This window comes from Urocampus carinirostris, chromosome 9 (genome assembly GCF_059441175.1).
Source record: "Urocampus carinirostris isolate Australia breed hairy pipefish chromosome 9, RoL_Ucar_1.0, whole genome shotgun sequence".
NCBI classification, from domain to species: Eukaryota; Metazoa; Chordata; class Actinopteri; order Syngnathiformes; family Syngnathidae; genus Urocampus; species Urocampus carinirostris.
Window position 1 is genome coordinate 29738421 of NC_142357.1, and position 71905 is coordinate 29810325.

At 39.5% G+C, this 71905-nt stretch overlaps 4 protein-coding genes and 1 long non-coding RNA gene across 8 annotated transcripts in view; 2 read left to right on the top strand and 3 right to left on the bottom strand.

Annotated features, from left to right (window-relative positions):
* Positions 1–5912, bottom strand: part of LOC148360010 (uncharacterized) — a 7668-nt gene extending 1756 nt beyond the window's left edge. The window contains exons 1-2 of one of the 2 annotated variants that reach the window (XM_088344115.1): positions 5459–5912; positions 1–5404 (exon numbers count right to left, since the gene is read on the bottom strand). The exon at positions 1–5404 is cut by the window's left edge and continues 1756 nt beyond it. In XM_088344115.1, the coding sequence (XP_088200241.1) occupies positions 1–5404; positions 5459–5912 (5858 nt within the window). The other variant, XM_088344114.1, reaches the window with a different exon arrangement.
* A 5176-nt stretch (positions 5913–11088) lies between these two features.
* Positions 11089–18747, top strand: rmnd5b (required for meiotic nuclear division 5 homolog B). The gene is made up of 9 exons (XM_088343463.1): positions 11089–11281; positions 11346–11488; positions 11556–11693; positions 11782–11882; positions 12284–12450; positions 14051–14216; positions 14301–14403; positions 14484–14638; positions 16618–18747. The coding sequence occupies exons 1-9, from the start codon at positions 11143–11145 to the stop codon at positions 16679–16681; spliced, it is 1176 nt and encodes a 391-aa protein (XP_088199589.1). The 5' UTR covers positions 11089–11142; the 3' UTR covers positions 16682–18747.
* Positions 18748–19243: 496 nt separating this feature from the next.
* Positions 19244–44413, top strand: LOC148360012 (uncharacterized). The gene is made up of 3 exons (XR_015851272.1): positions 19244–19592; positions 21261–21415; positions 44290–44413. It is a non-coding gene; the product is annotated as an uncharacterized LOC148360012 (long non-coding RNA).
* n4bp3 (NEDD4 binding protein 3) lies at positions 23427–60661 on the bottom strand. 2 transcript variants are annotated; one of them, XM_088343471.1, is made up of 10 exons: positions 60497–60661; positions 33914–34185; positions 33665–33827; positions 32118–32327; positions 30744–30865; positions 30476–30671; positions 28336–28428; positions 28024–28266; positions 27713–27956; positions 23427–24689 (listed from the first exon to the last, which is right to left on the bottom strand). In XM_088343471.1, exons 2-10 carry the CDS (start codon positions 34150–34152, stop codon positions 24334–24336), a joined length of 1866 nt encoding a protein of 621 aa, XP_088199597.1. In that variant the 5' UTR covers positions 34153–34185; positions 60497–60661; the 3' UTR covers positions 23427–24333. The 2 variants fall into 2 exon arrangements, with proteins under 2 accessions (XP_088199597.1, XP_088199598.1); XM_088343472.1 differs by lacking the exon at positions 60497–60661 and adding an exon at positions 46300–46646.
* A 1988-nt stretch (positions 60662–62649) lies between these two features.
* LOC148360014 (platelet-derived growth factor receptor-like protein) overlaps positions 62650–71905 on the bottom strand; it is a 14374-nt gene continuing 5118 nt past the window's right edge. For both annotated transcript variants that reach the window (XM_088343475.1, XM_088343474.1), the window contains exons 4-7: positions 69930–70081; positions 68738–69031; positions 64463–64602; positions 62650–62913 (exon numbers count right to left, since the gene is read on the bottom strand). In XM_088343475.1, the coding sequence (XP_088199601.1) occupies positions 62707–62913; positions 64463–64602; positions 68738–69031; positions 69930–70081 (793 nt within the window). In that variant the 3' untranslated portion in view covers positions 62650–62706. The remainder of the gene's footprint in view (positions 62914–64462; positions 64603–68737; positions 69032–69929; positions 70082–71905) is intronic.

The window sequence follows — 71905 nt, forward strand, 5'->3', positions numbered from 1 at the left end:
GTTTCATTCGTATTTACTCCTAAATCCGCAGGTCTGAATTTGTAAGTTGGTTTTGGAGGTACAACAGGCTTTTCTAAAGTTTTAGCAATTGATTTGACCTCAATGCTTTGCTGCCTTTTTGTAGGGCTATTTGGGGTCATCTCTTGTTTTGGTGTCTCTTTAGAATGGGACTTAACCTCAATTGGTTGAGTTCTGAACCGCCTTATTGCTGGTGGCCTTAAAGGGAGTGTTGGTTCCTGCCTTTTCACGCAATCAAAATCTTGGTTTTCATTGTTACGGTTCAGAGCTGATAATTGATCAGTTTGGTTTTCTTGAGGAACGGTTGCTCTTTGTTTGATTTGATCAACCTTTACTTCTCTATTCCTTGAGGGTTCATCAACATTGTCAAACAGCATTGAAGGGCTTGGAACACTGGATGAAGCGGAGAACATTCCTTGACGTGGCTCAGCTCCTCCATCTGATGGGGTCTGCAAAGGGATCTCTAAGCAGTTTACATGTTTACGTGGAACTCCATTCCCTCCAGTTGTGTTTTGGCCACCACCCACCACTGCTCCAATGTCAGCCTGGTAGCCTTTCTCCTTTAGTAACATGGAAATAGAGTGACTACTACTGCTTGGAGTGGTGCCAGTGGTTGTGATCTCAGGTGAAGATGAGGCCTGAAGAACTGATGAGGTCTCTTCCTGAGCATGTTCTGCACATGCCGTTGACTGGCTGGATCCATCTCTTATCAAGACAACAGCAGTGGACACCTCTCTTTCCTTGCTAGGCACTTTGGGGAGACTTCCCATCATGGGAGGCTTTCTGTCACTCCATACAATAACAGGCGTGTCCTTGTTGTCTTCCTTCAGGAATTCTGTATCCATGTTTGAATTTTGCTTCCACAATTTGGTAAATGTGCCATCAGTGGGTGTTTCAGAGTTGTCATTGTATTGATATCTGTTTCCAGAGCCAAATGTTTTGTCAATGTGGTTTTCTGAGTCTTTACAGATTTGTATTTCGTTTTTATCTTCTTTCCAGCAAACTGCCTTGCATTGTATTTGCATTGGCTGTACTTGAGGAAGAGGCTTCCATTTTCTCTGTACAGGTGAGGATAATGAAGATACATTTTGATTAGTCCTTTTTTCCTCTACGCTCTCCACTTTACACTTTTCCTTAATTAACACTGGCAACATGGGTTTTTCTATATTTTCTTTTAAATCCTCTTTACCTCCATCCATGTTACTCTCATTCAAACATTCTATCTTTTCTTCACTGATATTTGATGTACAGGGTGCTTTAAAAGAAAGACTATATGTATTTTTTACAAGTCTACGAACATCTCTAACTTTGTGGAGAGGGCTCTTGACTCTGTTATCCTTCTGCTTATCATATTCCTCTGTCTCAAGATCTACGACGGTATCTTGGACTTTTTCCCCCTGCTGTCTCAAATTAATATCCGGTGAAGAAATGTCTTGACGGTCTTCTGCCTCTGGTGTAAGGCAGACATTGAGAGATGCCTTCTTTTTCTGGCCACCCTGAAAAACAGTCTCCTGTTTTTTCCGTGTCATGTGAAAACTCTTGTCACCCTTTTTCAATTGTCTATGAACCTCTATTTTGTCACATTCCTGATCTTGTCTTGCCATTACGGCCTGTGTGCTCAAGTCTCCAGTAGCAGAATGAGATTCCATATTGCTAGCATTTATTGAGTCGCGTCTGTCATTCTCCTGCCATGTTTTACTTTTATCTACATGTTGTATTCCACCTGATTGTGCATCGTTCAGTGATTTGGATCCTATATTAGATGCTGGTGCAATTGTACTGCCCTCTTGGAAACCCCGCTGTTGTTTGTCAGGATGTGAAAGGGTAGAAATTCTTTTGCTGCTATTTGTGCTTAATATATTGTTAGATTTAACGGCAATTGTCTTCTCTGGTCTAATGTTTTTTCTCCGTTCTTCTTTGATAGCAAAAGCATCACAAGTATCATCGTAGTTAGAGGATATATAAGAATGTAAGTTATCAAATTCTTGTAGCTCTTCATCAGAGTAATTTTCCCCAGAAGTAGCATTTGCTTCATCGTCATCTGGATCAGATTGCTTTTCAACACTTTGCATCCTCTTGGACAAAACACTCTTGATAAGGCAAGTGGCCATCTTCGTCTTTGAGCATGTTTCATCCAGAGAAATTGATTTTTGAAGTTTTGAATTTCTTTCATCCTGTTCAGGCTCGGGGAAATGATCAGGAACATAACCTACTTTGCCTTCTGCTGGTGTACTGTACTGTCTCAATAATGCATCTCTAGAATGTCTTTCAAGCAAGCTGCTCTCTATTACAGGGGGTCCTGGGCTGTTATTTTCACTACTGTCATCCACACTCTCCTTTCTCTTCAACTGAATCTGTCTCTTTGGCACTCCTCTTCTTACTTCCTTTGTACCTTCTCTTTCCATAGCCATGTCTATGCACTCAAAGCTTCCCATCTCTGAAGAGCGGGATGGATAATTTCCATCTGAATTGTATTGGTACTGCTGTTGTGATGAATGATCATCACTGTCCAGCTTTGAAGCAGAACCCCTGAAATCAGCATAGGTTGCCCAGGCACCACTGATCCCTGCTGGGCTCTCCTGTGTAGAAGGCTGGGAAATGTTGGTAGAAGATCGGTGGCTGGAGTTGTACATATCAAGGTAGTCAACTTCAGGGCTGGACAGGCTACGAAAAGCCACATCTGTTAGCCACTTCACCTCATTGTCTGCCTCATCCAACTCACTTCCCATGCTTGAACTTGAACTCCGGTCAGGCCTGTTTGTGAACGATCGAGGACTGAACCTGTTCTGTGATGGACGATTCTGAAGCCGCCCGGTCATAAAACCACTCTTGTCTCGCTGAGTAGCAAGTTTCAGCCGACTTTGCTCTTCCTGTGGCTGTTTGGTGGCAAGAAAAGGCTTTGAGTAGGAATGCGATGATAGCAATCCTTGGCAGCTCTCTATGCTTGTGGGGACTCTACTGCAACTTACAGTCCCTTTTCTATTCTTGGCATTGAATGACAGCTCAACCTGTTCCCCTCTGTAACTGGCATCCATTTGCCACTCCTCCCCCTTTTCAATCTCCCACCCTTCTTTGTGTTTCTCTCTTTCCACCACTCTTTCCATTTGCCTGTTGCTCTTCTCCAACGCAATTTTCTTCTCCATTTGTAATTGCTTCCCAGGTTGGATACTGTGGAGATGTCTATTACTATCATCAGTAGGGACAAAATCGTGACTTTCCCCAATTGGGACAATCTTCTTTAAAAAGCCGTTCTCCGAAGATTTTGTAAAGTCCGGGGGTCCTCTGTTTTGCCAGTTTCGCCGTGGTTTCTCAGGTTCAATAATGTGCACAGGGGTAAATCTGGTTATGGGGGGAGAGGGTGTTTTCCTCCTATTTGTATAGTTCCCCATGCTCGGTGCAGACCTTGCTCCTTCTCCGAGTTTTTGTCTCGAATGACCAGATGTAAAATTTGACTTTAATGAATTTTGTGTGTATTGATTCAGTCGTTTTTCTTCTCTCTGTAGAGATTTAGCCTTGTCCGAATTATGGTGAACACTTCCCTTATTGGTAAACACAACACTGGAAGGAAATTGTTGTTTTTTAATAGGTTTACTAAAAGCATTAATAATTTTATTTCCCTTATTTTTCTCAGCAAAGGACACCACATCAACAACAGTTGGTTCTTTTGGTGTGAACCTGTTTTTTGGGTGGTGTTGAATCAATTCTGTATCAGACTTTTCCTTGGGTATTAAAGATGAGTTAGATACTAGTGACTTAATTGGACCAATTGGGTAACTTCTTTTGGTTTCAGATGCTTTGTCCAATTCCAGTTCAGGAATCACTTTCTGTGTTTCCAACCCTACTTGTTTGGGAAACGAGAGGGCAACCCGTTGCGGTGTTTCCAATGGATGAGTAGGCTGTAAATAGTGGGTGTTATACTCAGAAGAGAGAAATGAATTTGAAAATGGATTTATTCTGTTTACTGGAGAGGGTGTCATCGGTGATAGGTCTCTACTTCTGGGTTCAGGTGAAGAAGTTAAGCTCTGAAATCTCAATTCTGGTGAGGGAGTGCAACACATTGACTGAGGAGAAGAAGTTCGCAACTTGGACTGAGATATTTCAGCCTGTAGCTCAGAGCTTGATCCCAGAGATGAGCACCTTGGTGTACTGGATCTACTAAGGGAAGGACTCTTTCTTGCAGGTGAAACCCGCGTGACAATAGACTCAGGAATGGGTAGAGGGCAGAGCTCAATAGAAGATACATTGTCTCTCTCCTTAGGTATAAGAACAGAATGAGAAATCCCAGTAATGTGTGAAGAGGAAGTGGGACTCCTTGACTGGGAACACTCTAAATGAGGAGACTCTGATTCTGTTTGCTCTTCAGAAATGTAGTCGTTCATTTCGACCTCAGGAGATGAAGCTGTGACCCTAATCTCAGGTGAAGAAGCAATATGTGCACTCTCAATGGAAGAGCAGGTGCTTCTGATGCCAGGTGATGGAGATAGACTATGACTCAATACAGGTGAATGAGCTTTGGTGAGTATTTCAGAAGGAGAACTCAGTCTTGAGTGCCTAGGGGAGGACGACGTTGAACCACATTTTTGTTTTACTAATCGGGCACTCAGTAAATCAGGTGTTGCAGAAGAGTCTTTTAATTCAGGCACAACACCATTATCCACGGTATATGGGCTTATTGACACAACAGGGGAACAGGGAGTGTAACTTGAGGAAGCTGTTGAGATTATAAGGCTGAACTCAGTACTGTCAAAGTCTGTTTCTATTGTAGTGAGATTTTCAATAAATTCAGAGCTAGGAGATGGGTTTTCTATTTCTAGAGCTGGGGTGGAGCCTCTACTCGTTAAATCAGGCAGAGAAATCCTTCCGCTCAGCTTGTTTAAAGGAAATGACGAGTGAGAGTCAGGTAAATGGGACCTACTATTGAGCTCAGGGGATAGTAGTGAGTCTTCAGGCTGGGATTCTGTATATCCAGGTGAAGGAAAATGAGATGAAATGTTAGCTCTGGGATCCATGTCTGAAGATTGAGAAGAGCAATAAATGGGTGTGGAGACAGGCGATGACCTATTCTCCTCAGGTTCTCTTTCTCTAGGCTGAGCAAGAGCAGTTAATGAGGATGAGATGGAGCAGTCCATGAGCTCATAGGATGGACTTGGACCTGGAGAAAGATTTGACTGGCTGCACATACTACAGTTATCTGTGCTGTTTACAGGACTGAGTTTCACTTTTTCACTTCCTGGATGATGCAATGAAAATGAACATCTAGTCCCAGTAGACGAATGGCATACAACCGAGACTGTTTCCTGTAAACATAGGCTAGAGGAGCTGTTTTGTGCAGGAGAAAGGTTCTTCTCCGGAAAGTCAGTGTTGTCAAATTCAGATAAAAAGCTTGCTGAGTTTCGCTTTGGCACTAGGGATTTTCTTTCCGACTCAAAATTTGAGCAACTAACTTTAGACAGCTCTGAGCCTACTAAGATTTGCTCAGGCTGCTCACCCTCAGTGGACTCATCCAGCAATGGAGGGCTGGTAATCAATTCTCTTGTGTCATTAGATCCTTCTTCTCCTTCAATCGAGCCTGGTGCTGTGTGGTAGGAGCCAGAAGAGTCATTCAAATCATCCACCGTTGGTGATGTGACTGTCGTCCTCTCCAACTCGGTCTGGGAATTGACAAAACCTACGTCTGGATTGCTGGGGACTGAGGGGGACTCACAGTCATCTCCAAATATGTCACACAAGCTAGTGGTCTCAGAGATAGCACCGCGGTGATGACTCGGGGAAGTTATGATGTCAAATATTTGGACGTGGTTAGAAGTACCGTCACAATTGTGCTCAGAAAAAGGTGTACGGGGTGCAATCTGCAACAATGTGTAGCTGTCCTCTTGAAGAGTCCAGCTGTCCATCACTAGTCCACAAGCACTGAAGTATCAACGTGGCGGTCCAGTCTGCCAGTTAGTTTACTCTTGGCTCTCTTCTGGACTGAAAATGAAAAAGGGGTCACATGCGGCATGTTAGCTCAGTCATTTTATTATTATAGTAAAAACAATACATTAATTCTATAATCATAGGGCACTAATAACCAACCACCATTCAACTCTGAAACTGTATTAAAATAACTTTACAGTAGATTGCAAATTTACTGTATTGTTTTACAGTAAAACTTAGAGTAAGTCAAAATCAACTGTTTAAAGTCCACGCAGGTCCATTACATTCATATTTTATTAAGTTTTTTTTTTTAATATAACACATAAGTTTAGGTTCAAAGTAGCCAAAAATTAATGATATTAATAAACAGAATACTTATTACTGTACCTTGGTAAAGAAAGATAGGTCTTGTCAAAATGGCATCAAATTCCTCAGTAAAGTGATGTGTGCCAATGATCCAGGAAAGTAAATCCACAGCACTCTTCGAAACTCAGAGCTCAACGATTGAGGGGGATCCACTTTTTAGAACCCAAAGTGTGACTGAACCCCACAACGACAGATCACTCGGGCTTCAGTATGAAAAAAAGCAATGTCGACATCTCTTGCCGGCACGTTGCATCCTCCAGTGCTCCCGTCTTCATTTCCGCCCCTCCCTATTTGAGTGGGGCATGGTCAAAGCGACTTGTGAGTCTGCCCTGGCTCCTCATTTTTCTTCTCTGAGCTGAGTTGTGAGAGCGGGCATTGGCTCTCTTGTGAACGATGGGCAGGGTAGGTTTATAGTTAGCAGCAGGTGCTGATGAAGCCAGGACGGATGAGTGAGACTGGAATCCGACACTTAGGGCCAGCTCAGTCACAGGGCCGGTCTATATTTAGAACCGTACTATCGCAGACTGATAGCAATTGCTTACTACTGTACTTTCTCAGGCAAAATGGTAAAGGAAATATTACAATATACCGACCAAATAATTTATTACAGCATTTTGAGCTTCCCTTTCCTTAAATGCAGCTTTAACATGAAAATATGAGTATTTATTCAAAGTGTAGTTGTGGGGATCACAGGTCAAATTTGGCTGCAGACCATCCCACTATACTAGGTCTGGCTTCTTGTGCTCGCTACCTTTGCGCAACATGAGAATGGAATGCAAATGCTTGTCATTTACTGCCTGCATCTTTAACAACAGTACCGTATATTCTCAATAAATAATGCAACTATTGCTGTATGACAGCACTTTATTTACATTGGCAGAATAACCATGAGGGGCCACATGAGGTTGCCTGGATAGGTGTGTCCCTTTTAGTTGCACCAAATCGTTCTTTAAAAATACCTAATACCGCAAGAGATTACCTTTAAATCTCAGTCAGTTGGTTATTCACCACCTGCTATAGGAAAATATTTGACTGTGGCCACAGCCAAAACCGCTCGGTCAGTAAATATGAATTCCTTTTCTCAGTGATCTCTCAGCGGTAGGATGTGCATTCGTAAGATATTTAGTTAACCCTGACCCCATCAAGTCAAGAGGTTGCAGCAGGCACACACACGACATTTATAGTGTGCCGATGGATGTCATTAAGACATCAGCTTTACATCAGTTTCTTCTGTCAGGTCTCCGTGTATCATTATGAACTAGAATTTAAGACATAAGCTCTCTTTAAAAAGATCTCTGGATGGAATTTACTTTATAGAATAGTGTTACATGAAACTCAAGCGCTAAAGGGAAATTATTCATTTAATTTAGCCCCTCTCTAAAGGAGAAAAGTAATGAAATCTCAAGTGTAAAAGGTCTGTCTGAAACTAGTTTCTAGCACCACCAGGGCTAACTATGATGGAAGTTCTCCTTCTCCTTCATGTGTTTTTTTTCCTGATAATTTCAAATTGTGTACGCCGTATAAGAATTTTTGTATAGGAATTTGTTTGGAACTCCTTTTTTTGTTAAACTGATCTGTTTTGCCCATTTCAGCTCCAATCTAGATTATCTCAGTCACTGGTAGCGGGTGACCACATCATTGTAGAAAACGTAATATATCGTGGTACCCAAGCGAATCTTATCCTCAATCAAGCATTTATTTGTTATATAAATAAAATTGATACACAAATTATCTTTGTTTTTATTTTACAAAGTGTGTCTAGCTGTGAATACATAGGTAATGTGTTGTGTTTGTAAAGATTATCATTGCCTAATAATCCAGCACTCCAGAGTTAACATGTACTGTACATCCATCCATCCATTCAAACTCTCACCAGTGCAACTCCTGCTGTTTCAAGTCAACAATGCGCACGCATCCTGTGGTGATCCGGTGATGACGTAGGCTAAAAAAGGTCAATACCTGTACTGTATATTCAGCACGAATAATTGTCAAAGAAAACGACGTTAAATGAAAAAAAAAACACCTTTGATTTCAGGGTGGGCAAAATGTTGTCTGTTAAATTAAAACAATATTAATATCCGAATACGATCGTAGAGTAATGTACAGTACTTTACAGACGCAACTACTAGACTTTTACTTTGAAGGGATCGCTTCGAGTCATGATGCGGCACAGGAACATCCGCATTCGAACTGCTAACAACCGCAGACAAGTGGCTAAGGCTAATGTTTGCTAACTAACAGAGATTGGTGAGTGAGTTTCGTTTCAAACGCTTCTTGGCGAAATGACACGGTTGGTTAAAGGTTACGAGGTGGTTACATAACTTACAAAATCGCTGACTGCGGTGTAAGTCCCCTGTGAGACAATTTAGGCCTTGTCAAGTCGCTTAGCACTTGGCTAACACACTAGCAGCTAGCGGTGACTAGCTATATGCGGCTTGTTTACTGTTAGCCTATTTTCCCTTTTTAAAGACGCCCCCCAAGTCTGCCTTTAACACTAAATTATTCCTATAACTCGTTCCTGTCATACTCTTTGAATAAAAATATCAAATATAGATAAAATAATCGTTGGCTAGCATGTTCTTTAAATGAATTTAGCCTACGCGGAAGAAGTTGCAGAATAACTCGTGTCCTAAAATAGCCCAAGCTGCAAAAATATAATTATAAATTAAAGACTCATCGAGTGATGCAATTTCAATTATTTTAATAGCACCGAAATGTTGTTTGCCACTGTTTCATCGTTGGTAAACACAAGGCCTCCAGACACACCACACTCAAGGCTGACCGTGAAGTACAGCAATAAAGAGTGTCCTTTTCTCCTTTGCTGTATTGAAATCTCAAGTTATATTCGCATAAAAAACGCATCAGTTTTGGGGACAAGAAATTGTGCCTTGGGAAAGGTTTCATTGACTTTTAAGTCGATGTCAACTTTTAATGCCATACAGGTCAAGTCACACTTATTTGTATAGCCCTTAATCAAAGAGCCTCAAAGGGCTGTACAAGCCACGATAATTGTGGATAAAACATTCAATGAAACCAAACTCAAAGACAAAGTACAAAAAAAAAACTTCTTCCAGGATGACCAGGCTGCAATTAATATTACATGTGCACCAATGGACAAAACATAGTCAACATAAACAATAGACATAAGCAGTAGTTGACATTTGTGCAAGGGATTTTGTTAGTACATTATAGCATCCTTATTTAACTTAGGTAAAGATCATTAGAATTCAACAAATGTGTGTACAGAGATAAATAGGTTTTCTTTGAATTCTCAAAAATATGACTCAATTCCCAAGACAACCATGATCAATAAGCGTGCCTCTATTTTCTGTAATTAGGTTAGCTTTACAGCAAAACAATTTTATTAATCAGATCATTGTATTTAGAATGAGAAGAAAATATTCCTAATTTCATAGGATTAAACCTATTTGATTTCAGTCCAATGTTAGGCCAGGTGGTCTCACTATTTTTTTTTTAAAGACAAATTTAAGTTAAAAACATCTTTGCATGGTTTTGGTGCTTATGTCTCTGATTTTATTATATCAGCCATCACAGGTTATGTTATCTGGCAGCAGTCTTTTTACCTGTGCCTAAGGTGGGGTACAAATCCTTTGGTGAGGCAGCATCAAGCAACTTTTCTCATTGCCTATGGAACAGTCTGCCAGAAGACATCAGGTCTTCAGAGATACAATTTTAAGAGGAGGTTCAAAACACACTTTTGTAGTTTGGCTTTTAATTGATCATTTTTTATTTAGTTTAATCATTTTTACTTGTATTCTTTTACTGTAGTATTTTTACTTTTTACTTCGCATATTTATATTTCAGTTAGCTAGTTATTTCTTTCTAAATGTCAGTGTTTTCTCATTTGGTGTGCTAAGCTGGCTGAAAGGAGTGCGGCTTTAAAATTCTTCCTGCTGTTGTCTTTATCAGTGTGGATGATTCGTCATCAGTTCCATTTACTCACATGATTAGTCTGTGCCTTGCCATACTTTTATTTTCTTTTAACCGTTATATGTGTATCTTTATTTGGCATTCTGGGTTTTTGTTTGGGGAAATGGGGGAATAAATTTTATTTTCATTTGATTAAAAAAACGTCATTGGGATTTATCAGATTTCCTCCACATTTTTGATTTTGCAGTCAATTCCAGATTCCACCAAGGCTCTTAATGTTCTGCATTTATATAGCGCTTTTCAGGTCAATGAGGACCTCCCAAAGCGCTTTACAATGTGCTTCACAGTTTTCCCTTTGACACACAAAGCAGCGTCAGCCATGCAAGGCAACTACCTGCTATCGGGGGCATTAGGGATTCAGTGTCTTGCCCAAGGACAGTTCGACATATAGGAGGAGCTGGGAACCGGACCTGCGGCCTCTTGATCCCAAGACAAGTGTTTTACCTCCTGAGCTAATGCTCTTCAGTCTAGCACTATCTGGATGTAGCATGCACATACTTGATCAAAACAACTTTTCTGTTGGCAGTGAATAAACCAAATTTGAAAGAAACATGACTTACATTAGGTCTGAATGCGGTCCAGAATCGACAAGAGGAACTGCATTCGGAACCAATAATCTAATGCTGAATTTGAATTAAAACATGTTACAAACAATAGTCTGCACTATTACTGCTGAAATCTGATTTAATCATTACACAACAGTCCGGGTTACAATATCTGCATTGTCTCGTCAGTAAAAAAAGTGGTTTTGGTACACTCTTAACTGGCAGATTTTGAATTGAACTAACCATTATGTAAAGTTAAGAAAATAATAAATAACCTATTTTCCACTGATTTTCTCACATAGGTGGGGCTGTGTGTGTGTGGGTGCTTGTGTGTCCCTTGTGAACAATGGAACAGTGCGCGTGTGTGGAGCGGGAACTGGAGAAAGTGCTCCATCGCTTCGTCATGTACGGCCACCAATCTGAGGAGAGGCTGGACGAGCTGCTGCGTAGCGTCTGTGAGATTCGTGGACAGTTGGTTGCATTTGGTAAAGGAAACATTTCTTCTGTTAAGTTGATTATTGGCCTTTTTGACCTTTAATCTTATTGCAGGAGTACAAGATGGAGATCTTTCGGTCCTTTCTCAGACAATGGCTCAATGTTGTAAGAATATCAAAGAGACGGTCCAAATGCTCGCCTCTCGACATAAAGATATTCACGGAAGCGTGTCCAAAGTGGGCAAAGCCATTGACAGGGTAAATTATAACAAACTAGGTGGACTCATGAAAGCACATTCATCATTCGTGTTTCTTGCCTTCACAGAATTTTGATGCAGAGATCAGTGCTGTGGTCGCAGAGACCGTGTGGGACACTCCTGAGCGACAAAAGCACTTGAGTGAAACCGTAGTGGAGCACCTGTACAGACAAGGCATGCTCGGTGTAGCAGAAGATCTTTGTCAAGTAAAAAAACAAATTTCCATCACTTTTGATATTGTCTGGCCTTGTGTTATGCCTGAGTTGTCATTTTTTAATTGTGTGGTTGTTCCAGGAGTCAGGTGTGGTAATAGATATGAGTATGAAGCAGCCTTTTTTGGAGCTTAACCGGATCCTTGAGGCACTAAGGATGCAGAATCTGAGGCCGGCACTTGAGTATGTTTTTGTTTTTACAGATTTAACTCTAGAGCACTTACATCTCATTATTTCAACCTAACTTTCAGTTTCCTTACAATTAATATCCAGTTAGCATGCTAGCCTTTACACTAGTTTGTGGAAAGTAAATGAGCAAATTCCACCAGTTTTACTCTTTAATTCAGAGAGGAGGACAAAAATGTCTTTTAAGGAGCTTAAAAAATAAATATTGTGTATGAGAACAATAAAACAAGCCTACTCCCTATTGTTCAATTTGGCACCACCACTGAGGATTACCCAAATTGTTATTCAAAAGAAACGATAAAATAACAAATTGTGATGACTTGTTACTCACTACGTGATTGAAGAGCAGAATACCTTGTGCTTTTGACCTCTAAATCTTTAATTTTGCTTGACCTAAGGTGGGCGGTGACAAATCGACAGCGTCTCCTGGACCTCAACAGCTGCTTAGAGTTTAAATTGCACCGCTTGTACTTTATCAGCCTGCTTAGTGGAGGCATCAGCAATCAGATGGAAGCGCTACAATATGCCCGGCACTTCCAGCCCTTTGCCTCACAGCACCAGAGAGGTGAGGAGTTTGTGTACAAATTAAAGACTTTCACAATAGATTTAACGTTATTTATGTATAAAGTACCGTATTTTCTGCACTATAAGGCGCACCCGGTTATAGGGCGCACCCCGAAAAAATAGTTTTTGGTCCTATTTTTGACATACATAAGACGCACCGGATTATAAGGCGCTACAATGGGAACGTGGACAAAACAGTCAGATAGTTCAGTCCAACTTATTACCCCCTTAACATTCCGAAAGCTTGCAAAGACGCAAATACGTGTCGAGAACACGTGCGGATGCGGTGTCCGTACGATGTCACTCAAATGCATAGTTCCATCATTCGGGAGGTTAAAGTCTTGGGATTCAAGAAATGCCAACCATTCCTTAGTATCTATTTTCTTTTTCGCTCGCAACTTTACTGTGCATATGACAATAAACACTTGGAATTGAGTTTAATTTAAAAATAGACACTCCATTCCATCCATTATCTGCACCGCTTATCACAGAAACATCGAGTTCAGTCTGAAACAAGATACAGGGACAATATGAAACCCGGAGTAGCTCACCGAAGTCGTTGTGTTCATAATAATGTGCAGCCAATGTCCTCTTATATCCGTGAGGGTAGTAAATCCAGGAGAATAAAATATTTACAAATACAGAATAGAAAAAAAATGCTTTCTCTATGCCGTCAGCCACGTGCTATACACATTCATCTTTTTCGGCCAATTGCAGGCTTTGTTTCGCCGTTCAAGCCAATGCCAGCCTGTAAATGATAAAAAGGATCCGCCCCTTGACCTCCGAATAACTTTAGCCAATAGTGATCGATTCATTTGATGATTGACACATCTTTTTCGGCCAATTGCAGGCTTTGTTTTGGCGTTTAAGCCAATGCCAGCCTGTAAATGATAAAAAGGATCCGCCCCTTGACCTCCGAATAACTTTAGCCAATAGTGATCGAATCAAATGATGATTGACACATTGGTTTGCCAATGAAACGCCGGTAAATAAATCCCAGCATACACCGCGTACTACTTGGCGTTCGGGGGAAAATCTAGTCGGCGGCTGCAAGTTAGTTGGAAAACTTTGCAATTTTAAAATTGATCCATAAATAAGGCGCACTGTATTATAAGGCGCATGGTCAGCTTTTGAAAAAAATAAAGGCTTTTAGGTGCGCCTTATAGTGCGGAAAATACGGTAATTGTAAATTAAAGTTCACAGGTTATTTGAGTACTATAAGGATTATATGGCTCAAAGTAGACCAACCTTATTTGTAATTCACATCTTTTTCGGCCAATTGCAGGCTTTGTTTTACACCGCTTAGGCGTATACAAGCCTTTAAATGCTAAAAAGGACCCGCCTCCCTTACCTTCAAACAATTATAGCCAATAGTGGCCGATTCAAATCATGATTCACATATTGGTTAGGAAATTAATTGCAGGTGTATATATTTCCCAGTGTATATATAACAAATACAGGTTTTCAATGTGGAAAGCATTGATTAGGCCTTTCGGGAGTATGTCAAAGTTAGATACTATTGTGGGAGAAAAAAAAACACTCAACTACCTACTCAATGTTGTAGTTGTGGCTCAACTCTCTCTTGTTTGTTTTCCATGTAGACATTCAAATCCTGATGGGTAGCCTGGTCTACTTGCGTCACGGCATTGAGAACTCCCCTTACCGTAGTTTGCTGGAAACCAATCAGTGGGCAGAGATCTGTAACATCTTCACCAGAGACGCCTGCGCTTTACTAGGCCTTTCCGTAGAGTCTCCTCTTAGTGTTAGGTGAGTCTTTTCTATATAAAACTTGAAACTATTTCATGGGGTAACGTGAAAGAAAGCAATGACAGTTATTCACCGCCTCCTTAGCTTCGCCTCAGGCTGCATGGCTTTGCCCGTGCTGATGAACATCAAGCAGGTGATCGAGCAGAGACAATGCAGCGGCGTCTGGACGCACAAAGACGAGCTGCCCGTGAGTGTTTTTCTTCTTCTTCCTTATCCCCCGTTTCGGTTTCACGTTTTTTCAGTCCTCCGCTCATGTTGCTTGTGCAGATTGAAATCGACTTAGGCAAGAAGTGCTGGTACCACTCTGTATTCGCCTGCCCCATCCTCAGACAACAAACATCAGAGAGCAACCCACCCATGAAGCTCATCTGCGGTCACGTCATCTCCAGAGATGCTCTCAACAAACTTACCAACGCTGGGAAGTAAGTCATCCAGAAATGCAGCAAGTAATGGATTGTCAAATACTTTCATAATTGTTTGGAAATACTGGAAAGAAAATGTAAATACTGAAATATCTTTATTGTCATTGACATCAACATTGTGAGAAAATGTTTGCAACGAGATTAGACATTGCGCTCCTTGGTAAAGATGTGCTGTAAATCTCAGACTATAGACTGGGAGGTCGCTGGTTCGAGCCTCGGCCGAGTCATACCTAAGACTTACAACATTGGTACTCATTGCCTCCCTGCTTGGCGCTCAGCATTAAGGGGTGGAATGGGGGGTTTGCTCACCTATTGACTAAAAAATGGCTGCGGCTGCATCGGCTCGCTACAATTTAACTGTACGGGTCAGGTGTATCGACATTTCGTTCTGTGTGCATTGTTACAAAGAATGACAATACAAGTAAACTATTATTATTATTATTATTATTATAAGCCGTGACTTTTATCCCATGCTTTCAACCCTGCGGCTTTTGCAAAGATGCGGCAAATTTATGCATTTTTTGTTATGGCCACCAGGGGCGCCCGAGCAGTAAAGGTAAGCGTTAGACAGGTGTAGATGCAAGTTTATCGTAACTTCGCGCACATGAATAAAACTAGCATGAACAGACCCTCATAATGGAAAAGCTGTCAATCGAAAGGGGAGGGATAACTACCATATTGGGAAATAATAATAATAATGATGATTATAAACCTCACCCTGTACATTTTTTAAAGGAAAACATGTTGTTCATATAAAAGCCACACCTGAGAATTGGCTACATGTGTCCACATTGATGAGATATTTACAAAGAAAGACTGTACACAGAAAGAGTTTTAATATATGGTACCTTAACCCCTTAATGGGCCGGCGGATAAACAATTATGTCTCTATACGATGTCACCAAAATGTCATGCCACATATGATTAAAAAAAGCTTAAACTCTTGGGATTCAAGATGATTCATTTCATACCATTTAAAAATATACTCACTAGAGAAACATCACAATCAGCCTGAAACAAGATACGCAAAAACTATAAAGCCGGCGTAACTCATTATTACGTCCCCTGGCCCTCTTTAACTTCTTTGAATCTCAGCGAAAATGGCTTCGTTACAATCCAGAGAATCGAACCGTGTAAAATTTTGACCTGTAGCGCCCACCAAAGGGGAACAGGTCAACTAATTACATTAGTATTTTGTTATTTGTTATTAGTACGTTACTTTTTTATGGTGCATGAATTTAAACGGGACGGTTTTAGGTAACTTAATTTAATTGAATAATAACCAGATTATTTGATTTATTTAAACTTGTTTTTGTCCAAATTAATCTTGATATTATTCAAACCTGAAATATGATACCAACTCAAAAATCACATTTTCATCATTAACAATTGGAGGGAGTGGGTGTTTAAATTAAAACATTTTAAAGGATTTTTTGTATTGGTTTTGTTAACCATTTTATTAAGTGAAAAAGACATTACGTTTTACCTTTCAGTAGTTGAGATCTGTCATAGCTTTTTTACAACATTAATTTATATTAAGTGTGTGTGTGTGTGTGTGTGTGCGTGTGTGTGATATATATATATATATATATATATATATATATATATATATATATATATATAGGTACACTAACGTGGAAACCTTTATAATTTAAATCCCACCTGGTAATGACAGTATTTAATAACAATTTACTCTTTACTAAAATGACACAGCCTAATACAATTTTCTAAAAAGCAGGCTGAGAAATTGACCTTTTTGAGTCTCTGATAGAGAATACGTGTGTAGCCCGCAGACTGGTTTGACAGTAATATAACAGCTGTTATTTTAGATGTGCTCTCAAAAACTGGTTCGCGCTAATCAGTATTCTAAACAGCAGCTCTCAGCCTCAAAAACTTAACTAGAGACACTGCTCTTTTATTTTCTCAAAAACTTGATATTCCCATTTTTACTCTTCATATTTGTTATTCTGTGTTATCAGGTTGAAATGCCCCTACTGCCCCATGGAACAGAATCCCTCACACGCCAAGCAGATCTACTTTTGATGGTGCACAGTTCTGTGAAGGGAAAGATCAAGTCCCTTGGAGCGCCTGGCATATTCAGGACCCTTCTTGTAAGCTCGAACGTTCCTGGTGCTCATTGGACACCTTTCGCCACCCCAATAGATTCCAGGTCCGCTCTCCGAAATGAGGCGGAACGAGGATTCTTGAGAATGTCTTCACAAGTGATTGAAAAGCGTTTGTTCAACCTTGTTTGCAACTGAACTATGATGATCATGATTATTTATAGTGTTTGTTCTTGGGGCTTTTTTTGAGTTGGCTTCTGGAAAAAAACATTGCTTGTGTTTCTGTTTTTTTTATGGCAAAGCAACTGTCATGAGCAAAGCTTTTCAAGGAAATGTGCAGTGGAGCTCAAATGACAGCATGACTTGGATTGGACACCTCTCCCCGTCCTGTGGTACAAACAGCACCAGTGAGATTCTCCCCCTTGGTAGAAGTCCCTTCGTTTTGGTCCACGTGTGTATCTAACACAACCCCAAGGAAATATACGCTACTGTGAAATGTGCTCTCTTTCCGGTCTCCGTTGCGACAGCTCGATGTAAAATAGCCGAGGTAACGTATCTAAATGACACTAGTGCAAGTGTTACTAACACCTCCGCAACGCTCTGTGCATCCTAACGCTGCAAAATCATGTGATGTGGAGGTGTGAAGTGGTGTGACGCTCGCTCCGGAGCCTCGTGATTCAGCTTTACTTGTGGGTGGAGATGTCCGTTGAATATCGCGGCTGACGTTTTTTGTTTTTTTTGTTTAATCCTTGTATACCGTATTTTTCGCACTATAAGGGCATACTGGATAATAATTCGTATGAAGTTAAAATAAAGGGCCATATTTGCGCATTAAAGAATAAATCACTCATCACAATTACATAACTATAATAGGAATCGAACCCAGTTCGTAGCGTGGAGTGCAACGAATTACATCCGGGATATTACGAGAGATGCAGACGAGAAAAGGGGAAGGCATTAGGTCGTATCAGTCACTAGTCTCTGTACCAAATTCTAGATCAGGGGTGGCCATCCCCAACTCGGGTGATGCAAACTTAAAGCTTATTAGCAAGCTGTGTGGACGCTTGATAAAGACCCAGGTAATTGGACTCGCCTTTAATTGAGCAGAGAAACTCCAAAAACATGCAGGACATGCAGCTCTTGAGGACCAGGTTGGCCACCCCTGTTCTAGATGTTCTCATTGGGCTGGGCCACAAAATGGTGTCAGAAATTGTGGTACAGCTGACTTGCAGGCTAAACGACAATAAGGAAATTGTGGGTAATAATTCGGTCCTTCTGAATTGAATGAAGAGAACGGCATTGGGGGTAGTAATTCAGTCCTCCTGAAATGCATAAATAATTGCATGGCTGTACATATACAAACTATGTCAAATAGAAGGCTTAGTTTGAGCTGAGAAAAGGGAAACAACATTCTCTCTGGTACAGTTGTCACAAATGGTGTGACAATGTGATAAGACCTGATGCCTTTTTGTATACCGTAGCTTATTGCACAAAAAGGGCAAACACATGTTACAATTAGGTGGGTTAGGTGCGCCTTATAGACCGAAAAATAGGTTATTCATTTTCTGCACATTGGTTTTATTTACAGATGGCATTGTGAAGAACAATCCTCAGGGTTTATGCTCACAGCACACAAATAGTGTTGTTGAAACAATCCAGACGGATTATACAGTTTTATGGGACCCCCGAATGCATGTTTCTAGAATCCTCTCCAAAGTTGTGATGTCACCTCACAGTGAGGCCCATTTGCTTCGTAAGCCTTTCACCAGCATAGCCCTTGCATCAAACATAGTATATATATACATATATCTATTCAGTGTTGCGTACATAATCCTCACCTGGTTATTATTTAAAACAAAGCATAGCGGGTGTCTTTTTCCTCCTGCGTGTGATTCGAAGGATTTTTTTTTTTTTTTGGTTGAGAATTGTTCATGGCTTCTGTCAAGTCTGCGTTTCCTGCTTTCCTCTATGGGATGTGAGTTAATTGTAAATAGTGATCCTGACATGTTTCATATACTGGCGGCAGAAATAAAACTTTATACTCCAGGTCATTTGGTAAGGCTGTTCTTACAGGGGGGAAATGTCACAAGTTAACTTGAATTTGCAATGATTACTTTATTTAAAAAAAAAATGTTTTACACAATTGTTATGAAATCATGTGGAACTTTCATCATGTTCTTGTGTTGTATGATTATTGAGGGAATTTTTCTAATTCCTTTCAAACGAAGGAGTCAAATTGGAGTGTTTTTAAATGAGAAACTGCAAGAAAGCGATCTTGCTTTTAATGATAAATACATGTTATGGTTTAACTGTAGTGACCTGAAAGACTGTCATAAGTTGATCTTTAGCTAATTATTCAACTACTTTGATTACTATTACATTGTAATCTGGAAAAAATTAACTCGCTTTTTCCAGACTTCTTTCAAGTATATTGTTTTAATGTGTCACTGGCTTACCAACTGGCCTTTTTTGGGTCATAAAACGCTTAAAGACGGGATAAATATATATATATATATATATATATATATATATAAACATAAACATGCATCAGCAATAAATTATACAAAAAGTCTGACGACATAAGGACATTTATGAAACATTCACATTTTGTTTGGATCAATTACAGGTATATTCATTTTCAAATGGTCAAAACGGGGAACCCTGTAGGGTGTTTGAAGGGGCCGCCACTAGGTGTCAGTATTACAGTTTAGTCCATCCATTGAAACTATGTCAGAGGGTCTGAACTAAGTTTAGGTCGTAAATCTCAGTGAGATTTTTCTTAAACCTAATCACTGAAAAAATGTACATTTAAAGTGAATAAGTCCTTTAAATATAATCCTTACTGTATTTAGTTTGTCAACAGAGGAAAAAGTTGAAGATGTTGGCCTTAGGTAAGTAACAGGACGCCATATCCGTCAAACTTAAAGCTTAAAAGTAGCATTTTGTTTTCTAACCTACGTGTAAAACGTTAGCTAGAAATGTCATTTTAATTGATCTGAGTTAGAAAAGGTCTCCAAAGGTCTTTTTAAAGAATAATATGAAATAAGTAATCAACAATGCAACGAGTTTTTAGTTTCCCCAACCGGGTTAGAACCGACATAACAGCTGTTTTGGGTGTGTTATTTAGGATTAAAACAAAAGGTAATTTTATTGAGATGTATAAAACCATGTCTGAGATACATTAAAACCTGTTTGTGACCTTCAAACAACCTATTGGTTTGATTTTTTTTCACACTAGATTGGACATTCTTTCAATCTAGGATGTTAATACAGTGAACCCCCGTTTATTACGGCGGTTACGATCCCCAAAACGCGTGGTAGGCAAATACGTGAACTAGAAACCCTACAATTATTTAACAGTTAAATACAAATATGCAATGAAACATAGGAACATATCTTTTTACAGGGTTAAGCATTTGTTTAACCGTAGAAAGTTCTGTATCATCATTTTTTTTCTTCTACAGATAACTACTTTGTCAAAAAGTCATTTTAATCATCAATATAAACACAGATCCAAAACATATTGCAGGGTGCCAGTCAGTGAGTCAGTGAATACTGTGAATAGTGAATCATGTTACAGTTCACTGTAAATAAGTCTCAGTCGGATGCAGAGATATTAATTCATGCGTTTGTCACCACCCGTCTCGATTACTGCAATGCACTACTCTCTGGTCTCCCCAAAGTCCAAAATCAAACGCCTTTTATGTTGACAATATCAGTGTATTATTTGTTATTGCAACATCCATTGCAGCCTGGTCATCCTGGAAGGGGGATTACCTCATGTGCGGTCCCTTCTCAAGGTTTCTTCATTTTCCTCATCTTGAGGTTTTTGAGTTTTTCCTTGCCTTCATGTAGGTTTTAGATCAGGGGATGGTGTAATAATAGTCGGTGGTTTGTGATAATCTGTGGTCTTTGCAGCCCTTTGAGACTCTTTGTGATCAAGGGCTATACAAACAAATAAACATGACATGTCAAAGGCCTCCCCTGGAGCTTAAATTAAGTTTCCAAAAACTTTTTTCAAATTGTCCTAACAGTCAAAATCCTTAAAGCTGTAACAACATTCCTGTAAGGTCATGATTTTACAGTTGACATATTTTGGAAGTGGGCAGCACGGTGGGGCAGTGGTTAGCGCGTGTCCAGGCACAATTTTGAGGTCATGATCGAACCTACCTGTGTGGAGTTTGCATGTTCTTCCCGTGCTTGCGGGGGTTTCCTCCGGGCACTCAGATTTCCTCTCACATTCCATAAACATGCATGCCAGGTTAATTGGGTTGTCCAAATTGTCCCTAAGTGTGAATGAGTGACTGTCTGGCAACCAGTTCAGGGTGTCCCCTGCCGACTGCCCGAAGATAACTGGGATGGGCTCCAGCACGCCCGCGACCCTACTGAGGACAAGCAGTGCAGATAATGGATAGACGGATGGATATTTTGGAAGTCATATAAAGTCACGTCTACAACGGGCTGCTGCGATATGCATGAATTTTGGACGTCAAACTGAAAGCTTCGTTCATAATCACATCCATTTTTAACATTTTCTCTACTTTTTGAAAACATTAAAGTTCATCGGGTGAGAATCATTGGATTCTGCTGGCCTCCCACTACTGTAAGAGAAGAAAGTCCTCTCTCATCATCCTCCTGCTGCAGATCATCTCTTCCGAGCGCCGCATTTATATTGAGCTCGATTTATATAATAGTTGGTCGGAATATGGACCTGGTGAGTCAGATTTTGCTCTTCCTAATACACCCTGTTCGTCTCCTTCTCTCTTCTGAATAATGCAATGATTTAGTCCATGAAACACTGATTCTGTTCAATTATTTTTGGAGGTCTTCATTATCACTGTGAAAAGGAGAGGGCCAAAACATTTTAAAGCCATCTTTGTTCCAAAAGCCTCCGCTGCGCTTTTGTCCATTCCGCACTACAGTTTGTTGTCCCTTTTTATTGGCGCGCTTTTCGCTTCCTTTTTAAGCCCTCCGAGGGAGTGGCAGACGTCTGGACTCTGGGGTATTTTGATTCCTGCTCGCTTCAGGCCAGACCACTCTAATCAGAAAAGCCTCTTAACATGGGAGGGTTTTACACCAAAATTCAGTTTATTCATCCTAAGGAGCAGACAAGAGAAAACCGTAAGCGCAAAGGTTCGTAAACAGGTGGTTTGGAATGCTTTTTTTTAAAAAGCATATAAAAACGTAATTCTGATACATCACTCATTTTGATTTTTGTCAAAAAATAATAACAAGCAATCCAAAAATATCACAATTATGAAAATATATAACAATGTTGTATTTAGGTGCAGAAGGATTGATTGAATTCAAATTGACAATGCAATATCCGAGTAGAACATAATTCCCCAATTGCTTACTACTTTCAGGTCCATAGACTTTTACATCATTTATCAAGAAACAAAGTATAGTAAATTGAAAACCTTTATTGAGGAAGATAAATAAACTGACGTTTACATGAACATATAGTTAATTTGCTTTATCTAATAAAACATAACCCTTATCTAAAAGTGTTGAATTAATCTTATCTGGGTAATCCAGCATGGGTGTCCACATTTTTATTTCAATGACAGTGTCTGAAATAATGTCTGCCCGGACGCCCGGTGCGTGCATCTTCTTTTACGTCGGGCGTACAACTTTTCAAAACGTCTCTGCCCGGGTGGCCGGCAACTTTCTTAAAAAAAAAGGAAATAAACTAAATATATATTTATTTTTAAAAAAAAATCGAAAGTTTTTTTTCAAATCAAACATTTGCTTTCCGATTTCGAAATCTTCGTTCGGCTTTGAAATTTTGTTTCATTTGGCAATTTGCATATCTGAAGCCTGCATCGAATATCTTCGTGCTTCCGGACTCTCCCAAGCGTTATAAGGTCGTGCATTTGCATTTCATTTTCCAAAGTAGACGCACAGAGAACACAAGAAAAATGGAGAAGTGGTTTGGAATCAAGCCAAAAACCTCAGGCCCAGAAGAAAGATTTAAAAGAAGCTAACCAAATTGATGACGCTACAAAACATAAACGTACATTAAAAGCATCGTGGAGAGAGGAGTTCACGTGGCTTGTAGCAGACGACGCAACGCAAACATTGCATGAATGAAGATGAGTAAATACAGGTACATACTGATGGCAGATGGAAACAGCGATTTCATATACATGCAATGAATGTTATAAGTAGATTTATAATAAACTTAATTTTAAAGTGTTATATATTCTGATTATCAATCCTTAATACTTTGAAACAATGGGTTTTTTTTGCGATTAGTCGTCTTATTGTGTTTCAAGTTGAGAAAATGGGTCAGGCAACTTCATGGCTGGGCAGGCAACTTTTCAGAGTTGCTTTTTTTCATGAGTTTCAGACACTGTCAATGACTACAAATTGAATTTTTAAAAATGATCACTTTTAAACAGTTTTACTTTTTTAAGCCAACTTGAAGGAATTGTAGTTATAGATTTATTTTTTTTAAAACCCAAACAGCTTTTCAAATAGCAAACAGTTGGAACATTTTAGAAATATTTGATTTGGTCAGAAATTCAATGAATATCACGTCTCAAGATTCCCAACTAAATCATAAAATAGTGTTGTAAAATAAATGTTTTTCAAGCAGAAATACTTATTTTCAAACGGCAAAATTGTTAATATGTGTATTTACACTTTGAATGTTCAACAACTGTATATCAAGCTGTTTCTCACAGGACACTTAAAAATGGTCAAAATACCACAAATTGCCCTTGTGTTATCCTTTGTACACTGCCAATCACTTTTATTCGTGAAATGCATCTCTTAAAATAGTTAAATGGACAGCTTGTGTTGTTCAGCTGATTTTAATGTTAAAAAAAACTTCATACATTTAAAAAAACATGTATTTGAATAATAAGAGTAATAATTGTCAGCCATCTTGCTGTTACGGATACCCAAAATCCAAGAACCGCACGAAATGCTGGGCAGAGCAATAAGAAAAATGTTGCGGTTTGGTTATTTTGAGTCTCTGTGGTTTGTTTTCTTCCTTGTGCTTTTTAGTACTCGTTTTAGATAGCAGTACCCAAAACAGCAACATCCAGTGGTCAAATTACACGCTGTCCCTTTAAGAAAAAGAAAAACTTTGAATTTTCAAATCCATTTGGTCTCAGTGTGCTTACAGTGAAGGACATTTTATTTACAAAACTATTCAAACTGAGGGAAGATACAAACTTGTAACATTGTAATTTCCCGAACTTAGGACAGCTTTCCAGAATTGTGTTAAATGCTGGCACTAAACATAATTTCTCTGCAAGCAGTTTTCTTTTTCTCCCTGAATCTGGAAAAGCTTACAACTAAATCCCTTCTGATTCCTTTGGTTTTTGTCAAAACCTTACAGCAGTAGAATAAACACATTCCCCAGTGTAACCATTTGTTTCTATACTTATTCACATTTAGGAATACATCAACTGTACATATATGATGGGTATAAGCTTGAGTCTCCTGTTTATGATTTCAAAATAGAAATATTCATATTTATTTTTTGAATGACAAATTAACTATACTCCAACACAATTTACATCGTTTTAGATCGGATAATAATCTATACAATGGCATGTGTCCAAAATGATGATTCCTAGCCCTATTAACCTTTGGTCCAGTCCGCCTTCCTGTTTCTGTTCAAATCTCAGACGATTCGATCCTGTCTATCCACGGCAAACCTGAGGTCGGACCGTGCTCCTCTTTTTCGACGTCGCTCTTCTGCTCTTTTCGTTTTTCCAAAGTCCCGTCACCACTCCCACCTGCTTGCTCCCGGCCGGCTTGTAGCTTGTTGAGCTCCCGCTCCAGCTCGGCATTGCGGCGGTGCATCTCTAAATAGCTTGCCTGAAGCTCCTTCTGGTAGCGGATGACCTTGTCCTTTTCTGTCTGCCATGTCCGCCTCTCCTCCTCGAAAGCTGCAGCCTGGGCCTCGCTTTGGCGACGCTCCAGCAGCAGCTCAGCGCGCAGACGTTCTTCAGTCGGGCCCGTGTTGCTACCTACGAGAAAAGATTTTAGATGCTTCTTTGGTAGCTGACCTGCTTTCGCTAGTTAAGTAATAATCATCGAGCCCTTCTCCAGCCATCTTCGAGCGGTGGGCAGGGGGCACCCTGAACTAGTAGCCAGGCAGCCCACAGCACACAGAGAGAGACAACCATTTACGGTCACTCATACCCAATGTTCCCTCTAATTTTCCACGGGTCTGAGCGTTCACACAAAGTCGGTGAGCAACGCTTGAAACAACAGTGAGCAACCATAATCCCAAGTGTGGCAACTAATACATTATCAAACATGTCCAAAACTTGACATCAAAGTTACATTTTGCCAAGTTTCCGGCAATGCAAAATTATTTTTCTCTTTTGAATGAATTGACTCGTGTACTATTGCAAAGGTTGTACGGCCTACAAACGTCGTTTGTTCTTACAATTCTTTCACAAGATATCCATTTCTTTTTATTTCCTGACATATTTTGTTTGCATAATATTAACATTTTGGGGGGCTTATTTAGTAGGTTGTAAGATACAAAACTGTCCTTAATCACATTTTTTAGTGGAAGTACAATGTTGGCAACAAGATTCACTTGATATAATTGGTAATTATTTGAATGCAACACAAACTTTTTCTTAATTTTTCCGTGTTTTTTTTTTCTACTTTTTTCAAAATTCCTTTAAAAAAATCTCATTGTGTTTATTTTTTCCGAGCTGTTACTTTTTTCTTTTTGTTCTCTATTTCCTTTTTTCCTACATTTCTTTCTTTTCCTTTTTTCTGGCTTTTTTCTAAATATTTCCTTCTTTTTTTCCTCTTCCTTTTGTTTCTTTTTTCTCAGCTTTTCACTAGTTTTTCATTTTGGGGGCGGCAGTAGCTCAGGAGGTAGAGCGATCGTTTTAGGATTAAGGGATCCCAGTTCGAATCCCGGCTTGTCCGTGTTACATGCCGAAGTGTCCTTGGGTAAGACACTGAAACCCCAATACCCCCAATAAGCAGGTTAGCGCCTTACATGGATGCACAGATCACGGCCGCTATTGGGAAATGTGAAGCACAATGTAAAGCGCTTTGGGAAGTCATTGACTTGAAAAGCGCTATATAAATGCAGATCATTTCAGATCATTTCATTTCATTTCATTTTGGTGTTTTTTTCTTTTTTGTTCTATTCCCCCCTTCCTTTAAGTCATTTTGTGCATAATTTTACATAATATTTGGTCGTGTTGGGATCAAAGAAGCAAAAACAACCCGAAAGAGCCGGTTCCCTTTAGTGAGCCGAGCCGAAGAAGCCAGTTCTCGACAAACTACTGACTTTACCTTTCAATTTCGTTCGACATTGACTTCAAAATACCGTATTTATGACACAATGTCAGGGGAACCTGTGTATTTTTACCTTCATGCACTGTAACTTTGACTTAAGTCGCTTCTTAATTAGTAATTTTGTGCCCTCATTTTTGTGCGCTGGCTAGATTTTCTTGTGCGCTGAGAATGTGCGAGCAGTGCGCAATTGCAGTACCCAAAACAGCAACATCCAGTGGTCAAATTACAGGGAACACTGCTCATACCTACGGACAATTTTGGATATGCCAATCGACTTGCCATTTATTTTTCGGGGAATGTGGGAGGAAACCAGAGTGCCCTCAGAAAACCTACATAGGCACTGGGAGAACATGCAAACTCCACACTGAAAGGCCAGGAGCTGGAATTAAACCTGGGACTGTAGAACTGTGCCACCACACCGCCCAAGTAATCTTATTTTTTTGACTCAAAAACTGAGAAGTTCATCTTCGCGATTAGAATTTTTTTTTCTGATGTAACATCAAAATATGAATTATTTGTGAGGATCCAGCCTGCCAACGCCCTCCAGAGGTTGCCATTAGAATAATTAATAATAAGGCGCACCTGGAGTTTATTAAAACACCTGCATTTACTAACAGAATTGACAGATCCCGAGCTTCGGATTGTTAACGTTTCTGCCACTCTCTGCCGCATCTCTGTAATCTTCATGCATTGTGCTTAGTAAGACTTATTTTTATCCATCCTTGAGTTTGAGGACTGTTTTGATGTGTGTTATCCCTTCCTCTTTCTGCTGAGCACCTTTTGTAATTTCCCTTGACACTATTCAAATTGTCACTTGACTCGTGTGACTGTGCTTGGCTGCTCTACGCCAACCAAAATATCATTAATCATGCCCAAAGATTATTTTTTTTTTTTTGCAGTCATTAGTATTTGTAGGTGTGAAAGGAAAGATTACGGCAGATACATTTTTAACCAAAAATTTGTAGGTAGATTTGGGCATTTGGGTTGGCCATGGCCCAAAATGTTTGTGTGTGTTTTATGCCATTTTTTTCCCTTTTTTAATTTCTTTGTAATTGTATGTGTTTGTCCTGCTGTTGGTCAACCCTCTTGAGGGATATGACCAAGGTAGATAAATAGATGGATAGATTTGTTTCCTTTTTTTGAATCATATGTTCATTATTCTTTTTTTGTAAATATACATTTATTTTTGTACTATTTAAATGTTACAATTTTTTTATATTTCATCATTTATTTGAATAAATTTTATTTGTATCATTTTAAACATTTAAACATACATTTAACATAAATATGATATATACTGTAATTTCCTGTTTTCATTTTTTTTTCAAGCTTACAGAATCACAAACAAAATAGGTGTGCTGCTTCCTAGTATTTGGAAGTGGAACTAAAACCTGAAGTATATAGAGAATTAGACCTAAAAATGGTTAGTAATGAACTGTAATTTAAAATTCCCAAGGCCACAAATGAACAAGCAAGCACTATTCCACTACATGGCTGAAGGAAAAATTATTGTGTGTAATTATGTAATCTCTTGTGATGCTGCTGCTTTGTCCTGGATATTGTTAGCTTATGGTATGGCCTAAAGTAGTTCCATGTTGAAAAGTGACACACGGTTTGCGGTTCTTCCAGGTTTTTATGACGTGAAATTGGTGAACAGATCAGTATTTTTTTTAATTCCCACCTCTCAACTTCCATTAAGAATTAAATCCCAAAGTGTTACCTGTCGCGCTTTCCTCTTCTTTGCCTTTGTCGCCAGTGCTATGTGAAGGTCTCGTAGGTCGCTGAGAGCCGTGTAGGATGAGTTTTAGCGCATCCACCTGGTTGTCCCTGTTGCGCAGCTCCAGTCGGGTCTCCCTAAGCTGCGTCTTCAACTGGAATATCTCGCTCAGCTTGTGGGCCACCTCAGCCTGAGAATCTCGAAACTGCTGTTTGAGCAAGGAAATCTCACCGGACTTTTGGCAAACCTTTGATGAAAGAAAGATGTAAATGAAGTGAATTTATTTGTCATAAGTGGTGCTTCTTCTTGCCCACCTCCCACTGTGTCTCCTCCAGGGTGGGACTCGTTGGCTTCTTGATGCCACCCTCTTGGTTTCTTTTAAGAGCCTCAAGCTCTTGTTGTAGTTGGCTTTTCTCCTGCTGGGCTTTGTAGAGCTGTAGCTGGAAAGCCCGCTGGGTTCGCTGGGCGTGCTGGGAAATTTGTCCCAGCTTGGCAGCGTAGAGGCGCTTCAATTCCTCTACTTCCTTCTCCCACAAACGTTGCTTGCCTTCAAATACCTGCATGCATGTACCACGTGAGGCTATAGCCTGGAACCAAAATGAGCACTAACATTTCATGGAACTGACCTGAGCAATGGCACCTTCGCTCTCGTCCAGGTTTCTTCTCATCTGCTTCAGCTCATGTTCTTTCTCCACCAGCCGCTCCTCCAGATCACGTACCTTAGCACAATATGAAGATGGTCAGATGTTATAACAGTAGCGAATTAATCAAATTATACCTACCAAACTTTTAGTTTTTATGCAATCCAACACTTGAAAGAAGTTTACGGAATTTGGAACTTGTTTTACTCACTGCAGCCATCTCCTGGCTTGTGCTGTCATTTTCGCGTCTGTCAGCTCATTTATCATGTGTATGCAAGTACGTCCATTTCTTAGACACGCTGGAATAAACTTTTCCTTTTTCATCTTTTTGGGCGTTTGGATTAGTTTGGAATCTACTTGAAGCAGGCCTTTTGTTATTTTTACCATTTTAATGCTACACTAACTAACAGAAACAACCATGTGAGTGAAGGGACCTGAGGAAGGCTTATCCACATTGATAGGGATGGTAGCAGATGGCCTCAGTATTTTCGGCCATTGAACCAAACCCTACCAGTGTAGGCACCTCAAATATAAAATATGAAAATAGAAATAAAAACAACTGCAGAACAAAAGATAGGTGTCAAATAAAAAAGTAAAGTATGGTACAATAAACGATTTAACAAAGAGATAAATTAAAAATATAAAAGAAGTGGGTCTGGAGCTTCCTCTTAAATATATCAACAGTCCCTGCATACCCTATTTCTTCTGGCAGACTGTTCCATTAGTGAGGACCAAAGTAGCTGAATGCTTCACCATAGGTTTTGGTCCCCACTCTAGGAACAGTCAACAAGCCACTGCCAGAAGATCTCAAAAACCATGAGGGCTGAAATATATTTTTTTTTTTTAGATAGAATGGCCCAAGACCATAAAGACATTCAAAAACTATAGTAAAAGCACCTTAAAATTGATCCAATGCAGATATTTTAAAACTGGTGTAATGTTGGTCAGTGAGATAGAAACAAAACCAGTTTAAAACAGTACAAGAGATGCCCACCAAGTTTCTACGTTTGTTTAATAAAATGTGATCTACTGTGTCAAAGGCAACACTCAGATCGAATAGCACCAGAACTGTGTGTTTATTAAAATCCATATTAAACCTGATATATTTTAAAATGTTTAAAAGGGCAGTCTCTGTACTGTGGCTGGTCCTAAAACGAGACTGAAATTTCTTTAAAAAGCTGTTATCTTCTCAAAAAAAGAATTTAGCTGTATAAAAACCTCTTTTATTTAAAAACTTTGCTTAAAAACAGTAGGTTGGACACTGGATGGTAATTATAAAAAATGCTTGAGTCTTAATTACTTTTCTTCAGAAGGGGCTTCACCACCGCCGTTTTGAAAGCGACAGAGAAGACGCATGTATGGGAGAGCTTTTGACTATAATTAAAATCTCTTTCTAAAAAAATCCATAAAATATCCTTTTGTCGAAATAATGTTTCCCTCTAAGCAGTATAGTGATTAGATGGTTAACGGGGGTTCGATTCCAGCTACTCCAGCCTCCCTGTGCGGAGTTTGCATGTTCTCCCCGTGCGTGCGTGGGTTTCCTCTGGCCACTCCGGTTTCTTCCTACAAGAACATGCATGTCCGGCAATTAGCCAGTCCATATTGTCCCTAGGTGTGAATGAGAGAGTGAGCATATCCTCACTAGGGTCGTGGAGTGTGCTGGATCCCAGCGATCTTATGGCAGTGGGCAGGGGACACCCTGAACTGGTTGCCAGACAGTCGCAGGGCACAAAGAGAGAGACAACTCTCTCGCTCATTCACGCCTAGGGACAATTTGGACCAGCCAATTAACCTGTCATGCATGTTTTTGGAATGTGGGAGGGAACCCACGCAAGCACGGGTAAAACATGCAAACTCCGCACGGGGAGGCTGGTAGCTGGATTTGAAACTTGTAAAATCAGCCTAAAAAAAACTGAAACTGAGTTTAACTCAAGGTTAGGAGATGCTTTATTGGGTTAACTTCTCAGCACAAAAAAAAATAGTATTGAAACATTTTTATCAGCATTCATAGTTTTGGTTGGGGGGGATTTTATGCAACAACAGTGCTAGTGATCATAGTTATATGCGAGGATTTGTATGTATCTGGAAAAAAACGCGTAGCCTACTCCCCTTTTATCATACTTACCACATCTTCAACAGACTTGGAAAGCGTCCAGTCATAAGGAGGAGGCGCCTCCCCTCCGTAGGGCACCAGGCGGCTGAGCGTTGCCATGCTCCGACACGTCGTTTCTCCAATGGGCCCTACTCCTGATCCAAGAGCTTTGGTACCAAGAGAGGTGCGATCCAGCGAGCCAATAGTGTTGATGTGACCCATTGATGCGCTGGAAATATAGTTTTTAAGCAGAAATTCCGAAAATTTAGCTATTTTTCTTAATCTGGGAAGTGACACAAACCTGATTTGAGACAAGTTTGGGCGAAACGGGGGCCGGTACGGCGGCAAGCTGCTCATGGAGTTGTGACCTGAGTCAGATAGATCGTCATCTTCTTGGCTCGGCCCACGCATTGAGGAATGAGCCTACACAGAAACAATACGGTGAAAATGCAATTCTTGAGACTGACAATGTTTTTCACGGCCTGAATTACGATATTTACAATATTTCTATTCAATTGTTGGAATTTATCAGTCTTTATTTGGCTTCAGTTAATAGAATGGATTTTTATATATTTAGGTGAGCGTCAATGTTTCTCTGACCAATCAGATATCAGTAATGATGTGTTGCCACTTCACCAAAATCTGCACTGTGCCTCCGGCCTTTCTCGATCCAATTAGGTTACAAATTGGTCACAGAGCCAGCAATTGCGTGAGGGTTTTTCAGTCTTCTGATAGGTTAATCAGTCTTAAAGTTTATTCCGGTCCTCTTGAACTAGAAAAAACCCTTCAATCTCAATATCTGGTATGTTGTAATGTTTCATCAATGTGTTTGAAAAACTGCAACGGGGGTGTCAAACTCATCCACGGAGTGTCTGTCATCAAAGGGCGTGATATAGCTTTTGTGATTGACTGGCATGTAAAAAGTAGCAAACCTTAGTTTAATACCTACTCAAGTCACAAACATTACAGTTGCATTGAAAAACAAATGTCACCACACATATACAATATGTTATAAACTAAATATATCAAAATAACAAAATCGTTTTGGACATTTATTTGAGATGACTTACTTCTCCTTTTCACTCATTGGCATTGTCATGTAAAGGCACTGAATTGTCACTTAGTATGGATCGTAGTCGACAGGCATTGTAGGAAATGTAGTCTTTGGTCAAAAACATTTTAAGCTCTTGTGGGCCACATAAAATGATATGGCGGGCCATGGGTTTGACAGATGTGTTTTACAAGATAGATTTGAACAATTCTTGTGTAATACATATCGTTACTACATTGACATAGTGGTATTTACAGAAAAACTAGCATTTTGTTTTTGAATGGTTCAACTTTTGCATTCAAGTCGGAGACATAATAATAATAATAATTTCCTTGTATTGTCATTCTGTGTAACAATGTACACAGAACGAAATGTCGATTGCACCTGACCCGTTGTACCGAGCCGATGCAGCTGCAGCCAACAGAGGGCGCCGCCGACCACTTTTTAAGTCTTAGGAATGACTCGGCCGGGGCGCGAACCACCGACCTCCCAGTCTCAAAGCGGGCGCCTTACCATCTAGGCTACTGAGCTGGTATAGTACTTGTTATTTGTTTTTTGACTTTCCTAAAATTAACTCTATTTATTCGCTAATCTAGAAGTATGTCAGACCAGAGAACAGAATACCTTGTTACAAGTGTTGGATCCTCCATGACGAGAGGGCGAGGATGAGGAAGATGAGCTGGATACGGTTTTAGAGATATGGGCGTAGGCTCTGTGCAGCCCGTTAGATATGCCGTGGTCCAAGTCCTCGGATTTGGAAGACGGATAGAGGTTCTGCATTGAGTTAAAGTTTTTGGGGGTGACAGGTTTGAAGGCAGACGACCTGAAGTGACCCTGGTGCAACAAAGGCATTGAAAATATAGGTGTGGATAATAGACCATTAAAGCAAAATCACATGTTTATAAAAAAAGGAAATATCAACTGATTAAATGCTGATTAAATGCTAGCAATGTTGCAAAACAGCCTGCATAAGAAAATTATTCAACTTCTGCTAACTAGAACAAATACTTGATTGATGGCTGGCATATTGCGTTTGTTATAATGGAATTGTCTTCAACAGGAATAATATGATACTGATCCATTTAGCGCAACCTTGGCAATTATATCCACTGGCAACTGTTGCCTTTTGGAAGTTGATAGTGTGATCTTTGACTGTATTTAAAGTAGAGTTTTGAGTTATCTATTCTAAAGGCAGTTTCAAAAATCTTACTGTATAAATATTGTAAACAATACTGTATAAATACTGTATAAAAATGACAAATGTTTTTTTAATCAGTCAATTAATCAAGACGTTTTTATACTTCACATTCCCAAAACATGTCAGAAAAAAAAAAAAAAATGTGCCAAGACTGGACAGATTCACTACTCAGTGATAGGTAGACCCAGGTTATTGGATCATATGTCAGAAAAACAACCTAAAATTGTTTAGTCACCTGTATAATCAAACCTAATATTTTGTCCTTTTACAACTTTCCCTTGTCTATTTTGCTTAAAATAAGAAAAAATAGTCACTTAGTTTTGAACCCTCTGAAATTTTGTAATTTGTTTAAAACTACCTAAACATGAGTTGGTTCTGTTTTTATTTTGTTGGGTTTTACTTTCATTATTTTAAATTTTTGTGTTTTGCCATTTTTTGTTTCATGAATGTTATTGTTATTTCGTGTTTATCTTTGTTGTCAAATTGTTTTGTATTGTACAGACAAATAACCCAAAAAACTTTGGTTGTTTCTTTAAAATAACCCAATCTTAAAAAAACACATTGTTTGATTTTGAGAACACTAAAATCTGGCATTTTGCTCGTATAAGCTGAAATGTTGATTTAAGATGGGATATTGTGTGTTAAACCTCCACCAAATTGCCTTGATTTTTAAAAGCACAAAAAATAAATACAAAATTTAGAAAAAACCCTGATGTTTTGTTCGAAATTATCCTAATATTGGATCGATTCTTGCAAAATACATGTTGATTTAATTCATCGGACTTTTGGTAATTAGTTCAATTTTCAAAAAATTTAGGTTATTTTTGACACAACGGTTTTCAAAACTACAAAATTTTAATTTCAACCCAACAGGCACATCCCCAAGTACAACCCCAAAAAGAATAAAAAACCCACAAAGTTTTTATTTGGGTCATTTTTAACAGTTTTCTTACTACTGAGGGCATTTGTTTACCTTTTCATACTTTCCGCTACTTGGAAGTGAGTTTTTGGTCAAATCAATCTCCGTGCCATCCTTGTTAAAGACCTTCGCATACAGCTCTTCTTCCTTACGCCCACCGATAGAAGCCATGATGTCCTTCTTGACGCCACCGCTTTGGTTTGTTTTTGGCTCTTTTCTGTTTTGGGAACACGATACATCGGCCGCGGAATGTAACAACAGCCTGGCATTGCAGGGAAGTCTCGCTCTTACTGGATCACCCACCTGGCCATGTTGAGGTAGTTGAGGAGCTCCCTCTGGGTGAAGCCTTTCTTCAGGAGTCCATTGGACGGTTTGGGCCTCACCTGGGGAACAGCCTGGTTGACCTTAGTGGGTGACACGTCAGGCCGCTCCACCAGACTGCCTACGCTTCCCATGTTGCAGCGGGGTGAAAAGGCCTGTCGCTGGAACGGGGTTTGGAAGTCTTTGCTTGGGCGAGGAAGTGTCTGGACAGAAGCTGCCATTGGTTACGTGGCTCACGAGGAAGGAGAGTCACTCTGGAAAGAAAAGAAAAACAGATAAACATGTTAAGATTTACATTTGTCTCGATGCTCACTTTGGTTTATAATTCTCCGCCTTACTGAACTTGTATGCGATCTATGTTCTCACAGCTTCACCCGTCAAGGTGTACGTGTCCATCCAGCCCGGCCGCAACTAACACGGAGCTTGTGAGGATGATGTTTATCCCGAGGTCGTGCAACATATGTGAAATCGCGAGCCTGTTGTGTAACATCTGATGAAACGTCTATGTCACAAACCTTAAAGCCTAAAGGGATGGGATTTGTTTTCGCCCGAGCCGCACGGACATTTGTTGTGGTGTTTATTTTGCTTGCAAATGTTCTGTATCCCAGCAAAGTCAAATATATTTTGCATCATTCACAAAACAAATTCTCAGTATTCTGGACTCTCAATATAATATATCAGTTAATCTATCCTGCTCCATTTTTAGTATATATTACAAATACCTATAGAATCTGTACTTCAGAATAGATGGAGCATTTCTCATTCGGACAATGTTTTCCTTGTAGCATTTAAGAGTGCCATTTTTAAGTTAAATGTTGTTCTTAGACAACGCATTCTGTTAAAATAACTGCAAAAAACAAAGTAGCGATCACTAGTAGCTGTGTTATATAAATTTGGTATTAATACAACCGTTTCCATTTTCATAGAAGATGTGTATCTCATAATTTGTTATAAGCAAGCATGGTAAACTACTGACTATTATTAGTATGTGGTAGCGCTTATCGATACTATCTACAGTACCTATGATTGGATGAATGATTTTGTAAAAATTATTTTTTTTACATTTTAAACTTATATTTAATAAACGTAAATCATACATACAAGTTATTCCTCAAGTAAAACTAAAAAATACTAATTGAATGAGGAGACTTAAATCTTGTTTCCAGAATAAATCTTTATTACAATGAGAAAAACAATCTTTATTATGAAACCTACCCACCTACCTACCTACCATCCATCCAACAGAAAAAAAAGTTCCTTATATAAATCATTAACTGCATCTATTTCTGTTTAACCTTGCTCCCACCAGCCCTTAACTTCCATTTCAATGACCTCATTAGGGTTGTCTGTTGGTTTCGGCCTATTGTGGCCATCAAACAATTCAAAGAGGATAAACAAACTGTAATGATTAGCGATATGCTTCACCTGTGCCCGCTCCTTTGGCGCCAACTGCCTCAGACTCTGATTGGCTCCCTGTCCCTATTTAAACCCACTCCTGTCTGTCATCTGTTGTCAGTCTGTCTGCGAACCTCAGTTTACACTAGGCAAGCCTTTTGACCCTGATTCCAACCTGTTTTTTTTGCTCCTGTCTGTCCCCCGGCTTCGACCCGTTTTTGATCCTGATCACGTCTACTCTCCTTTCCTGGCTAACGACTCGCTTCCAACCCCGACCACTTATTTGCTCTCCTCCTGACCTGTTTTTCCGATCCCGACACCGCCATCGCTCGCCACGGAAGTCCCACTTCCGCGTTCAGAGCGACCTGCTTCCTGCGCCCAGCGATCATCGGATCGTGGGGGCAACCTTTCCTCCAATAAAACTTAGAGAAACATAACGCAAGTGGGTGCTGTCTCCGTTCTGGTCCTGACACCAACAGCAATATTTGTTTGTTATGAGTTGCATTTACCTTTACCACTAGTTTCCTCTGTTGCCCCATAAAGAAGTTTACTGGCAAAAAATAATTTGTATGATACCTTTTGAATTTTCTGTTATCAAATAATGGCTTGAATAATTTGGCATGACCCTAATTAAAAAAAAACACATACTTAAGCCCCCGCTTCTCAATTCCCTCCTTCAAAACATTCTTTTCATGCAATGACACGAGTGACTTTTGCTGCATCACCAAATGCCTCACACGGCCCCAGATTGAGCCATTATGCAAATCGTTCAAATAGTGCTGGCAGAAAGGAGCCCTTAAGCAACTTTGAACTGTTTTGCTGAGTCCACTCAGCCATACTCAAACTGAAGCAGGCTTTAATTAACATAAAAAAAAATCAGTCTACACCTTTTTATTATTTGTTGACAGAGACTTTGCAGTCCTACTACTAAAAAAAATCATCAATTAATAAATTGCATTAATCCAAGGCTATAGCTCTGGCTTCTACTATGATAATCCTACTACTACATCCGAGAATAGAGAAACAACTAAAACAACCACATGTTATTTCCTCCACTTTTATTGGCCTGAACAAACCAGACAGAGAAGTGACAAAATTTACAGCAGCCAGCGAGACCAGACTAGTCAAGCCCCCCCTCAATAACCACCTTAAACATTCTGCTTTTGATTGACTGCTCTTGTTAAGGGACAGTGAGTTTTTCCACTTTTTGATATTTTTTATTAACTTTTTGATACTTAATAATAAATAATAAGTCATATATTTAAAGTTGTAAATGCAAATTATGCAGTTGAAATGAAAACATTTCCGATGTCAAATATTTGGTATATTGGACAGCTGACCATATATGTGTTATGTACCCTCTGGTCTAAATGACGTTTAGTTAAGGGCTAGAGTCAATTAGAGGTCAAGGCTGAAACTGGTCTAAAACTAGTCCAAAAGTGAGTTTCTAGGTGTTTGAAGTTAGACCAGATCATAGACATGTATGCATGTTTATGGCTGAAGGACCAAAATTACAAGTTTAAACTTTAGTAGACACTAAAATAAAGATAGAAGGCATTGCTGGACTTTAAACTTGCAAGGAGGACAGGGAGAGAAGCCTTCAATTAGGAAAACCAACCTGTTTTAGAGACACCTGCCTGACTCCATTTTTTTATTACATATCCTAGAGTACAAAAGTAAATCTTTGAAAAAGATTTTTGTAATCAGAGAACATCAACATGATGTGGAGATAGCGACAAAGATGTAATAGTCAAAACAAGAAACAAAAATGCGCAATAATAGTCAAAAAGAACTGGCATCCTATCTCCTTTGCGGGTGTCCAATATTTGAAAACAGAATACACTTATAAGATGTGGTCTTGATTCAGACGTTTAAATCACATCTAAATATAAACTTTACTGTACATCGATCAATGACTGTTTGAAAAAAAGTACCAGTGTTTGTACAACTTTGAGTTGGTGGCTGAGTGGTTAGCGCGTCCGCGGCACGGTCCTGAGGTCATGAGATCGAACCATCCTGTGTGGAGTTTGCATGTTCTCCTGTGCTTTCATGAGTTTCTTCCAGGCACTCCGGTTTCCTCCCACATTCAAAAAACATGCATTTCGGGTTAATTGGCTGATTCAAATTGTCCCTAGGTGTGAATGAGCGAGTGAGTCTCTGTTTGCCCTCCGACTGGCTGGCAACCAGATCAGGGTGTCCCCTGCCCACTGCCCAAAGATGGCTGGAATTGGCTCCAGCACCCCCGCGACCCTACTGAGGATAAGCAATGCGGATAATGAATGCATAGATGAGTCATCTTTTATTTTTTTGTTTACAAACCAGAGCAATAAATGAATTCATTCACAGCCATTGACACCAATAAAAGTCAAAGTTAAAGTTTTATGTAACTGGGCTGACTGTGAACGAGTTTTAAATAGTATTTTAATGTTTAGGTTTTATAGGTTCGACAGGTTATAAATGTCAAATAGTTACTACACACTTAAGAAGCCTTATGTGTAGCTAGTGTTCATTTGCAAAAACAGCACAGTGTAGTTCTCTCTTCGGTTCCCCTGATGCAGACGTCGGTTTCTTTCTTCTTTTTTTTTGTGTAACCCACAAAACTGGCACATCTACAGCAACCGCGAAAACATCAAAACCTTCAAGTGGAGGCTCTCAAGGACAAAGTTGTTCCCAAAATAGCAGAAAGAGGTCTGACACTTGAGTGTGAAGAGAGGACGTTTTAGACACTCGGGTCAGTCAACAGCACCAAGACAACACATACAGTGGAAGGAAAATTCCAAAGATACTATACAGAACACGGGTTTGGACTTGTTGAGTTTTTCTTTTTTCTTTTTGATGCGCTCAACACTCCCACGGACGCTTCACTCGCAGGTCACTCAACACGTCTCCGGATCCTCTACCCCCACGGAGATTGCCTCTTTTGCCTCATATCAAAGTTTGTTTACATTTGAGGGGTAACTTAGCAGGTTCCATCTCAACCGCCCACATAGCGTACGCTTCGTTCCATCACATGAACTCTGTGAATGCTGGGCTTTGTGCTGAAACCCAAACCAAAAACAATTATAGAGATTTAGATCTTGTTTATGGTAATTAACAGATATTTTTAATGCGTATTTATGTACTTAGCTGTCTAGCAATCTACCAATTGACTTAATATTGATTGTGTCATTGCATATATAGTTATGATTATATGATTTATTAGTTCGTAACATTTTAATTATTTCAGTCATTCATAAGTCCTTCACTTTTTTAATGCACTTCATTTATTTGAGTGGCATTATTTACTTCTAGATATAAGCATACATTCACTGTTTATTCAGTCCCTACATTGCTTCAAGTGGTGTTTTTGGTTTGCAGTTAGGAAAAAGCCTCAAGATTCAGACCCTGTCTAAAAAAAGGGCTTTAAAGTTTTGTTTTTGTCAAAGCCTGCCCTCAAAGTATAAAAGTGATTACCAGACAATCACTGTGCACTTGTGAATCCAACATTTTTGTTCTATACCTCATTTGCCGGGAATGTTCTGTAATAAAATCTCAGCTCCAACGCTTATTTAACCTATTCTCACAAGCTGAAAGTTAATAGAACACGCGGGTAAAGAAAAGTAACTTCTCTTAACCAACTAGCAAGCTAGGTAGCTTTCATACAGAATCAGAACTGGCTCAACAAAGTTAGAAATCAGACAATGTTCCATCTTTTTTATAAAAAAAATAGGTTGGAATTATAATGCGTAAAAGCTAGATGCTAAAGCTATCTGGAACAGTAGTTACATTTGCACTTAAATGAGTCAGAACTTCATTTGGGCATTGTTCATTTCTTTGTTTCTAACTAAAACAGAACCTGACAACATGTTGCCTGTCACTTTTGTGAGCATTTCCTGCGTTACATGCATCATTTTGATCTATTCCCAGAATGCAACACATGTTTGTTGCCATGCATTTGATAAGGAAGGACAGTTGGTTATCCTTACCAAAACATCACTGTCATGTCAAAAAAACGTTTATTTTTGTTTTTTCGTTGTTATCCATCTAGTCCTTCAGTTAAATATTAAATACCTGTACATTTTTTGCAAAGAAAAATTATTATTAAAATTTGTCAACAATACATGTATTATTGCTTTCTTGTACAAAATAAATATCCTCAAAATTGCTCTTGGGTGAATTTTGAAAAAACTAGTTTTCCACATGAAACTGACTATATGTCTGTTTGTTATTGAATCCATTCCTAATGTATTAAATTAGAATTGCCTTTATTGTCATTGACGGCAACGTAGTGAACATTCTTTACCACGAGACCTGAAATGTCACTTCGAATAAAGACTTAAAAGATTAAAAACAGATGAAAAGAGCTCCAGGGTAATTAGACATAAATATTGACATGGTAGTGCTTTTAGACTGGCCTAATTTGTAGGTGCATTGTGCTGTGAAAAATACCATTAACATTTAAGAATACCATTTAGCAGCAAGCTAATTGAAATAAGTTGATAAAGGAGATATGTATACCCATTTTCCTATACATAGGCAAGATAAATACATATTTTTCACATTTTTGTGCACTTGGTTTAAAAATGGTGATGGCTTTGGGGAATAGATAGATAGATAGATAGATAGATAGATACTTTGTTCATCCCCGAAGGGAAATTCACATTTCCAGCAGCATCCCTGAGCTGAGAACAATCGAGAACAATCAGCTGAATAGACTCAATTTAAGACATTACTATTGCAATACTTTTTGTGTGTCTTCCGAGCAAAATTCTTGCAGTATTTCGCATATTCCAAAACGTTTTAGATGTGGTTAGTACCAACCTCCTTCATCCAATTTAAATTCACGTTACTTTCATCTTTAATCATGTGAAGGATCTAAGCCCTGTAAAGTTTTTTTCTCTGTGGTTTCCTCCTCTACATTCCTTACTTTCGTTATCTAGCAACGCTCTTTGGTTTATGGTCTGTTTGTCGGACTTTTAGCCACTTTGACCTCTACCATCCTTTAAATCTGAAAGATAGGGTAGAAGGAATTATATATTTTTTAATTAGGTGCTGGACACTGTTTATTTATGACAATGCCAAAAAATTAGTCAATGAATTAAAAAAAAAGTACTTGACAAAATTAGGAAAGGATTTTTGGGGCTTCAGCAACGATGCTGGAGAGCATGTGAAGGGGTAGACGTCAACCACATGCATATATATTTTGGCTTTGTCCAATAATGCATAACTACTGGGAGATGTTATGGTATTTTTAAAGAAAATTGTGGGCTTTGGGATACCCAAAACATTCATGGTTCTCCTTTTGAGGAATCCAACAGGAGAAACATTGCAGAAAAATGATGAGTACCTGATAAAAGTTCACCTGACAGCATGCAATAAAGTAATAACAACACTATATAATAAACAAGATCTCCCCACCTTGTAGCAGTGGATGTGCACGATGGAGGAATTATTTGTAAAGGAGAAGACAACATTTTGAAAAAGAGTAGAGGAGATCCAAATACTTAACGAATCCAGGCATGAAACTTGTTCTAAGAACTCAAAATAATCATTAAAAGTATCAATTGTTGTTGAAAACATGCGGCCACGATTCAAATAATTTATTGACAAGTCTGAACACAATACCAAAATTAAATTCACATTTTATCTATTTAGGTTTTTTTAAGTGTGGATCGTCGTCAGATACACTCGAGTTGTTTCCCTTGTCATGCGTTTTTGCCTTTATTTGGATCTTTCAGAATGACTTTCGGTTTACTCCATTCTTTAACATTTATCTCTGGTACGGTGAATAAAAATAGTGTGATAATGCAATTAAATCTAATGCGTGTCACACACAAATACAAACATTACTACTGCCCGTGCAGACAACACTGATTTTAAATCAAACACACAACCTCAACCACCCAATTCACTCTAAATGTCACCCTTTTTTAATTGAAAATGGTGAATTTCTCCCAAAGAGGAGTTTTTATGCCTACAAATGGGAAAAATGGAGGCACTATAGAAAAAGGAAGGACATCACTTCTAAAAATAGAAAACTGGACTTTGATTCCTCAACACTGTAATGTTTTCACCTATGTTGACTTTTATTTGAAAACAAAAAACACAATAAAAAGCTAGTTAAAAAAAAACATATACATACTACTTATCCTTTCCTGGTTATTGCCTTTCCTACTTACCTGGCCCGTCATATTTTGTCCCTCGTATGAAAACACGGCATTAGTTACCAGGTGCCTAAAATATCCACTGCCCTATTTTGTGTCTGGCGTCTCCACTCTGACTGCTCAATAGCCGCTTTTCTCTGCAGGGATGAACAAATACGACCCGCTTGACCCCGCAGTGATTTAAGCATACGCCATCAATGAGGACAGTGTGCGCCAGAACACTCCGGCTTTAAGGCCACCGTTCTTGACCGCCATTGAGTCATGCGCCCTGTTCCACAGCGAGGAGGCTTCCAATTGCGTTTTGCAACAGTACTGGACAAACATGCGTTTGCTGGCTCCCGAGACGAGAATGAAATGGTCTCGGTTTAGCCGCAGGCGACCCCGCTGCAATTCCATGCGTGTCGTTTGTGTCATGTCATATTTCAAACACACGACATGACATGCTATTTGCCCTGAGATGCCAAAAACATTTCACTGTCCTTTTTCTTACATCTTATATGAGTAGCCTCGGGCTTCTTCTGTCTGGCTTCCATAATGAATATCCAGCTAACAATTGGAAGCTGCAGCTGAGAAATCGTCGTTAGAAGGTCCTGCTGGCTATGTTTGCATATAAAATTATTCTCACAGTGGGGTACTCTGAGGCCCCACTTAGGAGATAATTGGTCTCCTCTACGGAGCATATTGTCACACTTACTTACGTTGATATCATTTGACTGCTGAGGGTATTATTTGCACTTTGTAAATTCAAAACAAATACATTTGCCATCAACTAATTCCTGTCAGGGCAGCAAGGCAGCGCAGTGGTTAGCGCGTGTGCGGCACAGTTCTGAGGTCCTGAGATCAAACCTCCTGTGTGGAGTTTGCATGTTCTCCCTGTGTTGCGTGGGTTTCCTCCGGGCACTCCGGTTTCCTTTGTTCAAATATTTAGTTGTTTCCTTTTGTTAATTAGTGGTTGATTTTTTTGTGTGTTCTGCAAAAATTAAAAACTCACAAACAAATGGACATCTGCACTATTTTCTTTATGCAAATGCAATTTTTAATTTGTCATTACAAACAATTTCTTGCGTCATTACACTGGTTAAGAAGCAATGGATTAGGGCAGTTTATTGAGTGAATTAGTTAGCTCACTTTGGTGCAATTACGACTTTTGATCTCGCTGTGTGTGAGTGCGCGTCCACGTGTGTGATTAACTTTGGGAGAATAAGGATAAGTACATGACCCGGGATCGGCATCTGTTTGCTTTGCACCAATCCCACACGCACACATGGACCACAATAATCAGCCCAAGTGGTGAAAAACAAAGCATTTCTCCATCCATCAACTTTGGACGGGAGGCAAAGTACACCATGGATTGGTCAACAATCGTCAATCTTGGCCGTTATCATTGGAAAAAATAGCTTTTGCATGCACTAATAGGTATCTGAGCATTAACTTGAACACAAAAATGTTTTGCAGATCTGCTTGACTATGAGGAATATGTGCTCATCACTACACCAACAAAATCACACTGTACATGTACAACAAATAAACATGACACATATTAGAAAATTCTTGGTATAAATATTCTAATCCTCCATTTAGAATATATGAAGATACTGTAATGTATTTTACTTTTGTTGCTTTTGTTTATGTTCACTCATGGTCCCTTTAAGAAAGAACAAGTCACGAGGGAAGGGGGAGGCGACAGTTGCGCAAGTTGTGTGATTTGAAGTCGGTCTGTGTGTGCACATGAACGGTGTGAGTAACGACCAACAGTAGCTCTTGTGTGTTTGTTTATACCGCCTGTTATTAAATTGGCGACAAGACTTAATCAGCGACTGAGTGCATCATTGATCACATTAAGGGGCATTACAATAATTTTTTATTATATTTTTCAGTGTAAATCTGTCTGGTACAGGTTTATTTAACCCAACCGCCTCTGGGAGCAGCGTATCAGATTTTTCTTCCAGACTTGCCAAAGTTGTTGATAGGAAAGGTGATACACATGCAGAACTTTGAGTTTGCTACTTATCTTGTTCTTATTTTTGTTAAAAGAGTCATCAAAAATTTAAGCTGAATTTTAATTACAGACAAGAAATTTGCAAGTTTCTAATACAAACGCAGTAAATTTTCTAAATCAGACAAATAAAGGAAAATAATCGAATATCAGGAAAAAACAGGGACGACTCATCATTTAGCATAAGACTGAGGTCCCTAACAATAATGTGCATGTCTGGGCAGTAGTGATGTCAACAAGTAATCTATCAAACGCATGGTACATCAGAACATGACAATTTTCTTGAATGTCACTATCAATTTGTTGTCATTTATTGATGTTGTTTAAAATGCTGCATATTGACCCGTGTCTGACAAATGTTATGAAAGGCTTAGCGGTTTTAGCAATTTGAGCTGATTACATCCCTGGCCAGCACGTGTTTGTGGTCACGTTATTACATGGGAACATTTCAGGAGCAAGAATGTGAACCGAGAGAATGAAATGAGGAAAGAGAGGCACATTCTTCACATTTTTCTCTGGCTAATTATTAATGTGCGCCCATGTTACCCAAACAGTAATGTTTGGGTAGCATGGACTTTGAATAAGGTCATTTAAGAATGGCCTTAACATTAAAAAAACCCCACAAGAACCACATACTGAGTAGCACAATATCTGCTTTCTAATAACTGGTAATTATATTTGCTTATTATATTGTGTGTTTGTAGTAGAGATGAGTTGATGCGACACATGAATCTGCATTTAGTAGGTGATTTTTCCTCCCCTTCTGCATCGCTTTTTTGTTTCCTGAAGCAGTTCATGTAGGAGTTGCTCTTTTGTAATTCCAGCCACACAAATGGGGCTGGGTTCCCATATGGTCCCAGACCAGAACCAGGTCTGTTCAATCAACAGCTCCACTGAATGCGCATCCGTAGAGACAGGAGGCTTGGTCGCAAAGTGGACCGCTGCTTGTGATGGTGAGTCAGACTCCACCCACGAGTGCACAAAGCAATGTGTTTTAGATTTTTCAACATGTTTTATGTTTACTGAGGCATTGAATTATCAGTTTGAGTAGTGTGATGCTGACGCACGCTGATTATCAGCGCTTTTTTAAAAACATCTGTTCTTTTAGTCTTTTGTTTGTGGAAACAATTCCTCCCACTGTTTCTAATGACAACAGTAGAAGTAGGGTGAGACTGCACAATTGTGGGACCACGTAAGCAACCGGATGACTTGTGCACCTTACATCAAAAAACTCCATGGACACAAATGGACCATCAGAACAACGATTATAGACAAAACAAAGAACACACACAAAAGAATGTAAATAAAGGGCCTAACACAGCAGGGGTCAACAAATACGGACAATCCGAGATGTCTTTATCTCAGCACCATGTGGTTCCACTTTTGGAAATAATCAGCCGTCACAAGTTAATTAGCGCCGAATCAATGGGGAGGCTGCTCGGGGTGACGTCATCCGCTCGCAAGTAATGGCTTGAAAAGTCAAAGTTTACTCGATGCAATTCAGTTCTACTACAATAGAAGCATTCTCTGTGGCTAATTAGGCAAGTGGCAGGGAGATTTTCTTTCCTTACTTTTTATCACTGGCACGTCAAGCTGCGGACACACATACGAAATTGAAGCAGTAAATTTAAATGCTACATATAAATAGAATAAAAGTCATTATATCAAAGCGCTTTATGGAATTTGGAATTATTTTACTCATGGCTGCCACCTCTGGCTTGTGTCATCATTGCAGCCTCTGTCAGCTCATTCATGATGCATGTGCAAGTACGAGCATTTCTTAGATGCGCTCCAATAAACTTATTTTGTCTTGCTTGGGGTTTGGGTTGGTGTTTGGACTGGACTTGAAGCAGGCCTTTTCTTACTTTCACCATTTTCCGGCTACACTATCAATTAGAAACGACGCGGGGCCGAGCATTCCGTCAGCCCCCCCCCTCCTCCCTTTCCTCCGACCTAATGTGGTCTGCTTCCAAACAACTTAGCTAACAGCAAGATAAAAGCAGATACGTGTGTTAAAAAAAATGGTGAGGTCTCTTTAAACTTGGGCATAGTTAAAACATACTTAATAAAGGGAATATATTACTCTCAACTTTTCTAAGGACACTTTTGATACTCTTTGTGATTAAGGGCTATACAAATAAAAATGACTTGACTTGACACTTTGAACAATGCTCTAACTTTTGACAATTTATGTTTTCGTTAAAAAAATAAAACACTTTTTACACTGACAAGCTACTAACCATCACAGTTTTTAATTCTTATTTTTGAGCATAGTTATTTACAAGCTGTCGAAAAAACAGAAAATGATTAAAAAATATATTCAATTATTATCCACCATCATTACAACTGACAATAGTCTTTTTACCCAGGGATATTTATTATTTATATAATCATGTTTTTAAAATAACTATTTATGGATTTATGGATTTAATTAGTTCATCAGTTACTTATGTAGTTACTTAGTTAATTCAGAGATTTTGGGTTGTAGCTGGATGGTTAAAAACACATTTAAACCAAAATAATTATCTTAATTGTCAAGATTTAAAAACATACATTAGATTGTACCCAAACCATATGAAAATTAAATTAACAGTGCAGCAAGGCAATACTTTTATACCTAAATGCATTGAAATAAAATACTGAATTTTAGCATGCGCTTTCCCAAAATTCCATGTTAAATCAGCATAAAATCCAAATGTTGCAGAATGTAGTTTAAATCGAATGAGATTCCACCAAAGACAGATTTTGACAAAGTCCTAAACCAACTGCATGTAAACTGCATGTGCTTTTCATACGCATGTGTTGCTGAAAATTATGAAAATAAATCAAGTTACCTGTTTGTCCAATATAATCAGCGACTTATCCCATTTTTGGTTTCTCCCGCTAATAACCAGGTCACAGGACTTCCGGTTCGTCAGTCGGAGCATCGGAGTGAGCCTCATAGTCCAAAATGATCTCTTGTAGGATGATTGCGTGGTTGAAAAACAAAATCGGAGCTATTTTTTAATCCTCGCTTGAGGGGGCTGAGCCGTCTTTTAAGTTAACCTAATACGTCTTTTATAGAGTCCCAGGTACTTCCCGGATTTCTACTTGCTCATTTCTTTGTGCACTTCGAACTCATTTGAGGGGCCCATGTGGTTGGACGAGTTCTGCCTGTTCTCCTGCAGACAAAAGACCCGCATGCGGATCCGCTTTGGAGACGACAAAACACACCGATGCAACATGCATGTTTACTCTCTCATAATGGATCGGACCTGGGCTAAAAGACTCATACGATGAGGGTGGAAAAAAAGAAGTGTTTAGCCCGACATGAACAATAGTCATATTGTCAGATGGGCTACCGGACGGGTTCGGCGCCATATCGGGTTACAGGAGTCGAACTACAGGAAAGAAAAGGGAAGACTTTGTTTTTTAAATCTGCACAGAAAGTACTTCTGTTTTGTTCCAATTAGGAGTGGTTGAAATGTCAAAAATAGCACAACCCGATTTTTTAAAAATGAATTAAAATCTCAATTTATTACAAATCTTCCCCCAAATTTTGTGACTAATTAAAAGGTTTATGTCATGATTACCGATGGGATTCACCTGTGCCCGCTTATTTGGCGCCAACCACCGCGGGTTCTGATTGGCTCCCTGTCACTATTTGAACCCTGTCCTGTCAATCACCTGTTCTCAGTACGTCTGCGAACCTCAGTAAACACTAGGCAAGCCTCGTTCGACCCTGACTTCCATCTGTCCCGATTTTTGCTCCCGTCTGTCCCCGGCTTCGACAGGTTTTTTTATTCTGACCACGTCTGCTCTCCTGTCTTGCTTTAGCCCTTTTTTTGTCCCCGACTACGTCTTCTCTGGCTTACGACTCGCTGACCACGTTTTTGCTCTCATGTCCCGGCTACTGACCTGCTTTTTCCGTCCCTGACACCGCCATCGCTCGCCACGGAAGATCCACTTCCACGTTCTGAGCACAATCCGAGTATCAGAGCGCCTTGCTTCCCGCGTCCAGCGAACACCGGATCGTGGGCGCAGCCCTTTCTCTTTCTTCCAAATACCACTTGTGAGAAACGCATCGCAAGTGGGTCATGTCTCTGTTCTGGTCTTGACAGTTTGAATATGTTTTTCATGTTTTACAAAAAAAACACATTTGGCAATTTAGGATATGTGTTTACTTTCTTAAGAGGGTTTGATTTATTTTTTTAAATCAAAATTTACATGATTTAACATTAGGCATCAAAGCAAATATAGTAATATTAGCATTGTATTCTTGACACTGGTATCAGCGGATGAATCAATTAGCGTTAACTGCTGAATGATACTAGTGGCTAAAGCAAAGCTAAACCACCAAAGCCGGTGCTTTTTGTTAATGCAGATAGCAGTTAGCAGATAGCCCAGAGGCAAGCAAAATTTTTTGTATATTTTTTCATGACCATGATCTTGTTTAAGTCTTTCATAATTAACATTGTCAACATTGCCCACCTTCTTGTTCCTGTCCTCACTTTTGAGTAGTTGTCAGTTTATCAGAGCTCACAGCTACAATTCTAGCAATAATAGTCAGCGTTTGTGACATATTTCTTAGAGGGTAAATCAACAAATATTATCTAATATGATCTTAGCTAAGCCACCACAGCCGATGCTATTTGTTCACGCATCCAGCTGTTAAGCTAGGAAAAACATACGCTAAATGCAGTTCTAGGACAGCTGAAACACAATAGCCCAGAGATTAGCTAACACTTTTTAACACTTTTGGTGTGCATCAGCAGAGCTCACCGGTCTACTGACTTTTTAAAGAGGCACCAATGGGTGCCAAAAACTGGCAAGCCATGAAACACATTCCTGGGCTTGATTGCACTGTTGTATATTGCCTTCTAGGTTGAAAAAGAAATCGAGGATGACATGAAAAGACCCCTGCAATGATAGGCCGAACCCCTATCATTATCTCTAAGCCCCACAGGCTAATGCAGTCTTGCAGAGATTATCATCTGTAAGACTGACTTTCAGCTTGACACAAGAATGTTTACAGAGATCCATAGGTGGAGAAACTAAAGATGTTGAAGTCCGCTTAGAGATGGTGTGGACCCGTTGGACCTGTCACTAAATGACAGGACAGTCTGTACTAGACTCATTTCCTCCGTCTAAGCTCCCATGGACAATAACAGTACAGGAAGCAGATAGGCTGTCTGGCATTCGAGAAATAACTTTAGCCTAGGTCAGAAACCCGCATGACTTAAGCCGATTTGTCTCTCTACAATCACAGGAAGATAAAAACTGGCCAAGGTTAAACTGATAGAGCGTACGTCAAGAAGGGGTGCGTTAGAAAATTGGGATGAGACTGAAGCATCATAAGCGTTTTTGTTTTGGTCACAAACTTCAATTATGTTCAATCAAAGTGGTTCATTTCCTTCCATTTAGCTTGTTAACTGCCAGAAAGATAGATAGCAAAAATAATGATTGAAGATAAATTTCGCACTTGAAGACGCGTGTGTTGGTTTAACAATAAATAAATAAATACGGTGTTAGTGCCTGTTGTTCATAGATTTATAAATAAAATGGTATGTTGACCAAGGGACAAATCAATGTCCATGTTAGATGTGGTCCAAGTATGTGTTGACTATGCTTTTTTGTTGTTTTACTTGACTGCCCCTCTAATTTAGATGCAGAACTATTTGCCAAATAGGCCAACATCCACCAGTAATTATCATCTGCAGACCTGGACAATCTATTGTATTTTTCGATTACTGAATTTTTTTTTTCTATGGACAGTTGAACGACTGTTTTACTTGATTACTGTTCGCGGATAGCATCATGGACACTAGCATTAGCGGCTAGCATGACAGACTTTTGCGTTATGATACGTTAGCCCAAAAGCCCACAACCCAGACCGACTTAAACGTACTGGTTTGTTGGTAAAATTGTATTTATCTAAAAAAAAAAAGCCATTTGATTGCTCATAATCAGGAATTAGTATTTTTGAACTTTAATATGTATACCTTGTTTTACAGTTCTTAAGTATAAAATATTCAAAGAAATATACTAAGAGCTGCCGTCCTATTCAATGAGGAGAAATTCTCAGGCCCAGATGTTATTGTATGGCAGCAACATCAAACTGTGTTCATTATTTCAGAAGAAATTTTGTTTTTTATATATAAAATATATGATAAAATACATGTTCCCTTTCAATGTTGTCATTCTAAGGCAGAGGTTTGCAAACGTGGTGCCCACGGGCACCAACGCCTCCAATACAACCTCAATAGCCCGGGACTGGTTCTGAAAATATATCATGAGTCATTGTGTCAAGTCAAGTCAAGTCAAGTCATTTTTATTTGTATAGCCCTTAATCACAATAAGTCTCTAAGGGCTTCACAGATTAGTACACTATGTTACACAGACTATTTTTCAGCCGACAAGAAGAGTAGGTTATTATTCATATGCAATGGAGTAGAAGTGAGTTTTAAGTTTAGATTTAAACATTTCCACTGAGGTTGCAGATCGGATCTCAGGGGGAAGAGCATTCCACAGCACCGGTGCCTGGATGGAGAACGCTCTCGAACCTTCTAGGACATTTGATTTCTAACTGGCATAATGTTTATTGGTTGACTGAGCCTCTTTTAACCCCTAATAATTTCAACCTGGTAATAACATGTCTATAACATTGTAACAGCATAGTAATAATATGGTATTTCAGAAATGCATATCAAGCTCGTAGCTCCTGGCGCTAATCAGTAACAAAAAAAGTAGTTCTCTGCTTCAAAATGATGGCAACCCTTGTTCTAAGGTATTTAGGGCACATTGTGAAAATAAATCTTTACACAAATATATTTTGGGGCTAAAATCACTCATCCCTGAGTTATTGATTTTCTTCAAGCACTGTGGTTTCTTGCGAATCAAATTAGGGGCACAAGATAAGGCAAGCAATGGCTGATTTCCAGGTTTTTCCCCACATGATAATTTATTCATGCGGTATTGTAAGGTAAAAAAAAAAAAGTATTAAGAAATAAAGTTCTCAGTGTTATCACAAAAAATGCCAACTTTGAGGCAGACCTTGTGCTTCTATCAACACTAAGCCATGACAAACGTCAACCTATGACCTAAAACTGACCTCACCTCGCAAGTACATGCTGCTGGTCCGAGATAAACCCGTGACGAAACCTGCGTGCAGTGCAATTTGCTTTGCTAGGCTAAATATGTCACAATCTCCTTAATGTATTTTTTTGCCTGAGCAATCCGATGAGATCATCACCCCTATTGAGGCACGTGAATGCAGATGACGATAAAGGTAATCAATAAAAGGACGATAAGGCTGCGATGAGGTAAACAACATCCTGACTTAATTGGGTTATTTACACAAAATATACCAAGACAGTAGCGCCTGCATGAGGTACTGTCAGATTTAAGGAAATGTAAGTTGGTGACATTAGTCCACAAAGAGCACTGTGAGGGGTCTGTCCGCCCATTTGCACTTGCAGACTTTTTCCCCGCACAATGGAGGTTAGTGGGTCACTTTTCTTCCATTTTTGAATTTGCTGTCTTCATATCTGCTTCATCTACTTACGACTAAGAGCTAGTTTAGATAGATAAAAATGAGCACGGTCATCTTAGCGTCCCAAATCCATATGTAGAAATTCCGAAAGACCCTCATTGACACTTGATGTTCAAATCAAAATAAGATTGATAGCTCAAATGATTAGATACCAGTAACTTTACAAATACTATGCACTATTCTTCAAATTATGCTCAGAACGGAGTTCCACTCACCTGAACTGCAAAATTTAAGTTCCTCTATTCCTAATTGACAAGGTTGCTCAGTGTTCACTCGAAACAAGGAACTAGCGTGAGTGTCAACAAACTTCTTTTACCTATAAGGAACCATCTGCTACTTTGGTATAATAATTAACTTAGCCGCGTTAGGCAGCAAATAACTCCAGCTTCATGCACCTGCAAGTTAAAGAAAACAAGGACAGACCCACAACTAAGGTAATGATATCCCAATCGCATAATTCGTGGATATAATATTGTGATATGAACTTTACTATGTAGTATTATGATAATGTAAGCAGTCTTGCGTTATTTAAAGGTGAGGTGCGTCATTTTATGTGTCTTTATCAAAGTTAAAAGGTAAATACTTCCTTTATTAGGTAAAGGTTAACAATGCCAAATTGTGTTTAAGGACCCTTGTTCTATGTTCTCTGCGGCTACCTGCTTTTATCTTACTGTTAGCAAGGCTGTGTGGGGCAGAACAAATTAGGTAGGAGGAATGGAAGTCTGTTGGGGGACAAATGACGTAATACTCACATGCTTTTTTTTTGTTTCTATTTTTTCAGTGTAGCCTACTACACTGCATAGAAAAATATATGACCAACTTTCAACAATCATGGAAAATGCTGAAAGTAAGAAAAGGCCTGCATCAAGTACATGAGTAAGTGCATGATCACTACAACAGCATCCAACAAAAATGACAAAAAAAAAAAGTGATTTCATAACAAGAATACAGTACCTTATATTTTTTTGCGAGGAGATATCCATAAATTTCCTGTTCTTAATTCCAACTGGACAAATCAGTATCAATCCTGCTAGTTGTTATTATGTTACTGCCATGTTCTTAATATGTTAGTACTAGCTTGTGGTTATTGGTGAAACGGGGTAAGAATAGGCACAGTCAACCACAAAAACACCCTCCGTTAAAAGGGTACTGGGTATTACAAATACAGACGCTCCCCTACTCACGAACATTCGTCTTACGCAAAACGGTAGATAAGAACATTTTTTTCGGAATGTCAAAAAATACCCGAACATTGCTGTAAGTTAGATTTTGTGTTGTGTGCACCTTTCTTCTGAGTAGAGGACAGTACTGAAATGCTTCTTTACGCCGCGTGGCGCTGTGAGAGGTCACCTAGCATACACACCGAAAAAGAAATCTGGCTTCTAGTCCTTGGTTCGTGTGTAATCATAACAACTATGGTTCGTGTGTAATCATAAGAACTTTGACGATTTTATTGTTTAATGTCTTATGCATCCATTCGATATGGTTGGTAAAAAGTTTAAAGGAGAGGCGAGCCGTTTCTTTTGACATAAAAGTGGAATAAGAAAGCTTGATGCGGTTGAGAAAATGGTCGGAACGCTTTTTTGCGGCCACTTTTTACCACGGTGGAGGACCTCTTAAAGCTCATCTTCCAAAAGTAAGTTAAACTCAGCTTTATTCATCTTTATAGATCATATTATTTTATGTAATGTTTATTTTTTTAGTACAAAACAATACAGGTTACTTATACAAGCCTTAAGCATACTTATACAAATCATAAACATAAAAAATATTGCACTAAAGCAACATATGAACAAATTCAACTTACGAACGATTGTCCGGAACCTAACTCGTTCGTAGGTTGGGCAGCGTCTGTACAGTCTAATTGAAAAAGTAATCTTAATAAAGCCGTATTCAGAGTGAAAAGAAGTTATTGTTAAGTCTAGAGGACATTGTCGGCTTGTGATACCGTGGCAGAGCCATTAACATTTTAAAAGACAATTTCCACCCAACCCACCACCTCTTTGACCTGTTGCCCTCTTGTAGGTGCTGCAGGTCTCACAAAACAAAGACAAATAGGCTCAAAGGCAGCTTCTTCCCCAGGGCCATCACCACCCTAAACAAACGCACAAAAATGTGAAAACATATCTCGCGACTTATTTTGAGTTTTTTTGTTGTTTCTAAATGAAACTGTGAAAATATATACACCTTGTGACTTATTTGGGATTTTTAATTGTTGCTGTTTAATTATATTGCACTTCTTTTCATTGCACTATTGTTATGATGTTATATTCTTTTTTTTATTGCAATACTATCATAACTTATGCTGGTTTTCTAAGCACTTCATTGTAATTATTTTTTGCCTATTTATCCTGATAGTATTTTCCCTTTTTATCTTTGAAGCCTTTATTACATGTTTTACCCTGGATTGCCATGTCTAATATAATTATATACAATATTTCATGTTGATATAAGTGACATTAATATCTACTTAAAACAAAAAAAGAATTGATCATGATTAAAAAGTCCATCAGTCCATCCATCCATCCATTATCTGCACCCCCTTATCCTCAGTAGGGTCACAGGGCTGCTGTAGCCCATCCCAGCTATCTTAGGGCAGTAGGCAGGGGACACCATGAACTGGTTGCCAGTCAGTTACAGGCCACACAGAGACAGACTACTTACTCGTTCAATCACACCTAGGGACAATGCCCGGAAGAAACCCACGCAGGCACAGTGAAAACACGCAAACTCCAAAAGGGGAGGCTGCGGTAGCCGGACTTAAACCCTAAACCTCCGCACCGTCAGGCTGCACGCTAACCACCCATTCACTGTGCTGCCCCGATTACTTATGTTAGTCACCCGTTTTTCTCAAGGTACTTTCCGGAATTTGTGGGCTCCACAGGTGTGTTTTTAGCTTCCCCGTGCACACGGGCATCATATTGATGACCCCTGGTCTAAACTCTTATTTGAAGATGAGGTTATAAAAATACATATATGTAAAATAATATAGATAGCATTGTGAATGAAATTAGTTTGTGAAAGAACTTTAGTTCAAAATGTTTTCATCTGCCCATTAGCATGGGTCTTTACGTTTTTGGCCAAAACATGCCTGTATAAAAATCTACCAAAATTATTACCTAACTAGCAGAGGGTGCTAGAACTACACACATAAAATACAGATAAATTAATTTCAATAAGCCACAACAACTATAAAATATTGTGGCAATTATAATATACTAAATTACAATATTTCCATTATTGTTAAATCCTAACGAATCCTGAACATAACTATCCAGGATGAGCTAAGGAAAAATACTCAATTGTGGTTAGAGTCCTGTACCTAGAGCCAAGTACTCCCACAGTGTCTTTTTTTTTTAATCACACTTGGAGTGAAAGGCGCTACATTCAAAGAAAGTCCATGAGATGAGGATAACCTTGGGATTAAGGACTCACATTGAGAATTAAGTGCTGCTGAATGACTTGGGGGTTAGGGGGCTTCTATGACTCAACACAATGCCATTGCACCATCTACTATACTACAAAGTATGCATGAGTGATCAAAAACGGACATGCATGCTAAATTTCTGTTAGTAAATAAGGGTTTTCCTGGCAGTAGATTTATACACCCACACATATATTTTTTTTTACTAATGAAACAAATGCCCAGCAGTTGTCAGGACAGTATTACATCAGCTGCTGGTGTTTAAAACAGCAACACAGGAACACACATAAGCCCCTGGGATGTTAAACAGCTGAATTGAGGATGTCACATCAGCTGTCTTGCAGAAAAAAGATGCTTCCGTTTCTGTCAAAGTCATCTTGCCCCAAGATAAAAATTCCTACATTGCTGATTTAGTTTAAATGGACATCATTCATGTTCCACCAGATCAGTAGAGCCATTAGTGTGAAAGCAACTGTGCCTATAAGCTTTGATTTTTCCCTCTGTGTTGACTATTTCTGGTCAGATATTCAGGAGTTCCTTCAGAGTCTGACACAGAGGATGCAGTACTACTTTAGACCATAGGTGAATGTACAAATATACAACCATCCATTATCTGCACTGCTTATCTTCAGTAGGGGCGCTGGGGCCCATCTCAGCTATCTTGTCTTAAGCTGAATGATTACCAGCCAGTTGTTTGTTTATTGCATGTTTTTGAAATGTAGGAGGAAACCAGAGTGCCCGGAGGAAACCCACGCAGGCACGGGAGAACATGCAAACTCCGCACAGGAAGAATGGTAGCTAGATTTGAACCCATGACCTCAGAACTGTGCCGCATATGCTGATATTCTGCAAAATATATTCATGTATTTATTTATTTGTTTAACCCTGAACAATTTAATTGCCGAAGCAAAAATAGTGGTGGGCAAGTACCAATACTAGTGCTGATACAAGCCTTTTCTGTTCTCAGAATCCCTACTATTGGCCATTTAATAATTACAACATGAAATTAAAAGATTGGTAAATTGCTACTACTTAAATGCAATATTGAGGAAAATATGTTGGATTTAAAGGTGCTTCTATAAATATAAAAGTCGTTATTCGCTTAGGAAGGAAACTCAATGTTATACCAGTATTGGTGTTTGGAATTGATCACATTACAAGGACTGGCCAAGATCATTCTCTAGGCACAGTCCAGGGGGGCGGGGGGAGAAGGAGAAGAATACAGAAAAAACACTGGGCTGACGACATCAAAAAATGGTCTGGTGCCAAATTTGCCGCAACTGTTGAGACACTATATAATGAAAACCCACAGAACAAACTGTTAGACAACAAAATATGCCAGCCAAGTACCCAGGGTAATATAGATAGATAGATAGATAGATAGATACTTTGTTCATCCCCGAAGGGAAATTCACATTTCCAGCAGCATCCCTGTAGGGTGAGCGGTATAGGGTGGGTGGATCTCTGCACATATAATACACTCGCCTAAATACATCCATATCTTTCTCGGCTCCAGAATTTTGTGACATTATTACACCCTAAATCTATTCGCAACTTGTTTTAAAACCATTACTTATAACAAAAATAAGTCTCAACTATCTTAAGTAAACAAATTATAAGTGATATATTTCGTTGATGGCACAGCGGCTGAGCTGTTGACGTGTCGGCCCCACGGTGCAGAGGTTCATGGTTCAATTCCAAATACCGGCTTCCCTGTGCAGAGTTTGCATGTTCTCCCCGTGTACGGGTAGGTTTCCAAACACATTCCAAAGACATGCATGTCAGGTTGATTGGCGGATCCAAATGGATGAGAATGAGCAAGTGACCTGTCTGTCTCTGTGTGCAATGTGATTGGCTGGCAACCAGTTCAGGATGCCCCCTGCCTACAGCCCAAAGACAGCTGGGATAGGCTCCAGTGACCCGAGTGAGAACATGGGGTGAAGAATAAGGAAGGATTGATAATTTGTTGGTATTGGGCCACAGGCTCTGGTAGTATTATCACTTCATAGATCTATTTGAATCCTCAAACGTCACAGTGGAATAAAATGCACTGAAGACTTTTGTCTGGAGAGCAGATATGGCAGTTTTGTTAATTTTGTCCTTAAATATGTAGTTGTTTTTTTTTAAAACATAAAAACATTCAAATATTATGCTTTCATTAGTCAAAAGGTTCCCAACCCCTGGTACAAATACTATAATGCCTTTTTCCATGTTCCATTGGTCTTATATACTAGTGTAAATAATCGGTTTATTTGTTTAATCTGGAAATATAAACAAACTGTCTTGCATCACTGTTATATAATAGTGTGACCAATTTGCATATTGAATGCATGTTTGAAGATGTGTCCATATGCCACGTTTATATGCAAGTAAAATTATGATTTGGCCAATTTCAGATTAATATTCACATTTAAAACAAACTAGCAGGGATTGCAGTAAGGACCTGATGACTTTCCACAACATAACTCTACTCGACAAGAGACCCGGTTGGCACTTTGCCAAGTGTGAGACAATTCGATACAGTAACAGTTAATCTATAACATGACAACCGGGAGCGTCATTCCACACATTGCTGCAACTGCACTAACTCTGTGGGCTTTAGAGCAGTAAGACCGCAAATCCCCCCCAAGGTGACGGCAAAACGTGCAGACAACACACACTCACATACCCTCCGAAACGTCCATTGTGCCCCCTTTTTAAAGCCGAGCCTTCATTTGCGTCAGACCTCATGCACTTTAGCGTCCTCGCTCAAAAAGACTCTCCTGATACGCTCCAAGAGCCTTGCCGGTCAGAGGTGACCTATGACCTCCTGTTTCCAGGACGACAGCCTGGCAGTCCCCAACATAGAGTGCACACAAACGACACAGACGCAGTGAGTGACACACACAACTTTTGTCCCCAAACTCGAGATTACAAAAAGAAAACCATGAGTGTGTGCGTGTGTAAGAGATTCAAACATTCCCAGCTGTGCACAGCAAACACTAGACTATCATTGTGACGGATTTACTTGATCTGTCTTGAGAAGATTGAAAAAAAAAACATCTCTAATTCAATATGCATATTTTACTGACTGTTGAAGATGCCATTATACTGTCTGTTTTAAGTCAGCGGTCCCAAACATTTTCTGTGCCGTGGGCTGGTTTAATGTCTGACGATATGCTTGCAGTTTTTCGGTGGTTTATCACAGTATTTGTTAAATGATTGATCAGTCGAAAACATGGCTGACCATAATCACAAAACAATGAATGCGATGGGAATCAAACCCGGTTAGCTGCGGTGAGAGCGTCGAATCCTAACCACTAGACCTCCAATGATATTGACTACACGAAAAGAAATTTGATTTTATCTCATAATCACACTATTTTTACTCATGGTACCAAAGGCAATTAATAGATCCGACAGAGAGCACTAAGCCACGGCCACAGTAGTTACGGAATCTATGTATCACACTGTCACGGTTGCCCATGGCGCCCAATTGGCCCCGCCCCTTTGACCCTTGCTGTGGCTCGTTGACTGATTGGCTTCCCTCCTATTTAAGCTCAGTGCTCTCACTCATCCTTTGTCAGTCAGTCAACGAACCTCTGCACCTGTAAGACGTGTGTTTCAACTCTGTCCGGTATCCTGTTTGTGTATCCTGTCCCGTATCGATCCAGTCTATTTCGTCCTGTTTTGATATCGGTCACCGGTCTCCAGTGTCTGGTATCGTCCCGTCTATTTCGTTCTGTCTGATCTCTGTCTCCAGTCTCTTATTTCTGTTATCAATCCTGACAGTCCCGTTCCTGTCTTGTATCGACAACATCTGTCCGGTATCAAAAGTCAGTAGAAAAGGGTCTCAATTATTATATGGCATCAAGGAGTTCAAAGACGCTAATAACATTGTAAGGTGGATGCAAAATGTGGCGATCTATGAAGAAGTCAGAAGCCCCGTAGCAACTACACATAGAAATAGATTCCATGTACTGTAAAACAAATAACTGTTTCAGATCCTCTGTGCGTTGAGTTGATGATGAAGGGGCTAGCATGCCATGCATTGTGTGTGATACAAAAGGGGGAAGGGCTGTCATCTGTCTCACGTTCTGATTGGCTGAAAGCATGCTTCGTCGGATCTATTATTTGTTAGTATATGATTAAAATAGAATGTCGTCCTGAAAGATAGGAATAAATGCAAAAAAAACGCAACGAGGGAAAAAAGTCTCTGGTGTATTTGATAATGAATAGGACATTGATGTTCATGAAATAAATACAGTGAAAATCATATTTTGCTTTTGTGGTCAACGTTTGTATTGTGTCACATCCAGAACAAAGGGTAGACCCAATCGCGTAACGTTTCTCACAAGTTTATTGGGATAGAGAGAGGAAGGGCAGCGCCCGCGATCCGGTGCTCGCTAGACGCCGGAAGCAAGACGCTCTTGCAATCGGATCGTGATCCGATTACGGAAGTGGATCTTCCGTAGCGGGAGATGGCGGTGTCGGGGACGAAAAAACAGGTCGGTAGCCGGGACAGGAGAGCAAATAACGTGGTCGGGATCAAAAATGGGTCGTAGCCGGAGACAAACGGGGAGATCAGGAATGGACAGGTGAAAAAACGTGAGCAAAAACAGGACTGGCGGGAGTCAGGGTCAAAAAGGCTTGCTTTGTATCAACAGAGGTTCGCTGACGGACTGACAAAGGAGAGTGACAGGACCGGGCTTAAAAAAGGACTGGGAGCCAAATGAGCGGGCACAGGTGAAATGAATGAATAATCATGACACATTGTCAATAAATTATTTTAATCACGGACCCACGTCTTCAACAACATGGTACTGCAAAAATAGTAAGATGATGAAATCAAATCTAATGGCTTTTCATTTGTCATCTACATCCCTAGTGGTCTAGTGGTTAGAATTTGGTGCCGTCACTGCTGCGGTCCAAGACCGAGTCCTGTTGTGGCCAATATTGTGTAAATATGGTCAGTCATATTTTTTTAATGATCAATCATTTCTCAAAAATGGTAGTATACTAATGTAGAATCTTGTGTATAGCACTCACGTAAACTTTAAGTTCTTTTGTGGGTGAAAAATGCATGTTATGTATAAAACATGTGATTTTAGGTTCAGAGCTTTGGGTGTTCTGAGCATTGTCTGTCTAGTTATTAATATATATTTTTTTGCCGTTTCACTTAAAATCATATTGGCTCATTAAGAACACCGTTTAGCTGTGTCACTTCCTGTTTGTGAACATCACATTGCATTTCAAACCGATCCAGTGGGTAGCGCAGTCAACCATATACATTATTTTTTGTATTCCTTGATAGTTACTGTGGGAAACACCTAAAAGTCATGCTTTTTACAGAAATGCTGGTGCGAGAGAATGACCACACACATAGCTTACACATACGGAACCATTAAGCTAGGCTGATCATTGTCCCATTCCATCCAATGCAGCTAAAATGAAGTTACAGTTTATATATTGTTTGTTTAGTATAATAAATCCTGGGTATTGGGTGGTTAAATAGTTGTGTTATAACATACTCTCACATAAAGAGCTTTAAGAGCTTCCACAGATGCCTCCGCTATGCCGCAAGTGACAGTAACCGAGTGAAAGAGGAGCGGTGCGAGGAATCAAATTGATTGAACTATTGGAGTATTTCCGATGCTGCGTTCTTAGCATTTTGGTTTTATTTTTCCCTTTTAGTTTTTTAATCAAGCTTTTTGCATCATTTTTAAGTCTATCCTAGCCTTTATTCAGGAAAAGAGTTTTTAAAATGACAACATATTTAGTGGTGAATTTGGGGGTTCTTAAGCACCCCCAAAACGGGCTGGTTTCGCCCTTGTGATTAAATAAAAGAAGTAAGGCAACTTTTTTATATAATTAGGTAACTTCTGTGTGGCCCGGTACCAAATGACCCACAACTCAGTACCGGTCCGCGGCCCAGTGGTTGCTAATCACCGTTTTAAAACCCAAAGATATGTGACAATAAATCATGACCCTCTTGATGAAATGACTCCCTCATCTCGCAGAGTGCACGCAATCATCCACAATTATGTATAATTGCGATTTGAACCTCGAGGCATAAAAATGAGGGTTCGGTACTCACCACATCCCGCATGCGGGACATGCCGTCTTGTGCGCGGGTCTTTCGCTATTTGGATGCAAAGTCGGTGCAGATCTGCCTGCTCGGTGCTTGTCGGAGCACAAACTAGCGCGCTGAAGCTTTGCGATCCCTCTCAAACGTTTGGACAAGAGTGGAAACGGGAGAGGCTGGGAGAAAGTTGGAGAGGAAGGGTTGGGTGCTAAAAGAGGAGGGGCGTCATCTTGTGGTTGTAATTGGAATTACGTCAGAGTGGACCTATTTTTATTTTATTTTATTTTTGTTACAAAAGAACAGGGTTGGGTAGGGTTACTTTAACTGGATTACTTTCAATTACTTTTGGATGACTCCAATACCAAATATGCTAATAAAAGACAAAAGAAACTAAATATGAATACAATTACTAAATTTTGTGCAGGCTTGGGGAGTAACGGAATACATGGAAGGGCAAAAATGATGTTGGCAAGCTGTTTGGATTTATTTTCATTTTGTTTCTGTCGCATTTTATGTTAGTTTTGCCGGAGATCAAAGAGATCAAAGCCAGGAGAGAAAGGTTACCACGTGTTGTGAGTCTAATTTTATTAATATTTGGTTTCTTTTGTCTTTTATTAGCATATTAGGTACTGGAGTAATCCAAAAGTAATTGAAAGTAATCCAGTTAAAGTAATCCTACCCAACCCTGCAAAAGAACGTATAAAAATATAACTCATTCACTCGCTTCATTTATGTTTTTTTATGAAACATGAAACGTTGTTTAACTCAACATTTCAAGAAAAGAAAAGTTATATTTTATTTCAAATGCTTGCCGGGGTGATTTTATATATGGCTAATATCAGTGGTGTCAAACGTATTTAGCTCAGGAGCCACACGGTAGGAAATACATTCTTACTGGTCCGGTTTAGTAAATTAATAAAAGGTGTGCTTAAGATGGAGGGCTGGGGGTCTTTTCGGAGGCTCATACTAATATTATGATTCAGGGGTGTAAGTTGATGTCTATTATTGAACGATTATTTATAGTTTTTCCTCATTATTTTTCCCTTCACCAATATATAATCTCTTGTTGTGTTTATCAACTGTGCATCTGTTAAAACGCAAACAAGAAAAAGCAAAAAAAAAAAAAAAAAAGCAAAACAGCATTTGATTAAATTTCCAATGGTTAACATTTGCCCCCAGGCTGTACTTGCCGAAGACACACCACAGGAAATAGTGCCCCCACGACCCTGTTCGATGAGGAGTGACAACAATAGCACACAAACACTAATTTAATTAATTATTTAGGGATTTAAAAGAATTTCGTTTATTTCTTTGGGGAGAAAAATTACCTGAGTATGGAAACTTTTCTGTTAGATTTCATAAAGCGTCTTTAAACTTATGCAAAGACATTCATTTGGTATTCTTTTTAATATTTTGTTTTTAATATTGCCTTTTCTGTCTGTGACTTTTCATTTATATTTAAAAACAACAACAGCAGAATACGTTTGCTCAATCTCTGTTTCATAATAGTAGTCAGCAAATACAGCTTTGGGAGTGGCACCTAGCTTTGGTGATATCTAGTGGACTTATTTAAAACGGTAATGTGACATACTTGCTTGCTAGCCTGGAAGGCTAAAGCACTAAGTGCTAGCAGGCTTGGCTAGCCCTGAGCCCGTAATTTGTCAGTAAACTCTTCCCATCAGGAATAGCAACTCAAAAGTCCTCTGCTAAAAGTTTACTCTGACCAAAGTTTTTTTTGTTTATCGCAGGGAATTTTTGTCCTGTTTATTATTTTCTCCAATTTTCGTTCCCGTCTAGTTTGTCCTGTTTATTTTCGATATCCTGTTTCATTATCTATCCTGTCTGTCTGTCCCGTCCTGTCCGATATCAACTCGGAAATTGAAATCGATCTCTGGCTTCCTGTCTTTCCACGCCAGACCGCTGTCTAACGTACATGACTCCCCATTTCCCGTAAAATAAAAGGCTTGTGTGAGAACGTCACGCGTTTGGGTCCTGATCCTGTTCTGGTTCTTGACAGATAGTAAGTCTGTATGTGTGTCTGTCCGCCCTCCGTTCCGCTTATCCATCTCTCATAGACACACGTTTCAGAAAAGTAGTAGTTTATTAGATTAAAAATAATATTTTTAAATGTCAACATATTCCCACTGTTTTCTCCAGAAATAATGTCTCTTTTCAAATAAAGTTGCATTAAAAAAGTATGTTTCCCTCAAATGACAGATCCTTCATGGTTTTAGAGGTTTTGGTTTGGGAAGCACTTTAACCGTAGTGGACACTGTTTTGGATCCTTGCAGGTTCTCCGCTGTGCAGACGTATGTCCCTTGGTCTACGTCCCTCACTTCGTCCACCAAGAGGATGGACTGAATCTGCTGTCCGGCAGCACCACCGCTGACTGGGTTGATGCTCTCCAATGTATACAGGGGTCTTCCTATCTGCTCCAAGTACAGGTACGGTAAAAAAAACGTTAGGAATGCATTAGTGCAAGTTATGTGTCAAACTGAAACTGCTATCAAAATATGATTATTATTGGAAATGCGTTACCATATTTGTGTGATTATTGATCAGTCGATAAGTTTATTGCTGACTACATTCGCTGAATTATGGTGGCAATGGACATCGAAACAGATAGCAATGGTAAGAGCTCTGAATCCTAATCACCAGGGTGTTAGGGACATAAATGTTTTTTTTAATAATTGCATAACATGGAATGCAATGGGAATCAAACCTGAATTATTATGAGAGGGAGAGCACTGGATTTCTACATACTACACCACTAAGCGACTGTCACACTCTTATTAGTCACAATACTAGATATATTGGAGTAGAGAGAATGTTATTTCACTTTTTCTCCGCTCAAACTGACAGTATTCATGCGGCCCGGCACAGTAATAATATGAACACTGTATTACCAAGATGAAAGATAGTGTTATGATGAGATTGTCACGGTTGCCATGGCGCCCAATTGGTCCCAGCCGTGTGACGCCAGGTTCTGTCACGATTGCCACGGCGTCCAACTGGCCCCGCCCATGGACACTGGCTGAAACGCATTGACAGATTGCTCCTTGGGAGTACTTAAATGCGGTCCTTTGAGCCGTTAGTTGTCAGAGCGTCTGCAAGACTCCTGTTAAACTCTGTGTGAAATGCCTAGTTCTGTGAATTTGCCTGTGTTTGATCCTGTTTTATTTTTGGCCAGATCTGTTTGATCTTTTGTTCGGATTTCAATCCACTTCTGGGACCATCGATCCCCGGATCGAATGTGCACGCATCCCTCCTCTCCCTAATAAACTGTGAGAGAGATTAGACCAAATGCCTTTTCATGTGTTGTCTGTATCCCTAGTGGTATAGTGGATGGGATCTAGCGCACCTCAAACCGCTTCCTGGCTTTAATTCCTGTTGGCAAATGTGATCAATGATATCTTCAATTTGATTAATCAATGTAAAAACATGGCACTTGTTTATTGTTTGTGCAAACTTAGCCCTTACAGTAGTACCACTTTTTGGGAGTGCGCCTCCTTCAAATTGCCACGCCATACAGCACCCTCAGATCATCCTCTTCCCTCCATCTCACTATACCTGCTGCCTATCTCACCTCCGTGGGTAGCAGAGCTTTCAGCCGCTCTGCCCCCCAGCTCTGGAACTCATTGCTGTCTGACCTCCGAAAATGCGTCACCCTGTCCACTTTCAAAATGGGACTCAAACTCACCTCTTCAGACTTGCCTTTTCAAGATAATCTGCCTTACATACCGCGCCCTTTTAACTCTACTGTGTTTTTATTTGCTATTTATTACTTGCTTGTTTTATTCTTGTTGTTCTTGCTTTATTGTTGTTTGTTACTCTATCTACAGCGACCTTGGGTGTCCTGAAAGGCGCTTTGAAGTAGAATGTGTTATTATTACTATTATTATTATCATTATTATAACCAGGTGCGCCTTATAGTGCAAAAAATACAGTAAGTGGTTAACAGATAACAAGCATAGTGACCTGCTGTCCTGGATAGTCCCATGTTATATCTATCGCCACGTTCCTCTCTCCCATCACGGTGCAGCTTACACGTAGATTGTCGCCCACAGTCACAGAAGTGGAGCTGGCCTGGATCACTGGGGCAGGGGGTGCCATGGGGTCTGAATAATAAAAAATAAGGCATTTTAGGTGTTATAACACATTTCTTAAACATATACAGAAAAACAGAATCCCTTTAAAAGCAAACAGCAATAGGCAACAACATGTTATCCTTCCATCCAAATTCGAAGGACGTACTAATTCTGTTTGCGATTCTGGTGTAGCCACAATGAATCATTGCCCAGGAAAAGCGTCAGCCGTGTTTCTGTACAATTACATAATTACAGTGCAGGGGTACGGTGAACTGTTTAAATGCATGTTATTTTTTTCCAGACATGTTAAAGGACCACTGGAACGTTTACAAACCCTAATCAGCAGTTCACTCGAAGAAGTTGCGGTATAGAAGAAGTGTGTGAGTGTACATACTGTGAATTCTTTGGGCACTTTTTTGTTGATGAGGAAAAAGTTTAAGATCTTAAATTACTTGTTTTTGTACTTGTATATTCAAACAAACTGTAGACTAGCTAGATTTCAGGTGTCATAAACCAGAACCGGTTTAGGACCCAAACGTGTGACATTACCCGGTACTCACACAAGCCTTTTATTTTATGGGAAATGGGGAGTCATGCACGTTAGGCAGCAGTCTGGCGTGAAATGATAGAAAGCCAGAGGCCGCCGAGATCGATATGAATTGCCTGAGTTGATATCGGACAGATGGGGTCGATACCGGACAGGATGGGACAGACAGGATAGATAATGAAACAGGATATCGAAAATAAACAGGACAAACTAGACGGGAACGAAAACTGGAGAGAATAATAAGCAGGACAAAAATAGACGGGAAAAAAACTGGAAACCGAAATTAAACAGGACAAAAATAAACGTGAACAATACCGGACAGAAAATACCAACAGGATACATGACCGAGTCAAAACCCACGTCTTGCGGGGCAGAGGTTTGTTGACAGACTGACAAAGGAAAAATGTGAGACGTGAAGCCAATCTGTCAACGAGCCACAGCTGGCTCCACACAGGCGGGGCCAATTGGGCACCATGCAACCGTGACATTAGGATTTTTAATTTGATGCACATCCGACCAATTTTGTTTTGATTTCCAATTTTGAAATTAAATGAAATGATCTGAGGCAGCACGGCGGCGCAGTGGTTAGCGCTTGTGCGGCACAGTTCATGTCATGGGAACCTGTCGTGGGTTCAAATCCAGCTCCAGACTTCCTGTGCGGAGTTTGTATGTTCTCCCCGTGCTTGCGTGGGTTTCCTCCGGGCACTCCGGTTTCCTCCCACGTTCCAAAAACACACAGGTGAATTGGCCGGTCCAAATTGTCCCTAGGTGTGAATGAGCGAATGAGTTGTCTGTCCCTGTGTGCCCTGCGATTGGCTGGCAACCAGTTCAGGGTGTCCCCTGCCCACTGCCCGCAGATGGCTGGGATGGGCTCCAGCCCCCCCCCCGCGACCCTAATAAGGATAAGCGGTACGGCTGATGAGATGAGATGAAATGATCTGCATTTATATAACGCTTTTCAAGTCAATGACTTCCCAAAGCGCTTTACATTGTGCTTCACATTTCCCAATAGCGGCCGTGATCTGTGCAGCCATGTAAGGCGCTAACCTGCTTATTGGGGGTATTGGGGGTTCAGTGTCTTACCCAAGGACACTTCGGCATGTAACACGGACAAGCCGGGATTCAAACTGGGATCCCTTAATCCTAAAACGATCGCTCTACCTCCTGAGCTACTGCCGCCCCGGCAGATGGATAGATCCTCGCCAACTTTTAGTCGGACTATGACTATTTCAATTACTTTCACGATTACTCTTACTTTTATTATGTATCCTGTATTATTCACAAATTTTGAATACACTATATACTCATCTTAGAAGAATTGCAACATGAACAACAGTAGGCATGTTTTGCATAAGCATAATTAGTGCTACTCTTCCCAGTCACTCAAAAAATGAAATACTGCAAATTACACCTAAAGCGATACTACAAAAAAATCTGTGAAAATATCACAAAAAAAAAACTACAAAAACCAGGAGTTGGAAGTGGTGTACAACTGTTAAACTGTTCATATTCTAAACACGGATTGACTACCGATTATCGTTTACAGTTTTCCCAACAATAACTATAGTAAAAACTGTAAAAGATCCTTTTTGATACCTAAGGGACACTGTGTAATATTTGACTACTTGATGTCACTGTATTATATAGTGAAAGCAAAAAATAAGTGCATGGTGTGAATGAGCGAGTGAGTTGTCTGTCCCTGTGTGCCCTGCTATTGTCTGGCAACCAGTTCAGGGTGTCCCCTGCCCACTGCCCGATGATTGCTGGGATGGGCTCCAGCACCCCCGCGACCCTACTGAGGATAAGCAGTGCAGCTAATGAGATGAGAGACGACCAAACTGCACCATTTTTCTTTTCATTTTTGTGCCCAGCCTTTCACAAGGATTTTTTTTTAGGGGAACCTTAGCAGCACGATGTCGGACCATTATGTCAGCTCCCTCTAGGTGAGCCACATATTATGTGAATTAATTTAAATTTCTCGACTAACGCATTTTTTTTAAAAACGCACTTTATTATAATAGTTCATGTGTTTTGCTCATTAATTCAATTAATATTGATTAGTTTTTTTTAACGACTGCAGGTTGTTGTTTTTTACCACCAGGAGGCACTTATTACACAATGTCCCGTCAAAGCAGATTAACATGATTGTTTTTTTGGTATAAATGTTGTACAAATTGCCAATTTTGATAAAAATGAAGAAATATTAAAGAGGGAAAAAACAGGTGGGCAGGGTTTTACTATTATGCAAAGGCTTAGTTTTGACATTCTCTCTAATCACCACTTGATGGCAGACATGTTTAATTTATTTTTACACTGAATTTATTAAGCCTTATAATAAAATTTTGATTCATATACTGTAGTTCTGTTATTGTGGAACCAAGTATTGAAAATAAAATAGTACAGGAACTCAATGAAGTTAAAACAAAGTTGAATTTGATGAAAATTGTAAAAAGCTAACAAAAAAAAACCTATGAATGTTGGGCCTTGTTTACCTTCCCCTTTTTGTCCTTCACATACTACAAGTAGTCCTATGAATATCACATAGGGCGGGGGTCAGCAACCTGCAGCTTAGAGCCGCATTGGCTCCTTAGCAATTTTTCATAAATGTTTAAAATTAAAATATTTGGTATATACAGAGAATATATACAGTATATCATGTATATTTGTGAAGAGGACAATCATGACACAGACTTTCTTGATGATTTCCAATCCTTAATAAATATGAAATTGTCAAGAACTAAAACAGGATCAGGACCCAAATGCGTGACGTTTCTCACGCAAGCCTTTTACTTTACGGGAAATGGGGAGTCATGTACGTTAGGCAGCAGTCTGGCGTGGAATGATAGGAAACCAGAGGCCGACGAGATCGATATCAATTGCCCAAAGAGATATCGGACAGATGGGTCGATACCGGTCAGGATGGATATCAAAACAGGATATCAAAAATAAACAGGACAAACTAGACGGGACCGAAAACTGGAGAGAATAATAAACAGGACAAAAATAGACAGGAACGAAACAGGAAACCGATACTAAACAGGGCAAAAATAAACGGGAATTGGAGACTGAGTCCGATAACAAGCAGGACAAAATAGACGGAAACGATACCAGACACTGGATCTAAATTAAACAGGACATACTAGACGGGAACACCACCAGACCCTGGAGATCGATATCGAACAGAACAAAAATAGCCGGGAACGAAAATGGAGATTGATATTAAACAAGACAAAATATACGGGAACTATACCGGACAGGAAATACCAACAGGTGACAGGACCGAGTCAAAACCCACGGGGCAGAGGTTGGTTGACGGACTGACAAAGGAAGTGACAGCACTGAGCTTAAAAAAAAAAGCCAATCTGTCAACGAGCCGCAGCTGGCGCCACACGGGTGGGGCCAATTGGGCGCCATGGCCACCGTGACAGTAATGACAAACTTTAAAGTATCAATCCCCTTTGGTTTTCATTTGAAAATACACTTAGATAAGGCTTTACAGTTTTTGCGGCCCCAGAAAGGTCTGTGTTTTTGTTTTATTTGATCCGTTACGGCTCTTTTAACATTTTGGGTTAACATAGGGATTACCCAATAGCAAGATGTTAAGTCAGTGTCACTCACAGTTAACATAGATGAGCATGTACTTGGTGGAGCTCTGCCTCAGTCCGCCCAGGCTGGCCACACAGTACAGCGCCCCAGCATGATTGAGCCGCGGTCGGTGGATGGTGAAACCTTTCCTCACATCGAAGGAGATCTCCTTCCCATCCACTGGAACTTCAACTGGTGGGAACTCACGGTGCAACGTCACGTTGGCATTAGGGGACGTCACCTGGCAGGGTAGGCGGGTCGGCCAGTTGGTCCTCAATTGGATAACCTCGTAGTAGTCGGATGATGGGACAAAAAGCTCCTGTGGGTCTATTTGGAACCGAAAAATGTAGAATTGTATGGGCCTCTCTTAGTACCATATTTTCCTACTATAAGGCGGACCTAAAATCTCCAAATTGGCCAGAATTTTGATGTATAAGATAAAAAAAAATGCATACAGTATTTACACATGTGCGTTACTACATGAGGTCTTACAGTATACTACTGTATATGTGCAATAATACAGTCAATTGAAAAACATCACTGACCAAAATCGCAAAACAGTGTTTGCAACGGTAATTGAACCCAGGTTGCGGTGGTGAGAGCGTGGACACTTAACCATGAGACCACCAGTGATACAGATGACATATGAAAAGGCATTTGATGTTATGTTATTATGACACTATTTTTACTCACAGTGCCAGAGTTGTTTCTCTCAATATGCTTTTTTGCTTTTATTTATATCTTTTACTCTTCATTTTCCTCATGTTGAGGTTTTTGAGTTTTTCCTTGCCCTCATGTAGGTTTTAGATCAGGGGATGGTGTAATAATAGTCTGTGGTTTGCAATGATCTGTGGTTTGTGCAGCCCTTTGAGACTCCTTGTGATTAAGGGCTATACAGATAAACATGACTTGACTAGTCTAGTGGTTGGGTTTTGGCTATCAACCCCGCAACCTGGGTATGATTCCCATTTCAGACAATGTTTTACGGTTATGGTTAGCAACATTTCTCGACTGATTCACTAATGTATACTGCTGCAAGAAGGGTATAAACTGAACAATGGTTATACATGGTAGCTCTTACTGTTCTTCTAATTCCTTGCGCCTTATAGTTCAGTGCGCCTTATATATGAAAAATGTATGACAGAATACTTTTTTGATGGGTGCGCCCCATAATCAATGCGCCTTATGGTGCGGAAAATACAGTAAAGCTTTTTTTTCATCTTACCAGGGACAAAAACAAAGACTTTGGCTGCATTGTCGTAGTTTTTTCTACAATTTGTGTCCTCACAAAACATGGGGTAGCATGTGTACTCTCCCGTATCTGCTCCTGTAGTATTGACTAGCGTCAGAACACCGTAGCGCTCGTGCTGAACCATCCTGCGAACAAGAAAGTTCAATTGAAGGACATCATCGGCACATTTGGTTGAGCAGTCCTACCACCAAGGTTATTTTAGTTATTAAACACCAAATAAACTTTAATCAAGGGAAAAAAAATCATGGTCGATATCACTGGAAATGGGGTTTTGTTTTAATTCTTCTGGTGCAAAGCAAATCTAATTTGGCATGGAACAATCCACTTTATAAATCTCTAAAGTAAATTTGTGGTTAACAAAGTTGGAGTCCTACCCTGGCATAAGCAAACTAAGCGGCTGCTTAGGACCCTGCAACCACTAGGGGGCCTCAAAGGGAAGTTAACTTTTTAGGTGCCAATATTGTCGCTTTGTATGTCCACTCTGCAGGAATACTCCACAAAAACTACAAAACTAAATATCAGATAAAGTGCTTGAAATCAGGGACCTCGTGTATTACTTTGCTTTCATTCTGAAAATAAAAACTACTACAAAAAAACACACAGTAAAACTTTATTATGAAATACTACTAGAAAATTACTCCCAAAATACTACAAAATGACAACTACAGTAATATTACTAAAATATTAATGAAATATGACAAATACTACTATGGAAATACTACAATACATCTACAAAATACTACTAAAATACTGCTTTGGAAATCTACTGAAATACTAAAAAATATTAATACATAATGCAATAATATAAAAATCTACTGGAGAAATGTTACTACAGAAATACTACTACAAGAGGTTGACAACAGAAATACTGAAAATTACACCTAAAGCGATACTACAAAAAATCTCCTATGGAAATATCACATAAATAAAACTACATTAACACTGTGCTACAAAAATACTACCGAAATACTACAGATAAACAACAAACATTCTTATATGGAAATACTACAAAATACAACAGAGATAGTACGAAAATACTTAAAAAAAAAAACTATACTACTGTCAGGACCAGAACGGAAACAGGATCTAATTGCGTTTCTTGCAAGTTTTATTAAAGGAAAGAGGAAGCGCCCACGATCCGGTGTTCGCTAGGCGCAGGAAGCAAGTCGCTCTCGTACTCGGATTATAATCCGAAGACGGAAGTGGATCTTCCGTAGCGAGCGATGGCGGTGTCAAGGACGGAAACAGGTCGATAGCCGGGACAGGAGAGCAAAAACGTCGTCGGGGTCAGAAACGGGTCGCAAGCCGGGACGGTAGAGCAGACGTGGTCGGGATCAAAAACGGGTCATAAGTCGGGACGGGAGAGCAGACGTGGTCAAGATCAAAACGGGTCGTAGCCAGAGACAGACGGGAGCAAAAACGGGACAGGTGAGGGTCAGGGTCGAAAAAGTCTTGCACTGAGGTTCGGAGACTGACTGGCAAAAGGGAACAGATAGGAATGGGTATAAATAGGGACAGGGAGCCAATCAGAATCTGAGGCAGTTGGCGCCAAAGGAGCAGGCACAGGTGATTCACATCGGTAATCATGACAACTACAGTAATACTATAAAAATACTATCATCATAAATTTATTGTAATGATACAAAAATACTATGAAAATACCACAGATATACAACAAAAAAATTACTTTCGAAATCCAGCAAAAGTATTACAGAAATACTAAAAAAAATACTACTATGGAAATACTACATAAAAATTACTTCAGAAATACTACAAAAATAGTCCAAAAATAAAACTACAGTAACACTACAAAAATACACAACTTAAAAAAAACTTCTGACTACAGAAATACTAAAAAAATACTACTATGGAAATCTAACATAAATATTACTTTAGAAATACCTCAAAATTACAGTAACACTGTTCTACAAAAATACTACAGAAATACT

Bases quoted from the DNA above. Each gene is read 5' to 3' on its own strand.
- rmnd5b (XM_088343463.1), top strand. From the start codon at position 11,143: ATGGAACAGTGCGCGTGTGTGGAGCGGGAACTGGAGAAAGTGCTCCAT. The intron at 11,489-11,555 runs GTAAATTATAAC...TTGCCTTCACAG, and splicing joins TGGGCAAAGCCATTGACAGG to AATTTTGATGCAGAGATCAG. The intron at 12,451-14,050 runs GTGAGGAGTTTG...TTTTCCATGTAG, and splicing joins TGCCTCACAGCACCAGAGAG to ACATTCAAATCCTGATGGGT.
- n4bp3 (XM_088343471.1), bottom strand. From the start codon at position 34,152: ATGGCAGCTTCTGTCCAGACACTTCCTCGCCCAAGCAAAGACTTCCAA. The intron at 30,672-30,743 runs GTTTGTGTCACT...CTATATTTCCAG, and splicing joins CCAAACTTGTCTCAAATCAG to CGCATCAATGGGTCACATCA. The intron at 24,690-27,712 runs GTAACACTTTGG...CTTTTCTCGTAG, and splicing joins AGAAGAGGAAAGCGCGACAG to GTAGCAACACGGGCCCGACT.